General features: G+C 39.2%; 1 protein-coding gene across 1 annotated transcript; it reads left to right on the top strand.

Moving 5' to 3' along the window:
- The first annotated feature begins 24,850 nt into the window (after window positions 1–24,850).
- BTC (betacellulin) lies at window positions 24,851–65,582 on the top strand. Its single transcript, XM_087434671.1, is given in 8 exon segments — window positions 24,851–25,071; window positions 25,073–25,140; window positions 25,142–25,296; window positions 25,299–25,412; window positions 50,265–50,363; window positions 58,745–58,862; window positions 63,497–63,643; window positions 65,474–65,582. Coding segments are annotated over 8 exon segments (1,020 nt in total). The 5' UTR covers window positions 24,851–24,861.
- Window positions 65,583–72,089: the final 6,507 nt, after the last annotated feature.

Here is a 72,089-nt window from a genome sequence, read left to right as displayed (position 1 = left end):
TAAACACTTACCTGCCTAAATAAAGGATATAGGAATTTGGTTAATAGTCAGTGAAAAATAGATAAATGTCCCATAGAGGGATAGACCCCTGCCCTTAGAGATATATTTTCAAGAATTAACTCCTGTTAACTAGAAGCTGTTCTAGTGTGAGGAAAAGAAACACGGCCCTAACACTAAGAGCAGGCCTTTGCTCACAGGTGGGTTTTGGTATTCTCCTCTATGAGTAATTTCATAGAACACCAGCATCAGACAAGGCCACCCCATGACTGCAATGGATCAAGACCACAAGACCACTCCGTACTCATGTCTGAACACTGACAAAGTCAGGAGCATTGTCCAGACCACAAAAATGGCCCCGCATCCCCCTATCCTGCCTAAAACGAGTAGCTGCTGGTTTTTCACCAAGTACAGCATTAGCCTCGCTCTGGTCTTCCCTCCCTCTAGATAAGATTTATTAAGAGACTCAATCATAGATTTATACCCACTTCCCGACACCACCCAATTCAGAGCAAAGCCCCATTTCCTTAAGCCCTCCCCAAAAGTCTCTTAACACAAAGCCTGAAGTCTGTAATAGTCCTTTCTAACACTCTTACTGAGATGTCTCCCAGTTCCGCATGCTGTACATTCTTCCTGGCTGTGGAGATAATAAATCTAACTTGTTTAAGTCCAGGTATATTCTTGGTGATCTTTAGCTGGAGCTCACTGATCACAGTATTCCAGCAGATAACTTACCAATGAGATTACTGTGTCATCAGTATCCACCCATTTGTTTATTCACTTATTTATTCATTCTACAAACATTTTTTTGAGCACCTACTTCGTGCTGGGGCCTCTGCTGGACACCGGGGGATTTGAGATGGACTGTATACTGCTGGCCATGAAAGGGCTCTCAGGAAGATGAGAACTACCACATGTTATGTATCGGCTGTATGTCAGGCACTGTACTTGCTCCTTTATATAGATTACCTCTGGTCTTACCATGGCCCTCCAAGGTAAGAATCATTATTTCAGTCCCACAGATGAGAAAACTCTGTCTCAGAGAGGTTAAATAAACACTGCTTGAAAGTGGCAGAAGCAGGATTTGCATGGCTCCCAAGCCCACGTGCTCTTTCTTTTTGGTAGGCTATAGAAAGAGAGGGTATGCCTGGTACAACAAGAATAAAGTTACCAGTTGGATCTGCTAGTTGAGACAGGAATTCCCAGAACAAAATATTTTGAACAGTATTTTACTTACTGTATTTTAAGATGATAAAATCACTATAATGATCTTACAGAAAGATCACCTATACATCCTAACACACAACTTGCTAGTACCTTCGTAAATTAACTTCTGGTCTTTTTTATATGCATAATTATTATGTATAGCTCTGATCACATATATAAGCTTGTGTCTTATCAGCCAACCTTCGAAGAAAGAACAGTCACCAGGCCAGTTCTGGTGATGGTTGTGGTAGTGATGGAGGGATAAAGAGGAAGGGCATTCCAGACAGAGGGAACAACATGTGCAAAGACATACAAGTAAGCTAAAAGTTAGAAAATAACCACTTTGAGCCTAATCAATGGCAATGTACATTCCTAAAACACAGTGCATTGTGGAAATCTGTTGAATACACAAAGAGCAACGTGAACAAAGAGAAGGGGCTTGGCCAGCCTGGGGATCAGAACCGGAAACGAATGCGCTGGTGTTAACTCTGTGTTGCTCAGGTAGAGAGACACTTTCCCTCGATGACCCGCCTCCCATGGTGGAAAAGGGGGTAGTTCACCACACCACAGTTCTCTCACAGCTTGGATCAGAGATCCCTCAGGATTTTCCTAGCCGCCTGCACTGATCCCAGCTCAGGAAGTCACCCCAATTTGTTCCCCTGATTCCAAGGAAGCTGAGGGACGGTTGTACATTTCTAATATTTTGGATCTGCCACCCTGTGTAGATTAAGGCAAGCCACTCATCCATTCCCTGTGCTACTCATTTCGACAACCAGGATAATAGTATTTGCTGTGCCTACCTCACGGGGCTGCTGTGAAAACCAGATGCAAAAACCTGAAATGGCTTTGTCAAAGTCCAGGTCATCCCTCTGAATATGTTAGAAGATTTTGTTATTCCTTTAGCATGACCTAGTTAAAAATGTCTATTCTCCAGAAGTCCTTTAGAGAGTGACCCTAAGGGAGGGAATTGCAGGCACTGTGGCAGAGCCTAAGGAGAGGCTGAGTTCCTGGAAATCATGCTGTGCTCATAACTGCCTCATTTCACTCCAAATAGGGTTGGCCACACACGGAATGTAACAAAAATGATATCCTAACTTTATCATTAAAAACTGTCTTTTTTATTGAGAGAGGATTTATGTCTGTTCAGGACTATGAAATCTTATGATATAACTTGCTGCTGCCACACGACTCCTTTCTGTTGAGTTACTGATAATGATTTCATAATGTCTTAGTCAGCTAGGGCTGCCATAAAAAAATACCACAGACAGGGTGGCTTAAACAACAGAAATTCATTTTCTCGCAGTTCTAGAGGGTGGGAAGTCCAAGATCAAGGTCTGCCTGATTTGATTCCTGGTAAGTTCCTTCTTCCTGGTTATGTCCTCACATGAGAGAGGGTGGGGGGAGAGAGAGAGGGAGGGGGGGAGAGAGAGAGAGTGCTCTTGTGTCTCTTAAAAGGGCATTAATCCCATCATGAGGGCCCTCCTTCATGACCTCACCTAACCCTAATCACCTCCTAAAGGCCCCATCTCCAAATAACATCACATTGGGGGTTAGGGCTTCAACATATAAATTTTGGGGGGACACAAAAATTCAGTCCATCACACACCGTCTCATCTCTGATGAAGTATCTGAGATTGCAGACTGTCTGTTTTACACACAGCACACAGAGTTCACAGGGGCATTAAGAAAAAGCTGGCAGAAGAGAGTGCACTCCGAGTTTTCTCGTTTCTTCTTCCTAAATCCAAAGCAACCGCACAGCCCCACAGACGCTGGAGCTGCGCCTGGGTTAGCGTGGGCCTTTCATGAGTATTTCATAAGCAGTCATACTGCCATGGACGGTGATAAGACTGCTGGGCCGGAGGTGATGGCACCAGCGTCTAACTCAGTTCCAGCTTTGTTCACGGCATTGGGGCAGGCTCTAGCAACTAAATAGAAGGCAAAAGGTGAGAAAAAGGCAGAGAACTAGCCTCTCAAATACCTCCTATAAATAATATGATTATTCTGGCCAAACCACATTCTCTTTAAACTCTGTAACTTCTAGTTACAAAAGTCTCAAATTAAACAGATTAGATTTTCTTTTTTAAAAATTTAAAAAAATTAAAAAAAAATTTTTAAAATTAAATGTTAAATGCCCATCAGATGATATGTATAACGTGTATGAGAAATAAAGAATTATAAGAAAACGAACACCTGTGTACTTGGCCCCAGATTGAGAATCAAATATTAACAGCATTTTTGACACCTCCTATGTGTCTCTTCTGATCTCATCTCTTTCCTGTTCTCTCCCTAAAGGTAACCATTGGCTGGAATTTTTTTTTTTTATCCCCGGTTTCTCTTTATAGATTTTATACATATGTATGTATCCTAAAATCAAATACTTTTAGTTTTGCACATTTTTAAACTATATATAAATAGAAAGGAAGATTTTCTTTAGCTATTTACTACGATTACATGTCCCATTTCAAAAAGGTTGCCACAAATATAATTAAAAAAATACTTCAAAGACATTTCATTTTCAAAAATGTTCCCTTTCCCTGCTTCCATTAAGTGTAAATTAAAAGAAAAAAGAGCAACAGCAGTGCTGCATGTTTTTCACTGTGGTTATCATCTGTGATAAATCTTCCTTGATTCTATGTGTTGTATGGATAGGCGCAAGATGGAAGTGGGGGCAAAAGGTAAAGGGGGGACAGACCTTCTCATTGGCTCTATGATTGTTGAGATGAAACAGAACTGACCGATCAGAACATTCGATCCCTCCCCCTTACCCTTCCTCCCCCAATGATAGGTTCAGGGTAAACATGTGACCAAAATCAGGTCAGTAAGAGTCAAACCCTGGTCTTTTTACAATTATGCTTTACTTTTAAACCTTTAGATCATCACTGTCAATAGAATTGTGTGGGTAATCTTTTTTTTATTGAAATATATTTGACAAATAACATTGTGTAAATTTAAGGTGTACAAAATACTAATTTGGTACATTTATGCATTGTAATATAATTGATATTGTAGTTATAATTAGCACCTCTATCATGTTACATTATTATCCTTTCATTTTAGTGGTTGGAATAATTAAGTTCTAGTTTCTTAGCAAGTCTGATGATTATAGTACAATATTGTTGTCTATATTTACTATATTGTGCATTAGATGTCTAGAGTTTATTTACTACTTGCTGTAAGTTTGTACCCTTAAACATCTGTCCTATGCCCCCACCCTTATCACCTGGTAACCACCATTTTACTCTCTGTTTTTACAGGTTTGGCTTTTTTAGATTCCACATATAAGTGATATCATACAGTTCTTGTCTTTCTCTGTCTGACTTATCTCACTTAGCATAATGCTTTCAAGGTCCATCCACGTTGTCACAAATGGCAAGACGTTCTCCTTTCTCGTGGCTGAATAATATTCCGTTGTTTATGTGTATATGTATCACATCTTCTTTATCCATTCATCTATTGATTGGCACTTAGGTTGTTTCCGTATTTTAGCTATTGTGAATGATGCTGCAATAAACATGGGAATGCACTTATCTCTTTGAAATCCTGTTTTCACTTCCTTTGGGTATATATCCAGAAGTGGAATTGCTGGATCACATGGTAGATCTATTTTTAATTTTTTGAGGAAACTCCATATCGTTTTCCACTAAATTATGTGGATAATTTTGATTACAGCAACATAATTAGTGATTTTGCTGAAATGAAAGCAAACAAGGAAAAATAACCTTAAAGAATAACTATTAATCCTGTATAAATTATGTATGTCTTTATTTTATTACTCAACCATAAGCCACTAGGCCACCTAGACTGGGCCACGATCAACAGAACACCCAGACTAGTGCAGTAACAATCACGTTCAGTTGTCCTCAGTCAGATACAAAGCATAACTTCAAACAAATTTTTATTTTGTTGTTATGAATGCATATTTGTTAAGATGGGAGGATAGCTTATGACAGTAGCAGTCAAATGAGAACTTTCCTGCTTCCTTTTCCTTTCACTGTCTCACCTTACCATCCCCAATCTCAGAGGCATCAGAGATAGAAGCTGGCTGATTAGGGGGAAGGTGAGAGAAAGAGAAGAAGACAACCATCATACTTCCCTTTTCAGCACCAGCCTTAGTACTGGTAGCAGGACCTGGCTAGAGAGGGAGAAGTCTCAGTTTTTTTTGGGGGGGGGGGTGCCACATGACATTTTTATTCTTGAGTTAAAATATCTCCGCTTGCTATGAAACACTTAAAAAATTGCTTGTGTTCTATTACTTAGAATAAGTAATTGAATATTTATGAGGGCAGATACTCAGGTAACTTAATGTGTTGGGTGCACAGACTACACTCATCACAGTAAGTAACTCCACAAATGCGAATTCTCTGGAGATATTATATGTGAACTATGTTTATTTCTAAAAGGATGCCTATTGATTTTTTTCCATTTTCTCATATTAAAGGCTTGTTTTATATGTATGGCAACAGTGATGATATGCTAATATTTAAAAGTTACTCCTTTAAAGACAAAGCACCTTGCAATTAATTAAAGGGAGAGAAAGTGGCATTGTTTCCAATGCCTATGTTACTCATTTCTCTCTAAAATATTCCTATGGCCTTGGTGTTTATGGATCTAGCGAACTAGCAAAGAAAGAAAATGCATTATCTTTTGTTTATACACTTTTCTTTTTGTTAGCATATAGCTAACAAAGAGACCCATTTTGAGATTACTACTGGTTTAATATGCAGAGAAGTCTCAGTTTTGAATGAGGATCAGACATTCTATTTTTTTTTTTTTTTTTTTGCTGAGGAAGATTAGCCCTAAGCTAACAGCTGTGCCAGTCTTCCTCTACTTTATATGTGGGTCACCACCACAGCACGGCTGACGAGTAGTGTAGGTCTGCACCCAGGATTTGAACCTGTGAACCTGGGCCGCTGAAGCAGAACATGCTGAACTTAACCACTATGCCATGAGGCCAGCCCCCAGACATCTTAAGTTTGAATTGAGACTTCACAACGTAAAGTAATCAGACTCCAAAATACTTAAAGGTATAAAAGCAGAATTTTATGAGTTTTCATCCAGGAAAAAGGGAAAAATGACAATAATAAGAATATCAAAATAAGGACCGTAGGAGACAAAAAATAAAGTTGCTTTGTAATCATATCCCATGAGATGTTCTTGATGAACGTACCATTTATATTTGGTTACGGCAGCTCTAGAAGTTGAGTGCCATGCGTGTAATTTGAGCAACTTTTTCATTTTGTTGTTATCCTTTTTGCTTGGTTACTCAGGCTAAAAACTTGGAACTAAAGGGGATTCAGGCTTTATGGAGCCTGAAGTCTTAGAGGTGCTCTTTAAGAAAAGGACTATAAAATTCAATTATGAAATTTCTAGGGCCCCTCCCAAACGCTTGGAAAGTGTCCTTTCAGGTGAGTGGCCTTGAAGCTTGAGCTTCTTTAGTAGCTTCAAGGTACATCTACCTTTCTCTAGAAGTCAGCTTTTCTCTCTCCCATCCCATCACCACACCATCAGCAAGACCTGTCAGCTCTACTTTCAAAATGTATCCCAAATCCCATTATATCATAACATCTCACTGACCCTAGGACAACCCACCTTCCTTTCTCATCTGAACTACGTGGTTACCTCTGCCTTGCCTCTGGGAGTCCACTTTTGCCCCCTCTGGCATATTCAGCAGACAAAGGGATCTCGTAAAAACATAAATTAGATTCTCATATCATTTCCCTTCCTCAATGGATTCTTGTCAAACTTTGAAGGAAGTTCAAAGTCATAAGACCTTTACCACGTCTTATGAGACCCTGTGTGATCTGGTTCACGGCTATTTTCTGACCTCATCACCTGTCATTTTCTCGGTTACTCACCATGCTCCTGCCATATTGGCATTCTTGTTCCTCACACACCAAGCCATTCCCACTCCAGCGCCTTTGCATTTGCTATTTCCTCTGCCTGAAATATCCTTCTCTTAGACTATCTCACAGTTTGCACTCCAGATTTCACCTCCTCAGAGAGGCCTCCCCAGAGCGCCCAACCTAAAATAGCCCAAACACACACACACACACACACACATGCATACACACACATACACACACTACAACTTGATTTCAATCTCTACTCCCTAATGCTGCTTCAGTTCCTTCATAGCACTTAACATGGTCCAAGATTGTATTAATTGCTTCAAGTTCATGGTATATGTCCCTCACTCCCCTATGAGGCAAGGACTTAGTCTTATGTAATACTGTAACCCCACATGACTAGAATGATATTTAGCGCACAGAGAATGCTCAAACATATATGGGAAATTAATGAATACAGTCTTAAATATATTCTAAAATGGAGACTTTCCACTAATGTAGAAGACCTCCTTTCTAGCAATCTGTACTAGGCAGATTTCACTGTAATGAAAGCCTCTTCTAATTCTTCTCTCTTAAATTAGAGTCATCCAGAGGTTAGTGCAGAGAGAGCATGGAAGTTGGGGGTTTCATCAACAAGGATTCAAAAATGAGTGAACCACAGCTTTTTCCTTACAGAGTTTATATTTTACCTGAGCATAGATTCGCCCTGCCAAAGAGTCCCAGTCCTCTGGGGCCATCTCAGGCCCATGATGGAGGCCAAACCCTTCTAGCGGACTCAGAATTTGTCTGTGCCTCTGGTCAGAGTATGACTCAGTGTCATCTGACCTGGAGAGGCTGTGCTACATAGAAGACTCTTCTGCCTATGTCTTCCTGAACCTGAATCTGTAGAGTCTGGCCATCCTCTAGCCCGCTGGCAGACAGCGAGTTTGACAGCACTTTGCCTTACAACACCTGGCAATCTGGGATGCTGCCAGAGAGAGCACACAACCATAGAAGGATGAGCCTCTCTCTTGCTGCTGCCAGGTGCTAAGAAACCCTAGTCCAGTCTGCAATGTAGCCACATCTATTAAGTCGCTACTGAGTGCAGCAAAGGGGGAGAATATTGAGTTATGTGATTTTTCCCGGTGATTTGCCATGTTTCTGTGGAGATATTCCCATATCCTAGCATCTGTATTCTTGATGCGCTAACGAAGGACATACACATGCCAAAAAAATACAGGCAAAAGGTGATCAGAATAAGATTGCATTAGTCTGGGTTCTCCAGAGAAACGGAACCAATAATATTTCACACAAGGAATTGGCTCACATAATTATGGAGTCTGAGAAGTCCCACCGTCTGGTGTCTGCAAGCTAGAGACCAAGGACAGGCAGTGGTGTGGTTCCAACCTGAGTTCAGGAGAAGATTATTGTCCCGGCTCAAAACCAGTCCAGCAGAGAGAGCAAATTCTCCCTTCCCTCACCTATTATTCTGTTCAGGCCTCCACGGGTTGGATGAGGAGGGCAATCTGCTTTACTGAGTCTACTGATTCAAGTGTGAATCTCACCCAGAAACATCCTCACAGACACACCCAGAAAAATGTTTAACCAATTATCTGGGCAGCCTGTAGCCCAGTCAAGTTGATGTATGAAATTAACCATCACAAAAATTGAGGGGGAGATTTATTGAAGAAGATTTTGAGGAAGGTTTTGAAAGAAGAGAGTCTTGCTTAAAGAAAGGTGATGGGGGATTACCTCTGCCCTGAATGTCTTTCCAGAAGTCTTTCCTGCTTCTGGTTGTGCAAACACCTCTCATATGAAGTCTTCCCTAATCCTTACCATGGATGACATGACCACTCCTGCCTTGTGCCTCTTCTGTACCTAATTTCTACCTTATCTTTATAGTGCCAAGTGCACCATTGTACTGTCACATCTTTACATGACTCTCTACTCCATTGAAGCTGTGAGGTTTTCTGCCACCTTTTTGTATTTCCAACACTGTGTATGGCACACAGCGAGTACCCAGTGTATGCCACAGAAGTGACTGCCAACAAGTCAGGAGCAGAGACTACAGGTAGACAGGTGCACCTAAGGTAGAGTTAAGGATGGGGGTCTGGATCACTCAGTCTGATTTAAATGCCTCAGGGTATGTGTCTTGGTTCAAATCAGGGCTTGGCCCTTGATCAGCTAATTGGATAATTACTTGATCTCTCCGTGCTTCGCTGTTCTCACCTGCAAAATAGAAAATAATAATAGCATCTGCCTTTATAGGATTTGATTTAATACATGAATGAGTTAAATAAAGGAGTTAACACATGAAAGTAATACACAACTGGCATATAGTACAAGTTTAATAAATTTCAGCAACTATTATTATTCTTGTTATTGTTACTATGATTTTCTTTGTCATACTTCACAAAAACCTTTGCTTTAGTTTTCTGTTCTTTAATTACACTGTACGTTCTGAGAGCAGAGACTAGTCTTACTTAATCTGATATGCCCAGAGGCTTGCAATGTACTTGACACACAGTGGGTGCTTTTCCCCTGATTGTTGAATGAATTAATTGGATGGATGCAAGTGTGAAGGAGGTATCCTGGGAGGAGAGGGCAGAGGACTCTCTGGTCTCTTTATGCTGCAGATGTGTATTTTGTTGGAAAGATCGGGGTGGAGGAAGCAGAGCTGAGGCCAGGGTGTGTTATAATATGCCCAGCAAGATAAACCGAGCGTATAATTGGTACATTTTGGAGAGAATTTCAGCAGTAGCTCTGCTGACTTTTCTTATTCATTGTCTCTTGGCCTACAGTTTGACGTTTAACTGACCTTGATGAGCAAGATCCTAGTAATGAATTCAACTCATCTTTGAACAGAAGGTGATAAAAGTAATACTGTGCATCAGGAAAGTAGGAAAATTAATGAAGTAATTAACCTTAGTCAGCATGTTATGTGACCCTGGCCCGAGGAACAGATAACAAAACAAGGAAAAATGCCTGAACCCAGAAGAGGTTTATGATCAGTGGGAGAAGGGGAGGGTGCTTGAATGCCATGCTAAAAGGGCAGTGACAGAGAAAAGCTTTATGGGACTAGTGCTCAGGGACAGTCCCCATGGAAAGGATGTGGCTTGGAATTTGGGCTAATGACAACCAGGGCATTGCAATGGCAATTTTGGTGGAGAAAAAAGGCAGCAGTTCTTTTTTTTAGTTTTCCTTTTCTTCTTTCTCTCTCCTTTTATCTCTCTCTGGCTTCTCTACTTATTCCTGCCTCGATGTTTTATTTAGCTTCCATTATTGGAAGCTCCTTGGAATAGTTCTCTCATATGTGATTGCCCTTCCCCTGAGCCCCACACCTCAAGAGAGACTCCCTGGAGTTAATGTAATTCAGGAAAGATCCAGAGATCCAGGTGATCCAGATATGACCCTCCCTTGACTGCCATGCCTCCATGCATGGGTATGAAGACTGTCCCCCAGGTCTCTGTGTGCTCCTGGTCAGATCCTGCCCTTTCTCCACATTCAGTACTTCCTGCATCACCTCTGTTATCTTCCTTGAAAGCATCAACACTAGTCTTGAGTTTGTTTGAACCAGATAGGCAGAATCTTCGACCTGGAGGAGCTTTACTTTCTAACCTCCCCTCCACTGTTAGACAGTATTGGGATTAGCAGAATCCAATGGACATCTTTCACTGAATTCACTTACCATTAGACAACAATATATATTGAGTATCTGTACAATATATATTGAGTACCCATGTGACCTGGTTTGCACTGTGCAAAATGCTGGGTATATGGGTAGATTCTCTGCCCTCATGTCACCTATAATGTGGCCAAGGAGGATAGTCACAGAAACAAATGAAATCGGTACAGTGCCTCTGCTGCTGAGCTAGAACTCTCTTCAGGATACATGAGGGACACAAAGGAGAGAGGAATATCGTCACCAGGAATTGGAAAGTCAAGAAAAGCTTCACAGTTGAGGAGACATCCTGAAAGGTGGGAGATATTTGCCAGGTAGACAAGAGAGCACAGGCATTCGGGTCAGCAGAAGCAGTTCAGCTGTATGGCCAGGAAACTGTGAATAGTTCAAATAGTTCAGTGTGACTGTGGTGTGGAGAGTGTGAGGCAGCACCGTCAGAGGTCAGGGCTGAAGGAGGGAGAAGAGGCCGGGTTGTCAGAGCCTTCATCTGCTGGCTGAGGAGTCTGGACTGACCTCCGGTAGTGGGGAAATATTGAAAGGTATTCAGCAGGATGGCAACATGTTTATTCATTGATTTATTCACTGTTTTATAAGATAAACGTATTTGGAACATATTACATGCCAGGCATTCTTCCAGGCATCGAGCCCCATCTATAAACTAACAGATCCCAATCTCTACCCCTGTGGAGTTTACTATCTACTGGTAGGAAACAATATATATTATCAATAAGTAAATTATATAGTGTATTAAAAGGCTGTATGTGCTACAGAAAAATATAGCACAGGTTAAGGAGGATCAGTAGTACTGGGGTGGAGGAGGTGTTGCAGTTCAAAGTAGGGTCAAAGATTTGAAGGAACTGAAGGAGTAAATGAAGCAGGCTGTGGGGGAGAAGGGAGAAGACATCACAGGTAGAAGAAACCGTGGGTTCAAAGGCCCTAAGGTGAGAGCAGGCCTGGCGTGATGAAGAATCTTGAAGAGGCCTGAGGGGCTGGAGTTAAGTAAGCTAGGAAGAGTGTAGGCGGAGATGAGGTCAGGGAAGTCATGGAAAGCGGGGTATGGACTGTGCAGGGCCTTAGAGACCATTGTAAGGACGTTGATTTATGTTTGTAGTGAGATGAGCAGCTATTAGGGATGGGGGTGGGGAGAGAGAGAGAGCAAGTGAGCAGAGAAATGGCATGATCCAGCTTAAAATTCAAAAGGACCATGCAGCTATGGAGCTGAGCACAGACTGTAGGGTCAAGAGCAGAAGCAGAAAGACCAGCAAGGAGACCACTGTGATAACCTAGGCAAGCGACAATGGTGGCTTGGACTAGAATGGTAGGAGTGGAAGAGACGGGACGTGGTGCATTCTGGATATATCCAGATTTTCATTGTAGAACGATCAGTTTTGCAGGGTAGAGGATAAAATTTACATGGGGTTAACATTTATTGAGTATTCACTGTGTGCCAGATACTAATCTAAACGCTTTCTATGTTTTCACCCATTTATTTCCCACAACAATCCAGTGAAAGAGGAATCATTATTCTCCACTTTACATACGAGGGAAAATCAGCGAGAAGACTATTCCAGGCACGAGATGATAAGGGTCCGAGTTAATGTAATAGCATTGGAAATGAAGCGAGAAATCAAGCTGTGAAGTGGTGGGGGAGAGAAGATAATATTTTCCATCTTGATTTCATTTCCTTCTTTCAGAGTGGGGCATTGCATAAGTGGCCATTAATATGGTGCAGATGGCTTGAATCCCTTCTCTGGATAGAAGTGCTTTTGGAAACATTTTCTCAGTAAAGTCACAGAGACACTTATTGTTTACAGGGCTATCAATTTGATTCATGGGGCAAAGTATTTTAGACGATAATAAAGGAGATAGTTAAACATAACATAACATCACCAAGTAAAAGTGTAAATATGGCCTTAAACTGAGAGAGATGATGAAATGTAAAAATTGAGAGGGTTGAGGAAGCTTTTTATAATGAATGTTTTAATTTCTTTACCACACTATCTTCTGCTAAGTAAATTTCTAAAGGAGGGACACGTTTTCTTTCTTATCCCTGGGATGACAGGCAATGACAATTTGTGAGTCTGTATTGACTTGAAATGGGTTTTATTAACAAAGTTGTCAGCATTAAGGTGGCAGAAGGATATAGAGTGCTAGATAATGTATTGGATTCAGTAGTGAAATACCTTGATTCTAGTTCTCATGCCAAGACTTGGGTTATAAAACTTCTTTATGCCTTATTTATAAAACAAACACAATAGGAAACAGCAATAGGAATGAATGCTTCCAAGGCTTTTTGAGGATGAAGAAGACACTAAATAAATGAAAGGAACATAATGAAAAACTAAAATCTTAAATTATGAATATTTGAAGTGAGAGAGTTAAAGTTATTTACTCATGCTAGGGGATTTTTCTGTTGAATTTACCACTTTGACAGTTTGCCCAAAGAAAGGGATACGGCAGTTAGAAGTTATTAAGATTTATAAACGTCATTTGTCATCACAGCTGGGAGTCTCAATAACAGCTTTTTGGTCTAGACTGCATTTCAAGTCTCACCCTTCATCTTAGGGCATCGACTGTAGTTAAAAAGAATCCTTCCTCCAGATACTCTGTTCATGGGGATATTTACCCTGCTTAAATGCAATCTTATGTTCCTACCACTGTGTTAGATCTCCATTTTGTGCCCTTAGGTATACATTTAAAAATATATTCTAGGCAGCTTAAAGATGGTGATGTGGGCTGTGTCAAAATTTAACCCTATGCAACTTATATTTAAATGATTTGATAATTGACATTAGCCTGTACTTGTTAATAGGCTAAGAATGCAGAAATTGTTAAATTGCATCACTTATGAGTCCAATAGACTGTGATTTGAAATGAATACATTTTAGTATTTATTTATTTCTATGGGAGCAGGTAAGCATATAAATATGACGGACCATATACCAAAAGTACTAGTTTTAAATTAAATTTTAAATTAAGTTGCAATTTGAAGATAGTCTAGAATATGGGAAATTCTTAGCTATTTGTATGTTAATTAGTTTTTTAAGTTATTTTTTAAATGTCTCGTTCATGGCAGATTTAAGCAGAAATGGTTCCTTAGTGAACATCTAGTCACTTTAAAACTGAATTAAAGGAAGAAATCTTGATATGTTGTATTAGCATTTTATGGCTGAAAAAGGCTGTTTCAAGTCATCTAGTTTTGGAATCTCAGAATCTCCAGGTTAGAAACGAGACAAAATTACTTGAATTTCCTGTACAACACACAGCATGTGCATTCCCCGTTTCAGGAAACTCATTTTTTCCCAAAGGAATCTATTCTTTCATCAGAATTTTAGACAGATTGTCTTTATATCGAATCCAATTTCATCTGCTTCTAACCCTTAGGTCCTCTCCCAGTCAGTGAGACTGAGCAGTATGAATATAGTTCATTTTGCATGTGACAACTCTTGAAATATTTGAAGAAATCTATCATGCAAGCCACCTTCCCTCCCTCCCTCCTAGTTGCTGTCCTCTCTGCTTAAGGCTAAACAATCCAGAAAGAACTGTTATTTGTGAAATAGAGGCAAGAACCCTTACCAGTCTGGTTAAGTTTAGCAACTTATCATTTATGAGATACATATTCTTCCCTATTGGGATCACTAAAAATGTATTTCCTTATCTTCAGTCTTTTGGAACTGATTTCACATAGATTACTAATAGCTCCTCTCTCCCCACCCCCAATGTCTTGCAATATGATTCATATGAATGAAAACACATGAATTCATCAAAAGATTTGGGAACTCTTGAAATCTCTATACCCATCTTGGGTTTTTTCTTTTTATGTTTTATTTTATTGTGGTGAGAACCCAACATGAGATCTACCCTCCTCACAAAATTTCAAGTGTAGACTACATTATAGTTGACTGTAGGTACAATGTTGTACAGTAGATCTCTAGAGCTCATTCTTCTTGCTTAACTGATTAGTGACTCCTCATTTTTTCCTCCATCCAGCCCCTGGCAATCACCACTCCACTTTTTGAATCTATGAATTTGACTATTTTAGATAACTCATGTAAATGGAATCATGCAGTATTTGTTTTTCTGAGACTGGTTTATTTCACTTAGCGTAATGTTCTCAGGTTCATCCACGTTGTTGTATAAAACAGAAACTCATACCTGTCAGGATGGCTATTAACAAAAAAACAAAAGACAGCAATTGTTAGCAAGGATGTGGAGAAATTGGAACCCCTGCACACTGCTGGCAGGAATGCAAAATGGTGCAGCTATTATGGAAAACAGTATGAAAGTTCCTCAAAAAATTAAAAATAGAACTACCATATGATCCGGAAATCCTACTTCTGGTATTTGTCAAAAAAAAAAAATTGAAATCAGGATCTCGAAGAGATATTAGCACTTGTATCTATGTTCACTGTATCACTATTCACAATAGCCAAGATGTAGAAACAACCTAAATGTCCACCAACAGATGAATGGATAAAGAAAATGTGGCAGGTACATACAATGGAATACTAATCAGCCTTTAAAAGAAAGAAATTCTGCGCTCATCTTGGATTTTGATACCTCTTCAGGTGCTCTTTCTCCTCGTTTTGTTCTCTCGACAGAAAAAATTAAATCACAATAAAAGAAAAACAAAATATGTGTGTGTGAGTGTGTGTTTGTGTGACTCAAGTATGTTGCACCATTGGCACAGAGCAACTGGTCATGCCCCTGCTTGATATTTTCATTATGATCATAATCAGGGCAAGCTTTCTGTGGTCACAAGTCATTTTCACACACCTTGGCCTCTTCAGATGCTGTTTTCACAGGTCTGTGACAGTCACTCTCATCTGCACTTCACGTCCCCTCCAGCTTTTATATAATTCTTAACTGAAGCTGTTCATAATTACATAATTGGAATCACAGTTTTTGAGAGCTTTTGACTCTCTTGATGCATTCACCCTTTTTAGTTTCTCAAGGTCTATTCACATGCCTGTTTTTCTCTGATGTGCCTTTGAAAGCCTGTCTTCTTTCAATTAAGGCTATGTGGCTGACTCTAATCTTCCCTTATGTGGCCATAACTAATTCTAGGGTTGCATAGTCATTTTTCTCTCATGCTTTATTTCACTGTTAACTTTACAACCAATTTCACCTTGTGAGTTAGAATTACATCCAAAGCAGCAATTCCCCCCATCTCTTCCTCTATGTTTTGAAGAGATTCAATTTTTCAGGAAGTCAAGTGAAGAACTCATTAGATACACTGTTGTTCCTAAATGAGACTTCCAGCAGCTGGTAGAGGATTGACCTCATCCACCACTACGATTTGAGCTGCTTAAAGTCATAGCCAATGATTTACTACTAGGTCACTGGATTGGAACAGTATCTTCAGGATTCAGAACTTGAGCATATAATAGCATAGCTCTGCCACATATCAGCTACATGACTTTGGGAAACTTATTTAACTTCTGTGTTTTAATTTCCTCACCTGTGAAATAAGGATAACAACAATACGTAATTCACAATATATTTGGTGAGCATTAAAAAAGTTAGTGTCGATAAAATGCTTAGAATGGTGCCCAGTACACAATAAGCATTAGTAGGTGTTCATTGTTACTATTATTCTAGCCGAAGAATGAAGCACTTATGTATGCTTAACTGGAAAAATTTCCTCCCCCACCTGTGAAAAGGAACTATGGAATGGCTAGAATAACTGAGTCCATAGTGGGGTGAAAGACACTACAGGCAGAACACCCTTGTATCTGATGTGTTCATTTGGGTAATCCCAGTATTTCCTAACATCATGTCTGGTACAGGGTAAGCATTCAATATCTCTTTGATGAAGTGGAATATAGGGACAAGAGCAGGAAAAAAAATTTTTTTGGACAATTTTGCCATTATCTGAGTTAGAAAAATATTCTCTATCTGACCAGTTATTTGCAAGATATTCCCACAATAATGTTACTTCTATTTCTCTATCTCCCCTTTTTCTTACCTCTAATTCTTTCCACCATGTTTCATAAGGTCTGCTCTCAGGACCTGAGATTCCCACAGAGGTGTAAATCTCTACCCCTTCTTCTAACAAATCTACCTCTTTCTAATATCCTGTTCCAATTGCACCAAATCTTGGGATAGCTTTGAAGCTATCTTGAGCATCATCACAATAGTTAATATTGAGTTCTTACTATGTGCCAGCCACCATGCTGCATACTTGATACGAAATCTCCCATTTAAACCTCGTAAGAACCGTAGGAGTAGGTTCTGCTATAATTTTCAATTTAGGGAGGTGAAAATTAGAGTTTGGAAAAGTTAAGTGATTAGCCCAAATTCACGTAGCTGATAAGGGAAAGTGCTAAGACTTGAACCAAGATTGTATCCTTCCTTATGATTCAAATTTCAAGGCTGCTGTAAACTGTCCTTCTTACTTTAAATTTTTTAGCTTACTTTTCTAACTTATAATAACATTCGCACATATGAGACAGTGTTGTCTAAAAACTCTTCCCGATTATTTTTCTCATGAAATTTATTATAATTCTCATGGACTAAGTGTTGGTCAATTACGTTAATCTCTATGGAGTGCTCCGTACATCCTTCCGTGCTTCATCCTAAAAGAGGAATGTTAACATGAGTCAAGGGCGTGATGGAATCCTCAGAGATTCACAATCGGGCCACTGTGCTAAGAGGTGAAGCTTTGAGATGGAGGAGCAAGGGGTCAATAGGGTTGTTTGCTTCAAGGTACTGCGTACTTGTTTGGAGAAGGCTTCGGGGCATTGTGGGACCAGGACACGGTATGGGGTAAAGGAGGTAGGCGGCTGGGCCAGTTTTGCCCTATATCTAGGGACCATGGCTCTCTTGATCCTGGGCTTGGCCTCCTTGCCTCCTCCTCAACTCTGTCTGAGAAAATTCAACGGACACGATCAGGATGTGATCTAGAGGAAAGGCACTAAGGAGGTGGGTTTATCGTCATTTAGTGTCACCATACTTGGCTCAAACTTCTCCAAGAAACTTTACTAATAAAGTAATCAAATTATGAACCAATTACTATAAAAATTCAGTTGACCAGGAGCTCATTGACATTTAATATTCTTTCTTTTGTTTCTACATTTAAATTGTTAAAGTACATTTCTTCTTCTTGAGAACTAATCTAGAAGCTGGAAGGTGTAATAAACATTCTAGATTTTTCTTATAGGTTTTTCAGAAATTTTGATTCTTAATGGAGGAAGAATCAGTTATTGTGATTATTCTTGAACAGTCCTCTGGATTTTAGTTGTCTGGATTCAGAACATCTCAAATCCAGATTCATCCAGCTTTGCAGAGTACTCCCTTTTTTGCTACAGTCTGTAAAGGTGGGCCACGATTTCTAAGAGGGTTAAATACTTTTCTATTGTGGTTGCGGTGGTAGGATGTCATGCCACCAGTGTGGACCTCCCGCATTCAGGCTCAGGTGAGGAAGGAAAGTGTATCAATGGCCTGGAAGATTCCATTGTCATATATATATGGCACCACCCCCCAGAATGCATGTGTATAATTACCTGTATGACATCCCTTACAATTTTATTTTACCTCCACAGCATGACAACCCCAAAGAGAGGCCTGATCTTATGTCAGAAAAGTCTAGAGTTCTACATCATAGGTTCTTAACATGAGATCTACCTATACCACATACTATCTATGTGTCCTTAAGCAAACAATTTAACTTACATTAACCTTAGTTTCTCAATCTTCAAGATGGGGAGGAAACAACACTTCACAGGGTTATGATCAAAATTAAATGAGAAAACACAAAAATAGACTCTCATGCATTATTTCCATGGAGGGGGCTTTGTAAAACTAGGAGCAGACATTTAACACCGTTACAATGCTCATTTTAATCAGATTTTACCCGTGTGACTGCGAGGCAGAGGAGAATGGCCTGTTCTCCCCAGGTTCAGCTCTACCCCAGATCCTCTGCCAGTGTTAAGTCACCTAGGTTTGCATTTCCAATGAAATTCTACAGATCTTTCTGCTAGAGTGGAGGACAGGAAGAAACTTTATCCTGCAGGCCAAGGTGGACCATAAACAAAACAGAGGATGAAAAAGATCAGCTCTCCCTCCCTTGTCCTTTTGTTGGGATCCTTCTCCCTTCTTTTATTCCTTTGCGATAGCAAGCTAACCTAGCTTTGAGCCTGATGTCTCAGCTGGTAGTCTTTAATGATGCTTTATGTAGCAATCAGAGATTACTTGTCACATCTCACCAAGTGACTGCCTACCTCTTATACTAAATTAGTTAATCTATACTAAGATATTAAAGGGTATTAATGTCTTAATGCATTAGCTCTCTCGGATAACAATTTTGAATTTTTTATAAGCATCTCTAGGAACTTTATTCGAGGAAGAAAAGAATTTTGGTGAATGAGAGTTTAAGCAAACCATAGAAGGGCGTTTGAGCATTAATGTTGGGGGCCCCTGAAATCACACAGCTGAGTCATGAGCCTGCTCTACTGAAATACTGCTGGCCCCAGACTAGAGGATATTGAAAAGATCATAGTTTTGACTCCAAAATGCCATATTTTATCTAATATAAAATGCCATTGATAAGATGCACCAGGATTTTATGACACTTAAGGAAGAGCTGAAAAAAATATTGAAAGAAATATTTGAAAGAATATTAGTTGAAAGAAATATTTTGGACTGATTTAGAGAGAGATTATTATTATATATATCAGTATTATGTATGCATAAAAAGGAACAAATAATAAAGAGCAAATAAATAAATAAATAGGTTAATATATTTCTAAAACTTTTTCAATTCCAAGTCCTACTTTTCCCAACCACTTTCAACTTTGAATCACTGGTATTTTTGTTTTTCCACACAATATTTTCCTTTATGCCTTTAAAAGTGTTGGTGACATAGCATTACTTAACAGGGTGTTCCACTTTGGTCTACAGGATTTTTTTCTAAGATTTTGAAACTATGCACGAGCAATGACAACCTCATTATAACTGCTGCCTGACAACATCAGAGAGGTGCATCCTCATGTCAAAGATGTTAAAGTATCCAAAAAAATACATCTTAGAATAGATAAATTCTGAATTTGTTATGATTGTTAAGGGTAAATATTCACATTCACAAAACATATTTTTCAATGTATGAAGCTAAAATGAGAAATAATCATAATACTTCACTCTGTGTATAACTTTATAGTTGTCAATGAATTTTCATACATATTATCTGATTAAAATATCAGCCTAAAACCAAGATTAGAAAGAATATCATTTTCTCTGGTGATAGATGATGTTTTGAAAACCAATAAATCAATGTTATTATCCTGCAAATATGTATTCACACATGTTTCTTTTTCGTTTCATTTGCTAGCTGTGGCAGAGACTATATGTCCACCAAAATCCATTCTCCTCTTTTCCCTGGGCACAAAATCTAAACACAACAAATTTAAAGAGAGATATTGGCTTTGTTTTTTATAGTTTAGACTTCTTTGCACTTGTGGATTACAATTCTTTGAATCTCAAAGATAACCACTTATGCGGATCACCATTAGGTGGTAACTCTGAAGACAAAATTATTAAAGACATCTTGTAGTCATCAACAGGGACAATAAAAACTTTCAATATACTGGGAAGACAGAAGACAATAATAGCAGAATATTCTGCAGTTATGATATCATATTTTCTGCTAAGTCATTTGTGAACATTTGACATCACTTTTAACATTTTTAAAATACTATATCTAGAGACAGATGGCAGGCATATATTACAGGGATAAAGAAACATTTCAGAACAAAATTACACTATGAGAAGTATAAAGGCAATTTAAAGCCATCATTAAAGGAACACACATGGTTATCTCTGAAAAAAGGATTGTTAGGTTGGGACATAACTGATTTTTGGGGAGGAAATCATGAGAGCCACTAAATTATATTAAGATTAATAACTATATTGACGTTTTCACCTTAAAACAAAGGAAGAGTAAGAAATGATCATGGTGCAAAGATAGATATCACCTTCCTTGCCACTCCACTCCTTTGAAATACCATTCTGCTTCCATGAAAGATCTTTTTAACAAGTTATTTCAAGCTCAAGCCTCTTCTCCTCTGCTACTTTGCTGCTTCCTACTTCTTACTCTCTGCTTTCACCAGTTTTCTCTCCTAAGAAGTTGGAGGAAGGACAGAGAATGACCATGTAAAGCCTCAGTGATTTATATTCTGCTTCCTTTATACTGTAAGCTCATTGTACACTAATTTCTTTGACTTCAATGATTAATTCATTTCTTTGGACTTTGGGAAACTAGATAGCTTATTTATTTAGGACTTCAAAACATAGTACTTTCTGTTTACTCTTTGACAAATTACTGTATCCTGGTTTATATGCTGTCTTGGTCTCCAAAGAGTTGAAGGAGGGAGAGGTGTGAGAAGGCAGGAGAAGAAGGTCAGAGGGTCTAAGGGAGTACAAAGAGGCACAAACAGTGCCCAAATCCATGGAATTCTAGGTTCAGTGTTACTTTCCCAGCAGACCTTTGCTCTGTGCTGTTTCCTTCCCTCCATTGCAACTATTGGTAAGAGAGGGTTCGTGAAGGACGCCAGTTCCTACTGGTTCTCTCTATGTGCCCTGTAAATAGATTTTAATACTAATGTAACAACTATAGGTCACTGAATAATTTCCAATATGCCAGATTTTTGCCCTAGAGATTTATATCATTGTGAATCACAAAAAACTGTGCAAATCATTACCATCACATTTGATAGATGAAGAAACTGATGCTCAGAAAGGTGAGTAATTTGTGATCCAGGCATTCAGTGACAAAGCTCCAATTTGAGCAGACTGAACAGACTCCAGTACCAAGTGTACCTAATATTCCACCTTTGTTGTCCAACCCAGAGGAGTGTCTACACTGATGGGAATCTGGGACCACGAAGGAGGGCGTGAAGCTGCTGTGGCAGGTGTATTAGGGGTGGATATCTAGGGCCTTCCTTATGATAGCATTAAAATTATGCCACTTGGGTGCTTGCCTACTTAGTCTACAACTGGGGCCAGCAAAAAAGCCCAGATTTTTTTTTAATCAGAAGTATCTTTTTGGAGTATGTATGAATATGGTCAAAGAAAAGATCATAATGGTGAGCTGAAACTAGTAGACATAATATCACAGAGAGGATTCTATCTGAGATTTATTAAACTTCTATTAGGCTGCCATTTTAAAAAGACAGCAAGTCAAACAGATTGAGGCTTACATATAAAAGAATACATCCCTGAAAGACTGATGAAGAAGGTACAATAAATGGTAAGAAAAAGGTAAGAAGGTAAGGAAAAAAAAAAGATAATAATCCCCTCCCCCCAGAAACACTGGATTGTAAAACAGAATCACCTGAATACAACTATTAAGCAGTGATTTTTCACTGGTTTTCCTTAAAGACTGATTCAATAGTTTCAAATAGAATATTTGAAAGCTCTGTACGTATATTGTACTACTAATTTTTAATAATCTATTATGCATAATGTTTATCATAACTATAAAAACATTATTTTTTTAAAAAGTCCTTCATATTCATATTTCTTTACAATCATCCACTCTTATTGAATTAAACAATGTTAATGATCACTAGGAAATCTTCCTATACTGCTGAATGACTTAGAGTGATAATTTGGAGAATACATGCTGACCTAGAATGAATACATTCCAGAATTTTCCTTTCTACCACCACATGTGTGTCTGTTTATGTGTTGTGCCCCACAAATAACCACAAGCTTATTTTGTCTTGTCCCGAGGAGGGGGAGGAATGTTCTAGTTGGATGCTGCTCTGTGTGGGAAGAGAAAAGATTGATGCTTAAAGGCTCTCCAAAGGAATCCACTTAAGCTTCATACCAGATTTGGGAGGGCTGGTTCTACTAGCCTAAAGCTGGCACAGGAAAGACACCATTCAGGCAATCCCTCGCTTGGGGATACTGGGGACACAGTTCTGCCTTGTGACTCTGGTGTAGCTTTAACTTATTTTTCTCTTAGAAACAGCTCAGCTGACAATCTAAAGCATTGAGACACACCTCAGTTACATGAATGAGGCCCCAGGAAGGTCTGTTCTTACCTTCTACACTTCCAAAGGTAGTGGTTCAATCCCAGATTTACCTTCCCCCATGAGTGAATGAAATGAGAGAGAAAGAGAGAGAGAGAAGGAAGAGAGAGAGAGAAAGCAGAAGGAGGAGGAAGGGGAGAGGGGAAGGAGGAACAAAGGAGAAAGAGCAGCAGAAGCAAAAAGGAAGGAAGGAAGGAGAGAGAGAGAGAGACAAAGAGAGAGAAAGGAAGAAAGAAGGAAAAGATGAAAGGGAAAGTCTCTTGACCTTGAAGAGATGGGACTTCTGGTGCAAGGATTTGGAAGGCATATTCTCCGGAGTACTTATTTTATTTCTGGCAGTAAATAAAGCCCTTAGGAAAGGTTATTAACTTATCTAGCCTATTTAGTACATTAAATTACACTATTTCATACTCTAGTGGCCTGAAAATTTAATTTACCATTTGAACGACATGAATGATGAACACTTACACCAAGTCCTGGCACTTTACAATACTCGACAAACATTTGGTATTTTTTGCTTAGGTGTGCTTTATTTTTTATTAGCATTTATGGCAAATGAAAATAAAATAGTAACATTCTGTTGGGCATAGCAAGACAGCTGCCGGCTAGGGTGCCATCTCAGAGTGAAAGATGCCTTAACATAGAGCCCTGAAGGAGGGAACATCAGCAAGGAAAAGAGAGGGAGGGAGATGATGCCAAATCCCTTGGCATCCTGTGCTCCTGCTCTTTTCATCTGGGGGCAGGAACCTTCTATCGCACAACCTTGGGTTTCTCTAACGCCAGGCCTGCCCTCTCTATCAATGCTTTATGAGCTGTCATGTGGGGGCTAGACTGGGATTCTGAAAATTAACAGCTGATTTTTATTCCTCTGGATATATCGGTTGCCTGGGGCACAAGACAATGTGAATTGGTTTTGAAATGAAATATCACCAGTGGAAGAAAAGTGCAAAATATTTTGTTTACTTTAAACAATGAGGAGGAAGGGGCAGACATCTGAACTGCATTTCCTATGTAAATGAATGTTTATTGGACTTTTGGATGCTCTAGATATACAATTGCTGTACTGAGGGGGCTTGATGAAACATATTGATCTTGCAAGAGGAATACAGATCAGCAAGAAAACAGCTGTACCCGTTAGTTATTTTGGAGGCAAATATATTAATCACATAAGGTAACATTAGAGGCTGCTTTCTATCTTTGAAAGCTGTGAGGATGCCTTTGTGTTCCAGAAAATGCTTGGTGCAGAACCATCGGTTTCCACCTCTCCATAAAGATGAGGTGTGATGATGGAGAGAATTTGGCAAGCCACAGGCAAAAAGCATTCTCCTTATTTTTATACATCCAATAGAGTAAATGAATTAAATAAATGAAAATATAATAAAATATAAATGAAATTTCTAACGTAGCTCTTGGTGAGCCAAAACTCTCAGATATTCAACAAATTATATATGTAAAAGAAAGGCTTGTAAATTGTCAAATGCCTGAGGTTAACCACAGTGAAGTTGGCTCTAGTCCCTCCAAGAAACCGGCAATTGGCAGAAATAAGGGAAGTTAGAATTCCAGAGCACGTTCGGTCTCTGATTCTCTCTCACTGGGTTCCAGGAGTCTAGAGAGGCTTCTTTCTGTCCTGCCTGCAGGCCCCACCAGGCACATCTGACATTCCTCCACGTGCATGCTCTCTGCTCCCTGCTTACCTTGTTTACTCCCGAAGGGGGAGGGAAAGCAATAGTCAGGTGCGACCCAGCAGGGGGAGTGGGTGAGCTGGCCCGAGGGCAGCCCGAATTTGTCCTAACGTGTGGGTGTGGGGTAATTTGGGTGGGAACAACGTGGAGGCTACCACGACGGAGTCCTGCGCCCCGTTGGTGGGGTGTGTGCAGAAAGAGCGGGGATAAATAGGAGGCTCCCTCCTCCCAGCGACACTCTGGGAGCCAGCCGCCCGCCGGCCCTGGGTGTTTGCCTGCCCTGTAGCCAGGGTGCCAGCCTGAGGAGTAGTTTCGTTTCCTGCTGGCTCCGGGATTACTTTCCAGGCACCCCCTCGGGAGCCGGTGGCCGGGGAAGGGGGCGCAGGAGGAGGCGGGGGACTCGTCTAGGGGCTGCCCGGCCCCGCAGCGCGGGGTTGATGGACCGGGCCGCCCCGGGCAGCGGCGCCAGCTCCCTGCCACTGCTCCTGGCCCTCGCCCTGGGTAAGTGGCCGCGCCGGGCACTGGAGCCCCAGGAGGAAAGTCTGGGGTGGAGTTGCAGGGAGCGCGAACCCTGATCCTCACTGGCATCTGGACCCGAGGGCGCACTGGGGCTGGCAGGGGCGGGTCGGAGAACTTGGACGACGGGGAGAGCGCGAGGCTAAGGATCCGGCAATTGGGCACCTGGGGCTGCACCTGTTGGGGCTGTCCCTGAGCGCGTGGGGCGGCTCGAGGGCGGAAGGGATCCCGCGGGCCCCGCTGCTGCTGCTGCCGACGTGGGCGCAGAGCGGAGGGCCGGGGGCGCAGTGCGGGCGAGTGAGGAGTGGTGGGAGGGAAATCCACCAAAGGAAGAGCGTGGGAGACTGGACGTAGAAGGCTATCCCGCGGGAGGAAGAGGAAAGGGAACTCCTCGGCTTAAGATGCAGGCCGCGAGCGCGGAGCAAGGTGGAGGCAAGGTGTGTGTGCCCTGCGTCTCGGCGAGAGCTAGGAGGTGGACGACCCCTGGAGAAACGAGAGCTGGCCATGGCCTGGGAATGAATTATAACACCTGTTTCTCGCTGGGGCAGTTGAGAAGAGTTGGAGGAGAAAAGAAGACAACTTCTGAGACCTGACTCTCCTGTTGCTGACAGGGAAGGAAAGGGGAAGGACATATTTTACTTAGGGCACTGTGGATGAAATACATAGATGCTTTACTTGGAATGTATTATTTCCTAGTTTAAGGAGAAATTGTGGGGCGGGATGGGGGGACTTGAGGTTAAATCTGGGTTGTTAGGTCAAGGACCACTGGGTTTAGTCACCTGGTGTGAGGGCAAGTGGCCAGAGGGAGGAGCAGCAGGATGCCTCCTCACCACCTTGGGGGGTCAGTGCTGGGGAGAGAGTGCTGGAACTTCAAGGTCCTGGGAAAAGTTTATGCAGCTGAAAGCAAGGCCCCCCCTCGCCCTCCAGTGCAGGAAGGCAGCAGGAAGACATTTAGGTGGGAAAATCCTACTACATCAAGGCATCCCCTCTGCATCGTGGTCCTTCCTAGGGGGTGAAGGGAAGGGAGACTAGCAATATTTTGTGGTCTTAGCTGAGGTGAGGGGTAGGGACACCTGGGCTTGGGGCATTAATGTGGGAGGAGGAAGGTCTCCACAGCTGAAGTGTCTACAGCTTCAAGCCTGGGAAAGGCTGGAATTTCTCTTATGGAGGGAAAAGAGATGGAATCTAAATGGAAACTTGCATTTGGCTGTGCCCTTGGAGTAAGAGAGGTGGCTAAATCGATGCCATGAGCTTGGTTGGAGGCGGATGAGACTGAGGACCAGGATTAGAAAGAAGGGACTGATTTAACAAATCCTGCAGAGGAAGAAGTCAGGAACAACTTAGTGGTGGAGTGATGTGGACCCTAAAGAAGAGCAGTGGGTCTGAGAGCTAGGCCCAGTAACAGTACTGATGCTTTTGCCAGTAGTTCCCCCTTATCCGCGGTTTCACTTTCCACAGTCAACTGCCATCAGAAAATTTTAAATGGAAAATTCCAGAAATAAACAGTTCATAAGTTTTAAGTTGTGTGCTGTTCTCAGTAGCATGCTATCTCGCACTGTCCCACTCTGTCCTGCTGGGGACATGAATCATCCCTTTTTCCAGCGTATCCCTCTGTATATACTACCAGCCCGTTAGTCACTTAGTAGCCATCTTGGTTTTCAGATGGACTACCGTGTTGTGTTCAAGTAACCCTTATTTTACTTAATAATGGTCCCAAAGCACAAGAGTAGTGATGCTGGCAATTCAGATATGCCAAAGAGAAGCTGTAAAGTGCTGCCTTTAAGTGAGAAGGTGAAAGTTCTCAACTTAATAAAAAAAGGAAAAAAAAATCGTATGCTGAGGTTGCTAAGTTCTACGCTAACTTTATTACGGTACAGTTTTATAATTGTTGGATTTTATGTTAATCTCTTACTGTGCCTAATTTATAAATTAAACTTTATCATAGGTGTGTATGTATAGGAAAAAGCATAGCATATATAGGGTTCAGTACTATCTGCAGTTTCAGGCATCTACTGGGGGTCTTGGACCCTATAGCCCCCAGATAAGGGGGGGCTACCATACTGGATGACAGTGGTGTTCTCTTCTTCCACCTTGTCTGGACTGTCCAACAGTCGAAGTATTTACTGGGAATCTATTACAGTCAGCAGGATGCTAGAGTACATGGGAATGGGGCTGTGAAGAGGGCTCAAGAAATTCCTAAGACATGATTCCTGGCCTAAAAGATATGTTGAATTTGGAAATGCAAGACTAACAGATATGAAACAATAAGAGAAAAATTCATGAAACCAGACAAGAGAGAGCTCAACAGTGAGGGTTGGAGTAGTGGACAAAGCTGCACGAGGATATAAGTGGGTGCTTTGAAGTTTGGGGAGGATTAGAAATAGTAGGGAAGACAGGCCAACAACAGACAAGGGAAAAAACTTTTAGTAAAGGGTTGGTGATGGGAATAAGATTGCTTTACTAGAGAGACAAGCAGTCAGCCTGCCAGAAAGTAGAATCTTTGAGAGACAGACAGATTATGAAGAGCCAAAAAAGCCAGATTAAAATATTTGGACATGAATCAATAAATAGTTACACACCATCCTAGCTCTTGAATACAGGAGTGATATCATGGAAACAATGATTTAAGGAGGTAAATCTGACAGTGGAATGCAATTTGGGAACAGAGGAGGGGGGCTGTGGGCCAGCGGACCTGACTGTCACATAGGTATGATCCAGGTACCAGCTAACTCAGGCCTAGATTAGGGTTAAGTGCCAGCAGAGATGTTATGGTGGAAATGATTATTCCAAGTTGATGGACGTTCTTCCCTCTTTACTATCACACAGTGCTTTATTTTTTTCTCAAAACTTGTCAAAAGGCAGAAATGAAAAAAACAAAACAAAAATCTAATCCAATGCTATTGTACACTCAGGGTTACCCAAATGTCCAACTGCCCTGGGGAATGTTTGGCTTAGGGAATTGAATTCAGTCTCTAGATGCCCTAACAGCTCCACTCCTTGCAAAATGCCACAGGATGTGATTTGTTGGCATCAGTGTTGCCATAAAGTGGTCCTATTTTTCTCATACTCACTTTACTTTTAAGTCTCATTCCTAATTTGTCATGTTATTTTTTTTACTTTTGAAAAGAATGTGAGCAATGAGCTGTGATGCACTAGCGTGTGTGTGTGTGTGTCACAGTGGAAAGTGCCTTGAGAACTGGCATTGAGCAGCCATGAGACCTGCTTCCAGCTCTGCCATTCCGTGACTCTGAGATGTCTGTAAGTTACAACTTTCTGGGCATTATTTTTCTCATTTGAAAAATGAAGGGGTTGCTTTAGGTGAAACTAAGATCCTTATGAACTTGATGTTCTACTGATCTTGAACCAACTTTTCTACTGGGAGATTTAAATGAAAATCATTTTACAGTCGTATTTAACTTCTATTTACTTTGTAATGGGATCTTTGTTTCATGCGAACTTTATCATAACAAGAGAGAATCATAGATGCTTGCTTCTTTGATAAATATGATAAAGGGGCAATAACTTTGTTTAAAAAGTTTTTTTTTATCTTGAAGAAATTAGATTGCTCCCTTTTAATTTTGTTTTTTAATTTCTCCCTCTCATCCAGTTGCTATATAAAACTAAAGCTAAAATCATAACCAGTTGAAAAAGGGAAAAAATGTTTCTTTTTAAAAAATGAACGAGTTTTGGGGTCAAAAGTATGTTCCCTTCCTTATTAAAATCTAAAACATTAATATTTGTAAGTTGGTTTTAATTTCTGCTTGAAATATGAATGTATTCATGATGTAATATCTAGCTTTCAAGTTACAAAGTAGGTAGGTGACAGAAAGTAAAATTACCATTGTACAAAGGAAGTAACTGAAGCCCCAAACATGGAAAGATTTTTGGATTTGCCTCTTCAGTTGTACTTTTGGTAGAAGAGCATTAGGAGGTTTTATTTTTTCTCCTCTTCAACAATCCCGGGTTTTGCAGGCAGTGCTTCCACATTAACAACTGTTCCAAGTCAATTTTTGCTATTGCTCCATTCTCGCTTGTTGTGTGGAAATTCCCAAATAATTCTGGAAGACCCCCATAGTGCAGGCATACATTGTTGTGCACACTGAAGGTGCCCCTGCTGAAGCTTGTCCTGCCAATGTCGGTGCTGAAGATGGAGGTGCAGAGGCCGCAGAGCACTTTGTCCCGGGGGCCCAAGCCTCTGGCATTGCCCCATCTCTGCTACGCTGCTCAGCCCAGTACTCCTGTGCTCCTAAGGTCCGTAGAGAGCCCAGTGGGGAAACCTCATCTTGTTTTTTCTCACCCTTTTATTGTAGTCAGCTCATGCCAGGACATAGGTATGAATGTCACTTGGAGGCTAGGCCAGGGGACAGTCAGAGGGACAGGCACCAAGCTGTACCCTGAGTCACCCCTCTGATCCATGAACCATGCTTGTAAGCTTCTCCATTAGGATTAGTGTCTTCCTAGGAGGTTCCAGACAAGCCAGAATCCGGACTGCATGCAGTTTAGGCTTAAGCCGTGATCCTGATACACTTCCCAAATTGCCGTGACAAACCCCTGGATCCACAAAGAATCCGTAGATAAGTTGGTTAGGAGTGCTCCAGAGTGAAATAAAGAGGAAGTAATTTGATTAAAATGGGTATGCTTTGTACTGCTAATGACTGCTAGCTTTCCCAGGCATATTTGTATCTTTCAAAGGGAATCTTGGGGGCCGGCCCAGTGGCATAGTGGTTAAGTTCAAGTGCTCTGCTTTGGTGGCCTGGGATTCGCAAGTTTAGATCCCGGGTGCGGACCTACACACTGCTCATCAAGCCATGCTGTGGCGGCATCCCATATACAAACTAGAAGAAGATGGAAACAGATGTTAGCTCAGGGCCAATGTTCCTCAGCAAAAAGAGGAAGACTGGCAACAGATGTTAGCTCATGGACAGTCTTCCTCACCAAAAAAAAAAAGGAGAATCTTGTTAGCTCAAATGAATTTCTAATTGCTAGAATTTAGAGAAATAAGGAGAGATTTCTTTAGATGATTGGAGAGAGATGGGGTATTTAATCTTAATTCACATCAATTAGGCAATAATTTACTTTGATTATCAGCAAGGCCAAGTCAAATAGCTATGAAGTACTTTTATTCATTCTTTCCATATTTTGGAGGATATGTAGTATATTATTTATCTGACCTGTAGATCAGAGGCATTGATTCCAAAACAAGGACGAAAAGTATAACAAAGTTTGTGTTCAGCCTTCCTATTTCAAAGTACCCGAGTTGGTTGTATAACAGGATGAGTTACTCATGTAACATTTTCCTCTTTGCAAAATCATGGATGTATTCATTCATTTAGTCTTATTTACTTTTGAAGGGATGCATGAAGAGTGCCTGGCACATAGTGGAAGCTCAAAACATATTAGTTAATTGAATGAATGAATGCAAGTGGCTGTTGGTGACAATGCCCAGTCATTAAAAAGACAGTAGATTCAGTAAAGAAAGCAGTTCTTCTTGTTGGCAAAACACACTCACAATTCAGAGAAGTTGTAGAAGGACGGATTTCTTCATCTTTTTTTACATGGGACTTGCTTTCAGCTGTGCTAGAGGTTCACAAAAGGACTTTTGTTTTGCAAGTAGTAAGTCTCCGTCTTCTGTTTCTATGTTCTGCGTTGGAGATTCAGAACTGCTACATCTCTCTCACATATGTGGTTCAAGGGCAGATCTCATTAGTCAAAATATCGTGTTTACATAATTAAAATAAGTCTTTAAAGGGGGGAGGGAAGGGCATTGGCCTCAGGGCACTCTCTAATGGTTCATTAAAAAATACCCTTTAAATTCTGTGTGGTGTGAGGTGATTTGCTTTCTTGTTTGATGAGAACTTTTTCTAACATACATATGTTTCATTAGCTGGGAATAACAAAGTTGTTATATTTATGGGTTTCTATTTAGTATTAAGTAGAATGAAAACCTTCGGTGGATCCTGTAGAAGTTGAGATAGATTTGCTGTGGAGGCTGGCTGTAGTCTGACTGGTTAGCCTTGAGGAATTCCTAACTAATCTAACATTATGTATAAATATTTCATAGCCATGAATTGTCTGGATTTCTTGATGGTTAGATTTAAGCACCTGATACACAGACCCATGTCCTCCATGCTTTGGGATGAGCCACATATTCCAGGCCTTTCCAGAGTAGGAAAGGACAGCTGGCCTCTGCCTCTTAGTGCAGAAAGCCCGGTAGCAAGGCTGAGAAATTGTCATGCAAGCTGAAGGAGGCACTTTTAGGAGGTCCTGACTTGTCTTATTCGTGACCACCTTCCTGTTGAAATGTCATTCTGAGTTTCTGATACTTGATTGGCCCAATCTTCTAGATTGCTATGTACTCAGATATCTGCTTGACCTTCGATGTGGAATCACAGCATAATAATTCTTTACATATGGGGGACCTTTACAATTGAAAAAGCGTTTTCATACCATTATCTCATTAAATTTTCACACCAAAAATAATAGCAGGGTGGTTATGTAGTATGCATGCCGGGCACTATGCTTAAAGCATAATAACTCGTTTCGCCCACATAACACTATCCACCTAGCACATAAGCTAGGCATCATTATTATTCCCATTTATAGAGGAGGAGATGAAGCCCAAAGTCACTTGTCTAAGGTTCTGGCTTTATGGGCTTGAACTATGAGGGTGAGGTGACAGTGCCTGGATCTTAGTAGGTAAATATTTGTCACTGAATGAGGTATACAGGGCGAGATAGGACACTAAGGTGCAGTGTAATGACAATTCATTGCATTTAAGAGGAAAAATCAGCACCGGAACCCAGTTCTTCAGACTCATTCAAGAAGTATTTGAGTTCATTCTAGCTGTGTCCTAACGTCTCTGCTTTCTCTGCTGCCTACCCATACATCTGTGGTGTCGCTGGCTCTGGCTCTGCCTCTGCCTCAGATCCTTGGACTCCTGGCTCTTCACCCCGGCCAGGAAGCCCTGCCTGCTCACATCCCAGGCCCAGGCCATCCCAGCTGATAGTGAACAGTTGGTGTTGTACTTTGGTCTGTGCCCAGCGTCACTTTGGCCATCCTCATCTGACCCTGTCCTTAAACCTGAACCTGGGGGGTGACTCTTGTACTTCCCTGGACTGCTTGCAGCATTATGACATTTAGGAGACACTCCTTAGGGCACATGGAGCGGGGTGACCTTGCTTTATATTCCCCCTGATTGGACCTACAGGCCTATTACTGAGAACGGGTGAAAAGAGCATGTCCTGAGGCAGTGTGATGTTGTGGTCAAGAGTGTAGACCCTGAGCCAGACCCTCTAGGCATGACTTGGTGCTGTGACTCACCACCTCCTTAATCTGGGGCAAATCTCTTAAACCCTCTTGGCCTCAGTTTCCTCACCCATAAAATCCAATAGTAATAGAATCAAGGTTATTATGTGGATTAAATGAGTTACTGCATAAAGCACTTAAAATGTGCCTGAAACATAGTAAGTTTTGGGTAAACATGAGCTATTAGAATAGATAATAGGAAAGTATAGAAGAAATCACGAATTGTGATCAGTATCTTTTAAAAATTGTGGATATTTTGATTCTGGGTACTTCCTGACTATAATTAGGGTCTACCAATAGATGAAAAAAATTTCTCTTGCTTTTATTTCTCAAATTCCTGCTCCTACTGGTTATGAAATAAGCAATAGATAAAAATTCTTAAAACAGTTCTATTTTGACTGGATTTGTTAGAAAGGGACAAATGTTAAAAATAATCCTGCAAAAGCAAAATGCATTCTGCTTTCTAAAAATGTCTCTATAAATTCTTCTTCATCTGCCAATTCTGATCTTAGTTTTATGCAGTGAAAAGCTATATAGCACTTGCCTGGCATTGATATCAAAACCCAGCATCTTAGGGTGAATCACACACAAAATTTAGCCTGCACTAGCAGAGGAAAATGAAATATTTAGAAGATAATTTTAATATTTTAGGTAATCTCATCAAAATGGGGCTTTCTCATTTATTTGAATTTTACAAATAATTATCTTGATTAACAAGAAATAAAACTCATTTTGGAAGAATGAATGTTGACACAATGTCAAAATTTCTTTCTAAATATCAAAAAAGTGGAAAAATAAACAGAAATCATTTTAGAAAAGTTTTCTTTTGACAAAATAATTTTTTCAGATTTTTAAGAGCAGAAAGCCATGCATAAATATTAAGTTGTTCTATAATAATTGCCTTGTAACATTGAAAAAGTTGCTTAACCTCCCTATACCGCATTTTTTCTATAGAATGATAATAATAGTAATAGTACCTATCATCTAGGGACACAGGATTTTTTTGAGGGTAAAATGAGATAAAATAAAGAGGAAAAGATTTTAGCAGAATAATTGGCAAGTAAATGTTCAATATATTACTAATATTCTCAACTTTGTATATGTGTAGGTAACTTTTAAATTATTTCATTGATATTACCTAAAAAAAAGAAATAGAATCATCATGTTCATCAAGCCAATCAGAGTGTCAGCGTTTGTACTTTGATCAAAGGAAATTGCTGTAATATTCACCACTGGAAGCAGGCAAAGGAAAAAAAAGCAGGAATCTGTCCATCATAGCCATGCGTTCAACAGTGCTCTGAACAGTTCCATTAGAATCTAAGTCCCACGATAGCAGGGACTTTTGTCTATTTTATTCACAGCTATATTCTCAGTGCCCAGAACAGTGCCTGCGCATAGTGAGTGCTGAATAAATTATTTGTTAAATGAATGAATCTGAGTGCAGATAGCCCAGGAAGTCTCCCTAGACCTGTAGCTTCTCATCGTGCATCACAAAGATCTTGATGTAAACTTCACAGTTTCAGCACAAGTACATACGTGTATACACGCACACACGTTTGCACGCATGCACGCACACTTTTGTAGCTTCCATAATCAAAAACTAAGAACGCTTCATGTTTTCCAACAACTCATCATATTCCATCTTTAATGTCTTCGGATTTGCTAACAATGACTTATTTCAGTCAGCGCCTCGCTGAAATGGTAGTTTTGTCTGGTTTTGCTGAGTAGGCTGACCTGATAGAAAGAGATTTGTTCATGAAATTTAGGTATTGACTACCTCCATCAGCAAAACGTGGACTTATCCAAAAGCAAAACTCTCTTGCCCATGGCGTGGTGTTGGGTGTGTTGTTGGAAAGTACTATCTTTATTTTTAAAACACATAATAAGGAAGGCATATCTAAAAATTTTTACTATTTTAAAGTATCCAATACTATTATAAAGGGTGTCTAATATCTGTGTTTAGTATTAAGGAGAATTGTCTAAGTCATTGTCTTTCCAAAAAGAGTTTGTACTATATTGGGTAAAAATTGGGTTATATTAATATATATATGTTAGGTTCATCACAAATGAAATATTGTATAATAGCTCAATATTTAACAAAGTTTAAACTACGTAGTACAGACTAAATATGATCGCAGAGAAGGAGAATTTATTATGGGTTGGAATGATTGGGAAAAATTCACCAAGGAAATAGGAATTGAGTTAGTTTTGCCATGATGGTGGTGGAGGAAAAGATGGGAGAAAAATTAGAAGGTAGACAAATAAACGATTACAATTTTTTGTGCAGCAGAGAGTGAGGATACCCAAATGCTTAGAACAAAGAATTAATTTTGTGTGGTATTGAGGGAAATATCAACTGAATAAGAACCTGGCTTCCAGAATGAGGACACTAGTCAGGCTCCTGAATTCTTGATGCAGTGCCATCTTTGCAGGATTTCCTAAGAATTGGAGCCAGGAGATTTTGTAATTTACATAAATTCATGCTTTCAATTACACGTTAAGACTTTAAAATATTATATGGTCTCTTACCTGGGGAACTTGTTTGAATACTGTAGAAATATCCAGACTTCATTTTACTGTATGCCCTATAGCTTGGTGAAGAGTTGGCTTCACCCTTGCTTAAGTCCAGATTAGAGGCTGACCTGAGTGGTTTGCTTCACGATTCTATCTTCTTGGTCCCTAACCATGTACTGCTAGGCTTTCTAAGGCTGGGAGTGGCTCAGAATCTGGAGGTAGCTGCTGGCCTATCTTGAGTAGCAATAGCACCTGGAGAAAGAGACAAATCCAAGAGGATGAATTGAAGAGAATTGACTCATGACCACAGAACAGTTACAGAGATAAAACCAAAAGGGAATGAACTTTGTTCTTCTCACTGAAAACTCCACCTTATTCTATTGCAGCTCCATTCTCTAACATTAAGATCATCATTTTATCCCTAACTCATGTCAGAGGGCCTCTTTCTTAGGAGTGCAATAATAATGGATAATGGGTAGCTATTGTGGTATTTTTCAATAGGGGAATGATACAGGAATGCAGTGCTTTAAATATTGGTTTTAGTGTGCAGAATGGATCAGAAGAAGAGAGACTAATGTAATAAGAGGAAGATAGAGGAAGTTGCTGTTAACTAGCCCAGGAAGTCTGGACCAGGCAATGGAGAGAAAGGAATAAATTCAATAAATATTTCTAAGCAATAATTTATAGGAGATAAAAACAAGTCATATGAGAGAAAGGAAGGGGAAAGAATTAAAGCTGTCTCCAAGACTGCTAACCTGAGAGAGAAAAAGAATTTATGGTACCATATGTGAACGAAAGCTGCTTTTTTTGTGATGTGGGATGTGAACCGTTTTGGAGACATTCAAATGTCCTATGAACATTTGGAAATATGGAAGTTGACTTCAAATGACAGCAGTGGAACCCAAATCTGATTGTTCTCCCAAGAAATGCAAAATGTACATGTTATCAGGATTCTCCCCAGACCCACTAAAGTCTGGTTGATATGTCCGTATGAATCTTAAGTTTTAAAGACTTTCCAGGAGAAGAAACAAATTTTCCTTACAGAATAATTGCAAATAATATATGAAGATACTTCCCCAGTAGGTAGATCTTGATTCCTTGCTCCCTTTAAATATAAGCTGGACTTAGTGACTTGCTTCCAAAGAATAGAGTATGAAAAGGAAAAAAATAGTAACTTTACAGTGCAAAAATCTGGAGAACACTACTTTAACCAAGGGGTTAGGGTTAACATCACCAATGATATCATGTGGACATCATGTACCCCTCACATGATGTGATGGAGGAACACTTCTCTATAGTGTTCATTCCAAAAACCCATAACCCTAGTCCAATCATTATAAGAACATCAAACAGTCCCCAAATTGAAGGACATTCTACAAAATACCTGACCAGGACTCGCTAAATTTGTTTACGAAGACATAAAAAACAAGGAAAGACTGAGAACCTGTCACAGACCAAATGAGACTAAGAATCTTGACACAGAAAAAGGACATTAATGCAAAATTGATGAAATCAGAATAAATTCTTGAGTTTAGTCAATAGTAATGTATCAATGTTGATTCTTGGTTTTGATAAATGTACCACGGTAATATGAGATGATAACATTAGAGGGAATGGAGGTGGGTGAGGGGTATACAAGAATGCTCTATACTTTGCAACTTTTCTGTAAATCTAAAATTATTATAAAATAAAAAGCTTATTACAAAAAAAGGCTTTATAAGAGTTTCTAATGACTAGCCAGTTTGGACAATCACTTAGAAAATACAGCTGAATATATAAATGAATCATTTAACTGATTGTAATTTCAGGATCTACACAGTGCCTAGCACACAATAACTCTTCAGAAAATATTTATTCAAATACTGATTCACTGGGTATTTTGTGAAATTGAATGGCATTATAAAAAAGGAGACCAAGGCAAAATCATAGAGAGATAAAGTAGAATGGTAGTTTCTAGGGACTGGGAGAGGAGGGAATGGGGAGTTGTTGGTTAGTGGGTATAGAGTTTCAGTTTTGCAAGATGAAAAGAGTTCTGGAGATGGATGGTGGTTATGATTGTACAACAATATGAATGTACTTAATATCACTGAACTGTACATTTAAAAATGGTTAAGATAGTATATTTTTTGTTATGTGTATTTCACCTCAACAAAAAAAATTGAAGAAAAATAAGACCGAGAATAGAGTGTTAGTGGCTTCCATATTTATGGTGTGGGCGTCAGAAAAAGAGCTGGCATGGTTGAGTGAAAAGGGAAGGATAAGTCAGGAAGCCAAGAGTGGGGGTGGATTTTAGATGGAAGATTTGGGATTGTCAACCGTATCAAATACGGTGGAGATGGAAGACACCGAGGCTCAAGAAGAGGCCACTGGTGAGTGAGCTCTGAGGAAATCATTGGTGCTCTTGAAAGACCAGTGGCAAGAGATTGGTGGTAACTGAAGAAGCCAAACATATACACACATGTGCGCATGCACACACATGACTGAGAGGATAGAAGTTGGAGTAGTGGGTAGAAAAGGGAGACTTTTGATTTATTGAGAGCCAACTTTCAAGTACTGTAGTTGAAAAATTGTTTCAACAATTTTTCCTCTCTTTAGTTCAGAGGGCACAACTTGGATTAATGAACTAAATTTCCAGGAAGACAGCTCTCACCTTAATTTAGGAGGAATTTTCTTCTAAGTAGAGCTGCCTTAGGATGTGGTGAGCTTCCCATGCCTGGATATGTTTGTGGCCTGGATGGCACTTACAGGGAGTTGTGTAGAGGTGATTCCTAGGTGAGGTAGGAGGTGGACCAAGTGACCATCAAGGGTTCTTATGTCTCTAAGAGCACAGGATATGTTACCGCACTTTGGGATTGCTTTGAAGGTTGGTAAATAGAGTTTCAAACTAAGAAATTGTTAGCAGATTTCCCTAACCTAGGAAGACAAAAAGAGGCAGGGCACTTGAAGACCTGGGAAACCAATGGTGAAGAATTTTGAAAATGAAAATTACTTGAGTTTTTCCCTTGAAAACTGGATTCAGTGACCATGCTTTCTCATGATCCTCATCTTGGGATGTAGGACCAATCCTATGTCCCAGGTTCAGTTTTTGCCTTAAAGTCTCTGCATTCTTTATATTTTACCATCTATTAGGATAATAGTTATCAACTGGGATCCTACTGTGGAGGGAAAAAAACCCAGCATAACTATAATTGATAAGTTATATTGACAAAACTTTCAAATGTTGTTGTTTCAGGAGACACATTTCTAACATTGCCATCCTGTGATAGAAAACTTCTGTGAGAAAATTCTCTAATCATTTTTAGGTAAATGACAATTATCCTGTAATGGAGGGTAAGAAGAGCGATTGGAAGTGTGATTTAGATGCAAGATGAAACTACACACAAGAATGATAAGCTCTACTTCCACATGCCTTTACAGAAGCAAGGACAAAGGAAATGCACTCCATTCTTTCTTACCGATTTCTACTCAGCAGCATTCACCACTATTAAATACTTATTGAGGGGTTTTCTAGACTAGTCAGATTCTTTATTGGGAATCTATCTTTCAGGGTGTGGTGAACAGACATTACAAAGCTTCAAGGGGAAATATGTGGTGTGACTATTTCTTAATGAGTCTTATTTTCATAGGTCACACAAGAAAATCAATTCAGTTATTTCACAGTCACACCACAGACATCAAGAAGGCCCTTGTTTCTTAATACTTCTTTGTATATAATTCTTGACTCCAGCTGGACAGCTTTAGTCATTGTCTCCCAAACACACTAGGCTCATTTCTGTGTCATTGCCTTCAATCCAGTTTAGTTCCCAAAGTCTTTTGTGAAATTTTCCCTACGATTTCTCCAGCTTAACACACTGCCTTTTTTAGGAATGCCAATAGAATTTATTTTCTACATACCTTGCACTTAAAATATACTGCCTGATTTTATTTATTTATTTAATTTCTGGTTTCTGCAAATGATTTTATCAATAAAGATAATAATGGATTAATGTTAAATTGGGTTGGCTTACCGTAACTCATTTTAAGGGCCTACATTCTGGGGTTTTTTCAGGTTTAGTAAGCACCTACTCTGAAATCCTATGTTCTTTTCTTTACCATTATTAAAGTTTGCTGACTATTTCCTCCTGGGTCAGAGGCTGTGTTATCGCTGGAACCAGAGGCCAACTCCACTGTTCCTCTTACTTTGCACTTGGATAATCCTCACTGATAACAAATTGTTCTTTTTCCTTGGTTCCTTTTTTGCCTCCTCTCTTTTAACTCTTATGGAAATTCAGCAAGCCCAGAGCTTTTCATTTAAAGTATTACAATGTCTGACTGTCTGGTCCAGTCTTATCATAAAGGAATGGGAATCAAAAAGTCAAGCTTTGACAACTGATGATTTCTAAGAAACTAGATCTAGGTTATTATGGGGCTCCCATTCAATTTAGTCATTGTTGTCACAGATTTAATAATGATCATGGTGGGGGAAATAAAGAGGTTGATATACTGGCAAAGGCATTATTGTGGTGTTGGCAGTTTTCAGATATATGAGTTAGTTTATGTATGACAGGTTGTTAAATTACTTCCCTCTCTGGGCTTTAAAAATATAAGATTGTGGAGTACTTTTATGATTTAAAAGACGTGTTATCCATCATTCTTAGCCTTTCCTAAACAGCAAGATATTGTTTCCACCTTTTGGGATAGAATTTTACATTGGAGGAGGAAGGAGTTCATATTTTATTTTCCTAATTTTGAATGGTCATAAACTATTTGTGACGACCTTCTTATTTTTTCTCTGCCCTTGTCTCTGCTTCCCCTCCCGGCCCTGAAAATCCAGAAGCCTGTCTTTCAGTTTTATAGAATAGGCAGTTCTCCAGGTGGTGTGATTTGCGAGACCTTGGAAAAATCCCTCCTTGTCCTGGAACCTGGCTCTCCATGAGATGTCCTGATGCCCCAAATCCTCACTGTATTGGGGCGCAAACATTATGCACCCCTTAAGAGCCCTTCAACTACTTCCTTTGTCTCTTGCTCAACTCCCCCCCTGTAGCAAGTCACCCTTCTTTGTGGACTTGGATACAACACCATGTTCCAGGGCATGCATTCTGGCCTCTCACTTACCAAGAGACCAGAGACTGAAGAAGTTAGCACCCAGTAGGGGAGATTTTGTCTAATTAGAAATAGGTGATGAAAGTGATTGGGGCAGGCAAGTTCCTCCTTCCTTCTTTCTTCCCTGGACTACTTCAAGGCGAAGTTCCTTTTTGAACCCTTTACATAGCCCATATATGAGGGAGCATGTCATCTGAACAAGTTTCTGTGTCCCTATATGGCTCGTCTTGGAGCTGCACCGGCATGAAGGGTACACACATTGCGTCGCTTTGTCTCTTTCTGTACTTCATTTCCTTTCTTCTCATTCTCATGGCCCAGAGTTTGTACCTCCCAAATTAAGTGATAATCCCCCAATCTGTATCTCAGGCTCTGTTTTCTAGAAGACCCAGGTTAAGGCACTTGATTCTGGAGTATTCATTTTGAGTTAAGCAATTTCTCTCCTTGCAGGTATGCTTTGAAAGAAAATACATTTAAAAAGGCAAATATGTTAAAGAATTATGCTCTATTTAAGGGAATGTTAAAGCAGGTTGAAGATACTGGTTTACAGGAGGGCAAAAGATGACAACAACAGAAAAAGATAGAAAAGGAGCTAACAAAAAACGATGGAAGAGAACACCAGTGCCAAACTTGACCTATTTCACAGTTTTTATCTCAGCCAACCACAAGCCCACGATAATGTTAAACATCATTTCCACCCTCTAATATTTTTTTCAACTCTATGTTAGACACGATCTCTTTTTGGACTTGGAAAATGCTCTGTGTCTAGTATGCCTCCTAAAGATTCTGTTTTTCTTTTTGATGATGTAGATACAATGGGAAAATTCCCCAGATGCTTATAGTTTTCACTCTGAATGTCGATTTAAACTTTAAAAACTTTATTAACTTTATTTTTCTGAAATGAGGGATATGATTTATAATCCATTTGGTTGTTAGTACTATCTAAGATCTGACTTCTTCTGCTCTGTTTGTATGGTTGAATCACTTAACCAACCAACTGAATCAGTAATCCCTTCTGACATAAACAGTACACTGAGTCACTGGCAGAACCGTACTGAGAATACACAGAACCATCCAAGTAGAAGATGCCATATTGCCATTAATCACTTGAGGCGCATTCTCTTCAAATATCTTTAAAAAACACTAGAAGGAGGGCCGGACCCATGTCGTAGCAGTCCAGTGCGCGCGCCCTGCTGCTGGCGGCCCGGGTTCCGATCCCTGGTGCCCACCGGCCCACCGATGCACCGCTTGTCAGGCCATGCTGTGGCGGTGTCCCACATAAAGTGGAGGAAGATAGGCACAGATGTTAGCCCAGGGCCAGTCTTCCTCAGCAAAAAAGAGGAGGATTGGCATGGATGTTAGCTCAGGGCTGATCTTCATCACAAAAAAAAACCCACTAGAAGGAAACAGCATGTGGAAAGACCAACATACAGTCTCGCCTGGCTAAGTACATACATATAAGCCCACTGTGAAATGTAGCATGTATGTATGTGTATTTATCTTTTGTAGTTTATTTCATAAACATATTTTATACACAATTCAAATCATACTATAAATGTAGCAGTTTGTCAATAGCCATTTATAAGATTGAGAATCTAATTAAAAAAAATTTTTTTATTGAGGTAACATTGGTTTAGAACATTAAATAAATTTCAGGTGTACATCATTATATTTTGACTTCTCTGTAGACTACATCGTGTTCACCACCCAAAGACTAATTACCATCCATTACCTTACACGTGTGCCCTTTTACTCCTTTTGCCTTTCCCCCGGATTAATTAGAATTCTTTTTTTTTCTTTTTCTGAGGAAGAGTCATCCTGAGCTAACATCTGTTGCCAATCTTCCTCTTATTTTGCTTGAGGAAGATTGGCCCTGGGCTAGCATCTGTGCCCATCTTCCTCTACTTTATATGTGGGATATCTGCCACAGCATGGCTTGATAAGCAGTGTGTAGGTCCACGCCTGGATCCCAACCTGCAAAACCCCGGGCTGCCGAAGCAGAGCGAGCGAACTTAACCACTATGCCACCTGGCCAGCCCACACTAGAATTCTTTTTTTAGTTTACGTCTCTTATAGCTGCTACTTTATTGGATGCCTACCCTGTGCCAGGCATTACCAAGGCTAATAAATCATAATCTATTTTTTCCCTTTCTTTAACCACATAGCTAAATCTTTACCACATAAGTTACATATTATGGGTCTCAGTTTACAGATAGGGACCCTGGAGTTCAATGGTTGAGTAAATTAATCATAATCACAAAACTAGTGATTAAAAGGTACATCTGGGATTCAAATCCACCTCCATTTGACTCCAAACCTATCCTTTTCCCGTTAATCTATATTGCTTCCTCTAATATAAGTGAAATTTCAGGGATTTGAGTGTGAAATATTCTTCCAATTTCTGTTTATATTCATAAGTTGATAAATTCTCCTTTGGTTTGTAGTTGGATTTGCTAATGGGACACGGAGTGGATTCAAATCCTAAAATGAGATTGATATGATATCATAGGAAATCACTGAATTTAGGTGACACAAGTAGAAGTTAGGATACCTAAGAAGATGTCCTAAATCATCAGACTATAGATGAATGGACATTTTGTGATAATATATTTACTTTTAAAATACAAAATGCACTGGGCTCTCAAAGTGGAAAATTCAGCTCAGAGATGAGTCAAATACAACGTCCACGACTGTTTAGGTTCGTCACATTTGATCTTTGTAAATAGTTGACCTAGCTGGTATACAACTTACCTTAGCACTAGCAGTCACTTTGAGACTGTGGATCACGCTTCTTGCCAGGCTGTGTCTCTTTGAATACTTGCATTGTTCCCAGTGACTTCATTCCCCATGCTGGCTGACAGGGATAATACTTCCAATACATTCTGTAATTTTTAATTTGAGAATCTCAAGGTGCCTAAAGGTATGGAGCTTTGATTCACTCAAGTAGAATTGGGTTTCTTTTCCTTTTTGTCTTTAATTTTATGAGTGGAGTTGGTATTGAAACACTAGCCCCAGAAATAGGGACTCAATTTCCAGTCACTTAGCAAATGCAGCTAATCTAACATTATTCTGTTTTATTTTGTTTTTATTGCTTTAATGCATCTGAGAAATTTTGCAGGTCATAGGAAGCTGGAAGGTATGGATAATAGATTGAATGAAAGAATAAGAAAGCAAAAAGATTATGAAATATTTGAATGATAGGTGAAATTTAACACAATAACATTAAGGGAAAAGCGTAAACTCATTTTTTAGGTGAAAAATAAAAATGAAACAGAACAACAATAACAAAGAACAAACCCATCAATATCCTGCTTTCCAGCAGTGTAAGAGATTTAGCAGCTTCATTTTATTCTAAGAACAGTAAAACCCTAGTATGTAATGGGACAGCCAAAAAGGGCTGATATACAATGGGGCTGCATTACTAGACATAGGGTGCCCACAACGTGTATCTTGGCCAGACCATGTGAAATGACATTTTATTTTGACCTTGCATTTAGGGGAAGATGACAAGGCTTATGAAGGGTCTTGATGATGCTAGTTAAAATATGGTTGAAGGAACCAGGATGTTTAGCCTAAAGAAGAGGAATCCTTTCAGGAAGACCTGATAGCTGGCTTCAAATATATGATAATCTATCAAGGGAAAGAGAGATTAGCCTTATTCCAGGTGATTCCAATGAGCAGAGTAAAATTACAGGAAGGCAAAAAGCAGTTCAACATAAGGAAGCATTTATAGAACTTTAGAAATAGGTGCTTAATAATCTTTTTGAATGAATTAATGACTGTGATTGAAAGAATGGATGAATGGTCTCACTGAAATGGGATGCCTTATAGACAGTGAAGTCTTGGCACTGAGATTTTAAAGTTGGGCTTGACAACCTCTCCTGGGGATGATTTTAGGGGCATTGAGACTTGGTTGGTAGGAGATTTTAATATCTCTAAAATTCTTACTAATTTTGAAATTTAATATAATCTGACACACTTTATTTTATTTTATTTTTTTTGGTAAGGAAGGTCAGCCCTGAGTTAATGTCCATGCCAATCCTCCTCTTTTTTGCTGAGGAAGACTGGCCCTGGGCTAACATCTGTGCTTATCTTCCTCCACTTTATGTGGGATGCCGCCACAGCATGCCCTGACAAGCGGTGCATCGGTGCGCGCCCGGGATCCAAACCTGGGCCACCAGCAGCGGAGCACGCGCACTTAACCGCTACACCACAGGGCCAGCCCCTTGTGACCCTTTTGAATGAAACTCTTATTATGTTTTTCATATCTAAGTACCATGTTTTCTTTCATTTTCTCTAAAATGCAGTCCGTACTTTCACTAATAATGATTATTTTAATAATGTATGATATGTTCTTTAAAAATTATTTTACGACATTATTTCACTTGATTTTCATGAACTAGATTATGAGATAGGCAGGGAACCTATGATCCTAATTTTTCTTGAGGAAAAAGTTCAGGATAGTTCATTAATTAGCTCAAGGTCACATGGTGAATTAATGACTGAGTCTAGTGATCTTTCTACAAGATAATGATACTTTCCCCAGAAATTTTTTAAGAAGTCGAAATTTGAGCTTTTGAGGCTGTGCAATTGATTTAGATTAAAGGAATATATTAAAAATGAAAGCTGTATTTTGGATAAAAAATATTAAAGCAGGTTGGAGAAAATTGCAATGGTTCTCAACCAGGGTAATTTCTCCCCCAAGGAAATGTTTGGTAATGTCTGGAGATATTTTTTATTGTGACAACCAAGGAGTGGGGGGAGGAAGGGAGGTGGGATGCTACTGGCATTTTGTGGATAAAAGGCAGGGATACTGTCAATCGTCCTATAATGCACAGTCTCTCATAATACAGAATTATCTAGCCCAAAATGTTAATAGTGTGAAAGTTGAGAAACCCATTAGATGTTTCCCATTTATTTTAAACCAGAACTTGGATTTCCTTAAACAATGAGATGTATACGATATAAAATAGTGAAGTGAGATGTATAGAAGATAAAATACCTTTAAGCTCTTATTTTTCAAAGATTTTTCATTCACTCAAAATAAAGTTATATTTGCCCAAATTGCTAACTTTGACTGCAAAGGGCTATAGATTGCAATTGCAGAGGAGGCCTCTGCGTTTTGGGCTAAACTTTTTAACCTCTTCTGCCTCTGTTGGTAACCCATCCTTTGCCTTTCTTCCGTACCTTTGGCGTCTTCCTGTCAATTATCTTTCCCATTGAAAACAGAAACAAAAACAAAACAGCTCTCTTTTTTTCTGTGTATATTGACTAATCTTGCCTCTCCCTTTCTCAATTCAACATCTTTGAAGACCAATCTACAATTATTTGCACATTCTTCATGCCATTACTATTTCTCTAGCAAGATGTTACTAGTGCTGTTTGTTGTCAAATCCAATGCATACATTTCAGTTCTTATCTTTAATTCTCCATCAATTTTTATACTGTTGATCAAACTCGTCTACAAAAATTATCTTTTCTTGGCTCTGTGGCTGTTCTTTCTCAGCCCCTTGAGGACTCTTCTCTTTCTGGCCCTCTATCCTATTGGTATTCTTCAGGATTCTGTGCTTTCTCTTTTCACATGGTTCTTTCTGAGAACCCACTCCCATGGCGTTAAATACCAATTTATTTTTCCATGACTCCTAAATATAGAACCTGTAGCTTTGAGTTCCTGATCAAATATCCACTTACCATCTCCTAGATGAAAAACAATCATCTCAAATTCAGAGTGTCCAAAACTGAATTTCTCTCTGCATGCCTGTCTTAGTCAGTTTGGGCTGCCATAACAAAATACCATAGACTGGTTGGCTTATAAACAGCAAACATTTATTTTTCACAGTTCTAGAGGCTGGAAAGTCCAAGATGAAGATGCCAGCAGATTCCACGTCTAGTGAGAGCCCTCTTCCTGGTTCATAGACAGTCATCTTTCTGCTGTGTCCTTACACGGCAGAAGGGGCAAAGGAGCTCTCCAGGGTCTCTTTTATAAGGGCACTGGTCCCACTCATGAGCACTCTACCCTCATGATCTAATCACCTCCAAAGGCCTCACCTCCAAATACCATCACATTGGGGATTAGATTTCAACAAAAATGCAGTCTATAGCAATCCTCAACCTGTTTTTCTTCTTGTATACCTTACATCTGTGATTGGTGCCACAATCCAGCCAGTCACTCAAGCCACAAATTCTAGAGTCATCCTAGACTCCTCTTTCCTCACTTCCCACCCTATCCTACCAGTCACCAAGTCTTTTATATTTCACTTTGTGAATATCTCTCATAGTCATTTCTTCTTCTCCGTACCTAGTGCCACAACCTTGGTTTAGGTGTATCTGAATCATCTGTACTGGAGTTAAAGATTTGTGCACCTAGCTTCCTTACCAGAACGTGAGCTCCTTGAGGTTAGTGATAACATCTGTTATTTTTGAACCTTCAGTGTCTTGCACTAGTACCAAACACAGGGCTTAATAAATATTTGTTGAATTACGGATGGAACAAGAGTGTCTTTTCTCTCTGAAGTAGCCTTCAGTATTGAGTAGATGGTTTAGTGAGCATTTCTCTGATTTCTGAGTCACCTCATACAGATCACAAACTCAAATGCCTTTCAGAGTCTAGGCAATTAAAATAAGAGTACAGCAAGCCTGGTGGGGTCTGTGGCATTTAAAGGAGTCATCTGCTACTTAGCTCCAGACACTTGTTGCCATGAAGGTGTTTCAGACTTATGTTGCCAGTCCTTCTGTTTTCTCAGTGGAAGCAGAAAAATCCAGGTTTCATATGAACTATATTAATTCAATTTTTAAAAACCATGCAGACCAAGAAAATGGTTCTTCAGGCTGGATTTGGTTCATGGCCACCAGCTTATGACCTGAAGAGAGTTGGGTGGGAGTAGGAGGAACTGGTACACACTGCCCCAGCCCTTGTGCTTGGTGTCTGGTTTGCCGGGAGGATGTCTCCTCCCCAGGGGTCCTCTCCAGGGGCTCTCCCCAGTGGCATCCCTTCGCCAGCTGATGCCAGTGTGTGGAGGGAGCCTCAGCAGAAGAGAGCCTGAGCACAGGACCCAGGCTGCCAGAAGGTTCGGAGGCACCGGGCAGGGTTTCAATGGAATCAAGATTCCCTCTGTTAGGCACAAGTGGAGAATGATGAGATAAATTATAAGTGATAGTGGGAAGGAAGGTGAGTAGACTGAAATTTGTATGCTATGTGCCTTTTCTTATATTATTTAATTTAAATGTTACAATAACCTTGAGAAGGAGATATTGTCATCCCCAGTTTGCAGATGTTGAATCTCTGTGAGATTTAGAGGTTTTTTTTTTTAAATTCCCACTATTAGAACAGATTAACTCCAGAATTAAGGTCTCCTGATTCTGCCCATGAAGAAAGCCCATGTATGGGGTTTTAAAAATGAATTAAATTTATTTTATAAGAATAAAGAAATTGATTGAAATTTTCCACTGGAAATTGATATTGAGATTTTTTGAATTTGAAGGTTGTTTTGTTTGTTTGTTTATAGATTGACTTATTCATTGTTTCAACATTTATTTAAGATCCATTGTGTCTGTATTAGATACCAGGATTGCGAAGATGGGTAATACATAGTTTCTGTGCTTGAGAAGCCCTCAATGATTGCTTGTTTCTGCTTTATTCTATGTGTGAAATAAGGAGGCCAGATGTTGGGTAAAAGATATGAAAAATCTAGAAATTTGGTGGCCAAATTGCATTTAAAAAAAAATTTGAGTCACTCTTTTTTTTCTTGTTGCAACAAGCAAAATATGCTAGTAAAAAAATTAGAAAGTGCAAATAAGGAAAATTAAGGAAAAAGTCTTTTAACAGTGTGAGCAACTCTCTGTCTACCTGCCTACCCACCTTTTCGACTATTTATCTATATGGATATTTTTCACACTTATCATGCACACATGCAGACAAATGCTCTCACAGATCACACTACATTACTATTCTATAGCCTGCTTCTCTCACTTAGGAATATATTGAAATGCTTGAAAATTATTTTTTCCGGCTGAAGAGCATTTTATTTCATAAAAATTGTTCCATATATATTTAATCAATTCTCTACTGTTAGATATTTAGGGTAATTTCTAATTTTTTATAACCTATGTCATATAGAGAATTTTTGTAGCTAAATTTTTTATGTATCTTGAATTATTTGCTTAGGAAAAATTACTAGAAATGAAAGTACTGGATTTAAGCACTTGTATATTTTTTGAGTTTTTTGCTTTTAGCGCATATAGTGCTAAATTGTCCTCCAGAAAAGTAGCACTAATTTACCCACCACCAGTGGATTTGAGTGTTCGTTTCTCTTCACTGTTTCCAATGCTAGTTACCACCTCTTTTTTTTTTTAAAAAAAAAAACCTTTTCCAATATGATAGATAGAAAAGAATCTCTGTTTTGAAGGATTCTTTTGGAAATCTCTTTCGGCCTTTGAACTTGCTAGGTACTATTGTGTTATGGCTAATTGGTTGGCTGATTACCTGCCTTCGTAGCTTTGCAGCAATTTGAGAGTAGACCATGTCCCATCCACCCGTGTGTTTCTGCATGCTCATAGATGTTTGTTGAACTGAATTGAACTGGAGAACATGTGTAGTTTAGAAATGCATAAATGTGGGCAAGTTATTCCTACCATTTACATAATAATGAGTAATTTGAGCATTGTTTACATGCCAGCACTGTGTATGCTTTGCATACTTACCTGGTTGAACTCTCACAACAATGCTCTGAAGAAGAGATAATAATCATCTCCACCTTGCCATTGAAGGAACTGAGAGGTTATGAAACTTGCCTAAAAGTCACATGGCTGTAAAGTGGCAAAGACAGGTCATGAATTCAGGACCGGCTAACTCCCAAGCCCGCCCTCCTCTGCCCTCCCATCTCCTGTCCAACTTCTTATTATAGACATTTTCAAATATATATAAAAGTGGAGAGAACAGCATAGTAAACCTTGGTATACCCACCACCCAGCTGCAACCATTATCAATATGCGGCCAATCTTGTTTCATCTATACCTCTCCCTCACCACTTTGCACCCTTCTTCCCTTGTTGGATTATTTTAAAGCAAATCTCACATACATTAATTTCATTAATACGTATTTAAATATATATCTCTAAGAGATATGAACTCTGTGTTTTAACCTAAGCCACAATATTATTATCACACTTTAAACTATCCTTAATATTATCTAATGTCCAGTCAGTGTCAGATTTCCCTGATGATCTCATAAGTGACTTTTTATAGTCGGTTTGTTTGAATCAGGACCCATGCAAGGACTACCTTTTATATTTTAAACTGTTCTAATCATAACACAGCATTCCTCTCTTCCCCATACTTTTCCATGAGGCCTATCCTTCTCAGAGACAGAGATACTTAGCTGGAGAAACCTGAAATTTTTAAATAATTCCCATGAATTGAATATCTAGTTCACATCTCCCCATAAGGAAGCACACTCAATAGTTAATACCTAAGAAATAGTGGGTCTCTGTGGAATGGAGAGAGGACATTGCCACATGGGTTCTGTTGATGCAAATAATCTATAATCAATCTATAAATCAAAATTTGGAGTGAGTTTATTATGAGCCAGGTCTGAGGACTATAGCCCAGGGGCTTCCTTCCCCCAAGGAAAGAAACACACCCCAGAAGTGGGGTGTACAGAGTGGTTATATACCGTCTTGGAACAAAGAGCATACATCACATATGACAGGAATATCCCTTTTACTACTGTCACAATATACTTAGCTAGCACAGCAGATCAGTGGTCACAAGGCGAGCACAGCAGGTCAGTGCTCAGCAGGTCAGTGGTCACAAAGTGAATGCAGCAGGTCAGTTTATAGGAAGAAATGCTTATCTTTAAGGAAATAGTGATATGGGGGGAAGCTACATCCCTTTCTTTAAGGGTGTCATTCTTGTCCTTGGGACATTGTAAATGTTTAAAGCAGATGTACAATGTATGCTCAACAGACCACATCAGGCCCTTTTGGAAAAACTAGGTCAGGCTGAATTAGTTTTAAACCAAATGACTTTATCATATACTCCAGTATATACTATTGCTTTTCATTTATTCATCAGTTCATCATCTGTTCTCCCTGGAAATTAATCAGTATATTCATCCAGTGGCTGAGAACTCCCTCTATTTTTCTGCTTGTATGATAAAGCTCCATCACAAACTATGATCAAGTCTCCTCACTTAAGGTGCATAGTTAGATGTAAGTGATGTTGGCTTGAAAATTCTGTCTTGAGCCCTGAGCTTGAAAAATGAGACAAACTGGCCAGTGTACCCCTCACTCACTGTGGGAGAATGACTTGGAAATGGAAGCCACAGGCATGTTATTTTTACAAATGGGATATGACTTCTATAGAGTATTTCACATTGAGCAAATTTTCAAGTGTTTGTATTTATTTTGGTTTTGTTTTGAACTTGAAGGTCTAGTGATCCTCCACTGTGTTGTGGCAGATGGGAATTCAACCAGAAGTCCTGAAAATGATGGCCTTCTCTGTGGAGATCCCAGAGAAAACTGCGCAGGTAATGGTTAACAAGCGATGCATGTGTATTTTATCAGCTTTATATTCAATCTCGGAAAGTTGATCTTTCTAAGTTTTAATTTTTTGATGTTATAGTAATCATAAAACTAGGTAGTTCTTTGAGCACATATTAACGTACCAGGCACTGTGCCAAGTGCTTTACATACAGTAATTCATTCACTCCTTGCAAGAACCCTATGAGCTGGAGAGTGTTTTTTACTTATTTTAAGGTGAAGCCTAGAAAGAATACACAACTTGCCAAAGGACACACAGCTGGTATGAAGAAATCTGGGATTCACACTCAGGTCTTTCCGATTCTAGTGCTTCCATTCTTATTCATTATACTATTTTGGGTGTCACAGATGTGTGGTCCAGACTCTAGCATGGGATATCTTGCACTAGATTCATAGAAAGTTGACATATTCTATTCAAATTAAATTTTTTTTCTATTCCATAGCTTAAAATAAGGGAAGAAGACAATGATTTTTACATATTTTACCTGGGAGATGCTTGAATTAGTATTCTCAAAGTTATTAGTCTAAGGCAGGCATCAGCCTCAGTAAGGGATCAGATAAGAAGTATTTTAGGCTTCGTGGGCCATGTAGCCTTTGTTGCAACTGTTCAACTCGGCCATTGTACTATGAAAGCAGCCATAGACACTATGCAAATGAATGGCCTTGGATGTGTTCCAATAAAACTTTATTTAGAGAAATAGACTGCTGACCATATTTGGTCCTTGGTCCATAGTTTACTGACCCCTAGTCTAAGGTTCTGTCTGTCCTTTATAGATTATACGATCTGGTCTTCTACAGGGGTTGTTTGTGATTTTAAAACAAAACAAAACACAGACTAATTCCCAAAGTAGGGTGGAGTGGAGAAGACCCTTCTGTGCTCCCTGGGAGCTTCTCTGAGCTGGGAGTGTGGTAACTTGGTGTTAAATGCTCTTTACCTAGCACCCTGGGGAAGTTGTAACTGAGCCAGGAACATGCTGAGCAAGTTGTCCTGACGTGAGTCATCAGTTCCAGACCAATCTTCCTCTTTCTTCCCTCACACTAGTGGGTGGTCTGGAGAGTGCCCATAGGCTGTGGAATCCATTGATGTCTTAGGTCATGCTTGTGTGGGTCCTGTCACCCAAGTAGGGAGAAGGACAAGGCCAGCTTTATGTGTTTGTGTGCTTTTCTTCAGTCTTGTTTCAAATGTCTTAAATGATGCCATTTTCACATTTCCTTCTGGAGATTATTCCATAATTTGATGATTGACAGTGTTAAAAAATCATCCTCATCATCCTAAATGTGTTTTCTAGTTTTTTTTATTGTAGTAAGAGCATTTAACGTGAGATCTACCCTTTTAACAAATTTTTAAGTGTACAATACAGTACATTAACTATAAGCACGATGTTGTACAGCAGATCTCTAGCAATTATCTTTCATAACTTATATAACTGAAACTTTATAGCCAATGAACAACAGCTCCTTATTTACCCCTCCCCCCAGCCCCTGGCAACCACCATTCTACTCTCTGCTTCCGTGGATTTGGCTATTTAGATACCTCATGTAAGTGGAATCATGTAGTACTGGTCCTTCTGTGATTGGCTTATTTCACTTGGCATAATGTCCTCCAGGTTCATCCATGTTTGTTGTGTATTGCAGGATTTCCTTCTTTTTTAAGGCTCAGTAATATTTCACTATCTGAATATACCACATTTTCTTTGTCCATTCATCTGTTGATGGACACTTAGATTGTTTCCACATCTTGGCTGTTGTGAATAATGCTGCAATAAACATGGGAGGGCAAGTATCTCTTTGAGATCCTGATTTCAATTCTTTTGGATAAATACCCAGAAGTGGGATGGCTGGATCATATGGTAGTGCTATTTTTAATTTTTAAAGGAAACACCATGCTATTTTTCATAAAGGCTGTAGGTTGCCTTTTCAGCCTGTTAATTGTTTCTTTCCTGTGCAGAAGATTTTTAGCTTATTTAAGGTCACACAGTAAGCAGAGTAGCCTGTCATGAATTTGGAGAGACTGGCTCTAGAATGTGTGTTGTCAATCGCCATGTTAAATTGCTAGAATCATATAGGAAGAGCAGAATGCTGAATATATGAGGGAAATTCTGAAAAATAATTGCTTGTAAATCCAAATAAGGACAATAGGTTCTTGAAAGAGGAATTAATGTGGAGCAGGAGCAGATTGTCTTTATTGACTGACTGTGTGACCTTGAGTAAGTCACTTAAGCTTTCAAAGACTCAGATCGTAACCTGTAAAGTGGAGAAGTTAATCAGATGATCTTTAGGAGTCTTTCCTATTTCTAAATGATTTTATGATTTTATTTTCAAATAGCCCCAATCTCTAAGCATTCCATTTTTAGTTTGTTATTTTCTATCTTGAGTGAGGCATTTATTCTTTCCACCAATACTTATGAGCACCTACAGCAGGCCCTGTTCCAGGGGCCAAGGTTGCAGCAATGAACAAAATGGTCTAAGATGAGGTCAGAGAGGTGATGTCATGTGGAGCCTTGCTGAGGATTATAAAGCCTTCAGCTTTTACTCTGAGTGAGTTTTAATCACTCTGGTATTTGTGTGCAGACTAGACGGGCAGGGCAGAAACAGGAAGACCAGCTAGAGGTTGTTGCCATGGAGACTACTTCCAGCCTAGAGATGATATTGGGCTTAGACTAGGGTAGTAGAGATGGAGGGATGATTCTGCATGTATTTTGAATGCAACTAATAGGATTTTCTGATGAATTGGATGTAGAGTAAAAGAGAAAGAAGTCAAGGTGATTCCAAGATTTTTGGCCTGAATAACAGAAAGAATGTAGATACCATTTACTGAGATGAGGAAAGACCAGATTTGAGAGGGAAAATCCGGTATTCCATTTTGGAAGTGTTAAATTGAAATGCCAGTTAGACATCCAAGTGGAGATATTAGTGGGACAGTGGCATTGAGAAAAGAGATCTGAGATGGAAATATAAATTTGGGAATTGTTACCATAAGGGTGTTTAAAGCCAGGAAACGTCCAAGGAGAGAGTGGAGAGAGAAGAGATGAGAAAGCATTGAGTCCCAATTCATTGCAAAACTTAAGATGTTGAAGGACATGAGGAAGAACCAGCAAAGGAGAATGAGTAAAGGAGGCATTGTACGAATAAGAATTCCATAGCATATTGCTCTTGAAAAACAAAGGGAAATACAAGTTTTCTTCCTGTCCATTTTTCTTTGCCCCCCAGCCATGAATAATTTGAAATACATGCAAATACACTCACACCTCAACACTCGATTTTTTTTTTTCTTCCTTTAAAGGGATAGAATGAAAAAGGGCAGCTCTAAGTGAAGGTCCTACTCCTGTAAGCTCAAAAATGTTTGGCACACCCTCCTGGTTGGAAGACAGGCTGATCTGACTTGATTGGCCCCCTGTATCAGAATATCCTAGTAGCACAGGAAGGTTAACAAGCACATATATGAGATTTATTTTTCTTTTCCTGGAGTGACAGACCCTTTCATATTTCTATAGGAAGTGGCATTGAATGTAAGACAAATGGGAATCCTCAATTATAATAAATTTTCAAATTTTGCGTCTTTTCAAGGGCATCGTGAATTTACATTCCCCTGTCTCAGGGAGATAGTTGGCAAGATAAGAAGAAAAATTAACTTAAAAAATATAAAATTTTCTTCTTCTTCTCTTGTCTTAAAAAGGTTGTAAAATGAGGAAATCCCTATTGGAAAGATGCCTGGAAGTCTAGGATGAGAATATTAAAGCCTTGGGCTCTGCTTCACAGACTAGGAAGAAACGTGTCCCCAAACTCTGCTGCACCCACTTAAACTCTTCTGTACACTAGTTATTCCCTTTTTTAGGACAGATATCTGTGTGGGAAGGTGAATTTATAGGTATTTGTTTTCCTTCCTCTCTCTCCTTGTTAACGCTTGTGGAACTCGATCTCAAAATTTGGCACACCCACTTAAATCCCTTACACAGAAATTTAACTACGTATCTAACTAAGGGGTTAGAGATACTATGAGGTTGTAAACATGGTAACGAGAATTACAAAAACACATTGTAATCATAATTGTCCATTTCCCTCAGGGTTGATTTCAGAAGATTTGCCGATATTAATATCATTTACAAAATCATTAAATAGGTCTGTAATGAGCACTACTGCAATAAGTAAGTGAAGGTTTTATGAAAAATAAACTTAATATATCAATTCTGAAGAATTTTAATCACAAAGGCATCATAAAACCTGTTTTGGCTTGAGAATAAGAATCATGTACAGAAAGATTAAGGAACCATCCTGTTTAGTCAAATTGAGGAAAATTCCATATTTAAACTAAGTCATTTGGGTGTCTGCTGTGTTCCTCCATTTTAGTTTGCCCCAAGAGAATCTATCACATGTCATCTAACTATCCATCTGACCCAAGAAAGATGACTACTTCTTATCTACCTGCCCATATGATCGAAGAAAGATTTTCTTACTTCTGATCCCTTTTGCTAACTCTTAGATTCAGATTTTATCACACACTGACCTGCAGTAACCCTTGTGGTTTCTTATTTAATTGGCTTTAGAATCTTTGGAAGATAGTGCCTCACGAAGAGATTGAGATATGTTACCTGTGGTGCCCATCCACTTCTGAGATTGGGTTGGAATCTGGCCCACTAGTGGATATAGTTTTCCAGTGCAATTTTGTGGGACAGACTCACTCCCAGAGGAATGTTTTGGTTTTGGGAATGTGGGTTGGAAAAGAGTAAGGTGGGAGGAAAAAAGATCAATTAAGGTCCACCACCCCCAGTATCAGGGGAATCTTCATGGCTGTTACATTTTCAAGACCATATCATTCACTTCTCACAGAGAAACGCAATATGTGGGACTAATCATTCTTGTGTCATGGGATTAACTTTTCCTTCTTCTTGATAAACATCTCTGGAATAGAAGGGTAGATTTTGCCATCCCCTGCCCTGTGTCATCAGGTCTCATGATAAGCAGAAAATGTTAGATTTCACAGTTGTTCAATTTTCAGATAATATGAACTTGATGAATATTAGATGAAAGCAACTGGAATTTTAGGTGCATTTTGAAAGGGATAATGCTCATAAGCCTTCTCATTTCCATAAGAGAAGAAGAGAGGATCCCATCTGTTCTGGGGGGGACAGTATGTGTGATTTATTTTTCTTCCAGGTTTTCAAGTTCCACAGAGAAATCACCGGACATTTTCTGCTTGGTGGCATGGAGGGGTTCTTAAATCCAAATAATGCTGGGAATATTTAAGAGCATGCTTATTTGGCAAAGGAGAGAGCTCTGTGAGTGATCAAAACAGAGTCTGGCAACAATTTCCCTGGCATGGATTTGTGCTGCTTAGAGGAACCGAGGCTGATCAAATCACTGCATCCAGCAGCTGCTGGTGAAGGTGCTTTTTGGTATCATCTCTGTATGGCGTTTATTGGAAGGCCAGCTACATTTAAAGGGACACCACAACCAGAGGAATTAGTAAAATTCAGATACAGAGCCAGATGGCTTATATTTAAAGTCAAGTATGCTTCGCAAAGTAGGAAAGGCTTCTCTGGAGCACAGCGGATCTGTCACTAAGTCTTGCTGCCTCTTAAATTCATCTCCTTGGCCTTCATCCCCCTGGCCCACACCCACGTGATGTATGTCAGCATGACTCAGGTATGGCCTGGTATTCTTCTTGCCCTTGGCATCTTCTACTGCAATCCAGTCTGCACTCTCCTATCTAATACACTGGTAAAATGCTTCACAATTTAAAGTAATTTTTTTTTTTGAGGAAGATTGGCCCTGAGCTAACATCTGTTGCCAATCTTCCTCTTTTTCTTTTTTCTCCCCAAAGCACCAGTACGTAGCTGTATATCCTTCTAGTTGTAGGTTCTTCTAGTCTTCTGTGTGGGACACTGCCTCAGCATGGCTTGATGAGCGGTGAGCATGTCCATGTCCAGGATCCGAACCAGCGAACCTGGGGCCACCGAAGTGGAAAGCATGAACTTAACCGCTACACCACCGGGCCGGCCCTAAAGTATTTTTCACATATACTATTTAATTCGATCTGTAAGAACCTTCGTCAGCTTTCTCTTGCCTTGTATTTCAAGCATCAACACTTCAGCCTACTGAAATCCGAGGTCTCTAATTTCCATTCACCACCATCCTCAGCTGCTCCCCTTCACGCCTCTTCTGTTCCCACTAAATCTGCCTCCTACCCCCTGTATTAGGCCTGCATATGTCTGACCCTGAACTTTTGCTCTTGATACTCTCCATAACTCAACTGCGTGTTCAATTCCTCCTAAAAATCTACATTTTCCAGGAATTTTTTTAAATTAGGTAAGCACTCTTCATACCAATATAAGATTTCTTTTAGAATTGCCAAGATTTTCAAGATTCTAGAATCAACTCAGTTTTGACTGAGAATTTTATTGTCCTGGGCACTCTGCTAGGCGTTTCCACGTGTATTTTTTATTTGAGCTTCTCAACAGCCATTTAAGTATATGATAACATCTCCTTATAAGTGTTATATATAACAGTTTGTAGATGAGGAAACTGAGGCTCAGACAGCTTAATTAGCTTGCCCAGACCCATATGGCTAATGAAAGGCCGAGCTGAAAATGAGAGACTAATTTCCTTCCTCCTAATCCAGTGTTCTTTCCACTGTTTCCAGAGCACCACAACTGTTTATATGGTTACTATGGTTATTTTTACTGCTTGGTTGCATATCATTGTTTTTAATTTGTTCTATTGTACCAATTTAGATAGTTAGATAGGGTATCTTTTTTTTTTTTTTTTCTATGTTTTCCAATGCCTATTACAGGACTCTGGAAATAGAAAGTACTCAATGAATGGAAGTTGACTGATTGATTTATTTGCCAAAATATACAGATCTTTGCCTTTGAGACACTGTACAGTTATTTCTGGGAGAAATTTCAGTAAGATTCCTGTTGATTGGCACGCATGGGAGCAAATATCTGGCACGTACAAGCAGTCAGCATGGCTGGTAATCAAGTCACCAACCAAAACCAGGTCAGCCAGTTCCTCAGCAACATTCTGCCACTCCTGAAACTCTGTGACCTGGCATCACAGGAATTTGCTGTGATAGATCATCCAGAGTTCTTTGCGATTCCTCTCTCTGGTGGCCCTGGACAATTGTGTGTACTCATTTCATATTAATTAGGAAATTTAATAGTTATTGGTATTAATAAAAGGATTCTTTAATGTCCTTGGGATACCAGGGGCCGTACCCAGCCTAGAGTGAAATGCCCTTCTGAAGCGAACCCTGTGGTCTTCCTGGCTTCACAGGTGTCTGAGTCCTGTAAGCTGTTGGTCATACCATGAATATGGAAAGTCCAACCCTGGGCTGGAGCTGGCTAGTTAGCTGTTTCCTCTGGGTGTGGGCACGTGTCTGTTGTGAAGCAATACATGGAACAGCTAGTTAGTATTTCTGTATTGTTTTTCTTGACAGTCCTTATTGGTTGAAACTTTACACGTAAGCGATGGAGAAACTGTTACATATTACTGTCCCCGGTTGAAAAATTAGGCCATCAAGACTCTATAAGGACAAGACAAGAAGGTCAGTTCAGGATTGAAATCCTGGCCATGAAGCTTCCAGTATTTTCCTCCTTCTTCAGGGCAAAAGAAACCCTCCAGGGGTCAAATGAGAGGAATAATCTCCCATTCAGGCAGGCATGACTTCTGGGTGCCCCAAGCTGAGAGCAGATGACACCTCCCTGCTGAACAGCTGGCTTGACAGTGAGCCAGAGTGGAGCAATCAGGAGCATGGACTCTGGGGCCGGACTGCCTGGGTTTCAGTCCCAGTTCTGCCTCGTACTAGCTGTGTGATCTGGGAAGGGGACTTAGCCTCTATGTGCTGTGCTGTGCTCATCCACAAATAGGTGTTAGAATGGTGCTTACCTGGCAAGGCTGTTATGAGCATTAAATGAGTTAATATACATATAAAGCATATAGACCAACATCTGGCACTCAGTAAGTGCTACGTAAGTGTTTAAATTAAAAAGATATAAAAAAGAAAAAAAGGAAAAACACCCTTCTCTCTTTACAATGCCATCAGCCCCATGGCTCTGATAACCTTCGTGGAAAGAAAAGCCTTCTCTCTTACCATGACTGTACTTTACCCTTTAAACAACACCAGTGTGAACACAAGTCTTAGTTAAAATATGAAGCGTTCTCACCACAACCCCCGTTACCCAACAATCTCTAGAGCTATTTTGGGGCCACAAAAATCTGATTTGTATCCCGGTGTGGAGAGAAGGAGAAATGCGAGATGGGGGTATTATGTTCTGTAGAAAAACTGGCAGCAAAGATAGGAATATGAGTCTAATGTACACGTGTGTTTAAAGTGAGTTGATTTATTGAACTTTTTCTCATTTTTCAGCTACTACTACACAATCAAAGCGGAAAGGCCACTTCTCGCGGTGCCCCAAGCAATATAAGCATTACTGCATCAAAGGGAGATGTCGCTTCGTGGTGGCCGAGCAGACGCCCTCCTGCGTGTAAGTGGAGCGCCCTGAGCCAGCAAGCAAGGGGGTGCAGAATGGTGCCGGCTGGCTTGGGGCTGGAGAGGACTGGAAAGTCTGAGCTAACCAAGCCATCTGCAGGGACACGGTGCCGCCTGGTCCTGGCCCCGGGCCACTTGTTTAGGGGCCCATTCAGGAGCTACTTCTGGAGCAGCTGACGCACACTGTCCTCCTAAAATATGAGCGTGCGCTAGTCCGGATCCGCTTCCAGGCAGGGCTGTGTCTTGTGCTGCATTACGCAAGCAAAACTGTTTCTGTCCCATGTTAAGGATGCTTTTCAGCTCGAACAAGCTCCTAGGTGGTTCGAATGGAAACAAATTCTTCTGGCATGTGTTAGGTGGTTCAGACTTAATGTAAATATGAAGAAATTTCTGCCAAATTAAAAGCTACTTTTTCAAGTGTCAATTAAGTGCAATGAAATCAGTCCTATTTATAAACAGAGATTCACAAAACGTGTTTAGTACAGCAGAGAATTGGAAGGAAAGTGCTCTTTCCAACTCTTAGTAGATTAAGAGTCCAAGTTTAATTTTGCTCAGGCACAAACAACTTTTTCACATATTTTAAATATTCATTTTCTTCTAAAGAAGTGTCCCTCTAAAGTGCTGTCTGAGATGTTTCCTTATAGAGGAGTCAGGTGATTTTTTAAGTATAAATTTGACCTACAGTTCACAGAAAGTTTATTCTCTTATGTGTTGTTTCCCCCAGTATACATTTTTTTTTCATAAGTATCTCAGAACAGTGATTCCAAACCCTAATTTAGTGGAACGTTTAAGAGTCATGGACTTCAAAATTTAATTATAATTAAATTTAATTAAAAAGATAAATATTCATGGATAATACTTAGAGGAGAATAAGAATTGCTAATGTAAGGAAAGAAGGAAAATGTGCCTGTGTGTGTTGCAAAAGATAGAGCTGGTGTTTTGTTTTGTTTTGTTTTTAAATTACATTTAGTTGCTCACTGGCTTGGGAGAATATATTGAGTTTTAAAAATATTAATACCCTTTAACCCAGTACATTTTTCTAACTGGTCCTTGTGTCTGCAGGTTATTGTTCTTTAACACTGCTGCCTTCTAGAACGAAAACCACAGTGTGTAATCCACCTGCCTGAGATCAATATGCAGCCTGTCTCCCTCAGTCTGAGGTTAAAACATTTCCTTGGCCTCCATAGCTCCTCTGATCCTGGCTTAACTTTCTAGCCGTATCTCTCATTATATTCCCAAATGTTCCTCTAAAACCCTACATTCCTTTGCATGGTTTATTAGACATACTCTTCTCATAGTCTGCAAAACTTACTCTTCCAATGTTTTAAGATGCAACTCAAACTTCAGCTCCTCCAGGACTTCTGCAGTGACTTGAGTTAGCTGTCCTTCCTCTGTGACCTAGCCACGCTTTCATGAAAGCTCTTCTCCCCTGGAGCGGAACTGTTGTTTGCTTTGAATGTCCCTTCTGTGACTGGGAGCTCACAGAGGGCGGGGCTCATGGTTTGTTCATTTTTGTATTCCAGTGCCAAGCACAGTGCCTAGAATTTACTAGGTGTTCGAGAAATGGCTGATGAATAAATGAATAAGTCCCTCTATCGTGCTTCATCTAATGCTATGCTAGATGTCAAAACTAAGGCCTTAATCTGAACCGCAAACACCTTCTTGGTGGTGGAGTGATACAGCATCAACAGGAGGCGGAAGAGTGTAGGAGTCAGGACATAGATTTATTTGGGAGTCAGATAGACTTAAAATTTTGTTTCCACCAATTATAAACAGTGTTAACAATGGGTCAGTTACCTTCCCGGAGCCTCAGTTTTGTAATCTGTAAAAGGGGATAATAATATCTTCCTCTCAAGTGTTGAGAATTAAACAAAATAATACCTCAAGCAAAATACTTATCATGGTACCCAACACAGAGTAAATGTTCCAGAAATTGTACCATTGAGGTGACTGGGAGATAGTCAACGTAGGCTGGACCTTTCAGATGACTTAGTGTGGCATGGATTCAGGCAAAACTGTCTTGCCGTTGGTGACTATGCTTTTTTGGGAAGCCAGAAATATCTCCTTTTGCTTGGGATCATAGGAATTTGTGGACTACTGTTTTTACATAAAAAACCAGAGTGTGCTTCAAGTAACTCAAATTCCCCATTAGTTTTCTCAGTATTTTCTTGGAATGAGGATGATTTGTTTCCAGATATACAATTTTTATTTATTTCTGCAGCACAGTTTATTTAAGCATTATTACAATGTAGTTGGGCCACGAACTTGGGAGCCAGACTTCCTGCTTTTGAATACCAGCCCCACTCACTCAGCTTCTCTATACCTCAATTTCTCCATCTCTAAAATGGGGTTAATAATAGCACTTACCTCAAAGGTTGTTATAAGGATCAATTGAATTAATACTTATAAATCTCTTAGAACAGTGTCTAGTGATTATTTCAGAACAGCGATTCCAAATCCTGATTTTGCAGAGTCCTCAAGGGTCGTGGCCATGTTTAAAAATTATTTTAAATTTTATTTTATAAAATATTTATTAAATAAAAATTCATTTACTCATTTACTAAGCATTTAATAAACACCTACTAGGATCTTGCACTCTTTGCCTCTTCCTCTCCCACTGAAATGGCCATTAGCTGATACATTATTAGTTTGGTGAGAAGTGAAATAACATGAGAGCCACTATAACAGTCTATGTAAAGGTTTGACCTTCTGGCATGGCTTCATTGGGTTATAACTTAACGGAAGTACTGCTAACTGAGAAATTCAATTAAAGCATGGCTAAGCCACTGAACCCAGAGCTTAGAATCAGAAAAACGTTCTAAAAGAGCAGCAAGTAATTGCTGTGTATTTTATAGGCAAAGTTATTGTTTAAAAATGTCATATTTAGTAAATTTGTTAGAGAAACATTTAAGCAAATTGGAAGAGACTATATTTGTAAGATTTTAATTATGCCCTTAAAAAAAACTCTTTAAATTTTCCTCCCACACATGCAATTAAAAGTATATTTTCCCCCAGTTCCAGTCTTATGTGCAAGAGATTTTTGATATTTCATAATATTTCTAAGCTCTCTTCCTGTTATTTTGACCTTGCAGTGAAGATACCTGGCTCTCTTGCAGGAAGCAATTTTCCCTCAACATCCTGGGGTCCTTTGCAGTAGATGGCATTAGGTGTCTTTTCTCTTTTGCTTGCGTTGAACCTCACCTTTCAATTGTTGGTTGTGACTGAGCTAGTTTTTTTTTGTTTTTTTTGAAGCATTGTATCAGCTACAATATTGGCATTAAGGGATCTCCTTACTTGAGAAATACAGGTTTTGTGGGAATTAACTGCCTTGGCTTTTGTCAAACATAAGATAAAGAATGGCCTAGCAATACATCCTTTCTTAAAAGCAAAAAGCAAAAAACAAACGAGGTTGCACAGAAATCTTCTCCAGAAGCAGAATTTCATTTTTTTGAGATTTAAATAAATATGTATATCACCAGTATCTCTTTGTGTTTTGAATGAGTCTCAGGAGAAAAAAGGAAAAATATTTGTTAATGCAATGGTACTGGTGTTACAACATATAATTTTGGTTTTGAAAAGTCCTCAGACAAACATCTTTTGTGTTTTTTAAGTGTCTGACACAATTCAGAGAATAGTATGGATAGTACCCAAATCACTGAGTCTTGAGCTTGTTGAGTGTTGCTCATTCACGTGTTGGCTTGGTCAAATGGATCCATAACTGTCACCTCAGACTTGGGGCATCTGGTGGGTTGAGGCGAATCCTAAGACCGTATTGATAGAGAGTTCAGAGAATGAGGGAAGTGACAGTCCCACTTGGAGAGCTTGTTGATTTTGGTCATTCCATTTTATGAAGGCCATGGAGAAAGGGGGGCCATTTAGACGAGAGTGGAGGGAATGGTGTACGGATCTGAAAATGTGGCCTTTGAGGATCAGATAAAGGAACGGGAGAAGTTAAGACCTATTGCATTTTGGGGGGGTGTAGTTGGGGAGGTGGTGAATAGCAGAGCATTACCTAATCTGTGAGCCCTGCTCATGGTAGAACTAGAAATGATGGCTAGAAGTTACAGAGAGAGAGAGATTGGGGGGTGGGGAGAGAGAAATCTTGTTGAAAAACATTTATGAGGTTTTCTCTGTTTGCGTGTTTGATCATATAAAACAGTATAATTTTTGATGATCTATAATAAGAGAGCTTGGGCACACTAAAACTGTTCATATTGCCCCACAATGAAATGGGAAATCCTGAAGATTTTTGAATTCCTTGTGGTATTCAAAATCCCTAGAGGTATTTAAGTGCTTGGGGGTGCTCTGGAGGGAATTTTATTACCCTCCCTTTAATTTAGAATCTAAAATTTCAAAATAAATTTTAATAGATTGTCATCATCTCTGTTTATTTATACCAGACATATTGTTAATAATGTTTAAGCGATGACAGGTTTTCAGCAAAGAAAGTGAAATTACTCATAAACACAGTGGTTGCACAGCTTTCTAAAAAAATTTTTAAAGGAATTGTGTTCTTTATTAATTCCAAGTAATGAAAATGGTGGTAGTTCCTTCAAAAAAGAAATAGTGGAGATTCTTACAAGTCTAGCGTTTTCAACTGGTTGCCCTCCTCTTGTTTTATTTTTCTAGCTGTGATGAAGGCTACACTGGGGCACGATGTGAGAGAGTTGACTTGTTTTACCTGAGAGGAGACAGAGGGCAGATTTTGGTGATTTGTTTGATAGCGATTATGGTCATTTTCATCATTTTGGTGGTCAGTATCTGCACATGCTGTCAGTAAGTATTTGTACATTTAATTTTAAGTAAATCTGAGAAAGCGTATCTTGCTCTCTCTTTTCTTTCCTTTCTTCTTTCCTTCCTTCCTTCTTTCCTACCTTTTCTCTTTCCTTTTTGCTTTAATTTAAATAAATCACTTTTTGAGGTTTGCCATCATTTATATTGAAGTATTTAAAATAAAACACATGATACATGATTTTTGTCATTTTTCTGAGCATAATTATTATAATTTAAAATAAAATTTGTATAAATCTTCTAATTTAAAAAAGGAAGGAGGAGGAAAATAGATGAAGATGCTCAAAAGGTAAACTTCTGGTTCTAAGATAAAAGGTCCTGGGGATGTAAGTACAGCATGGTGACTATAGTCAATAGTACCGTATTATATATTTGAAAGTTACTGAGAGAGTAGATCTTAAAAGTTCTCAACACAAGTAAGAAAAATTCTGTAACTATGTGAGGTGATGGATGTTAACTAAACTTACTGTGGGGATCATTTTGTAATATATACAAATATCAAACCATGTAATACACCTTAAACTAATACATTGTTATATGTCAATTATATCTCAATTTAAAAAGCCAATTATTTAGTTCTAAAGCCAGTCATATTTTATATGGGTTTGTTAGTAAGCTAATTAAGACTTTCATTTTCTTAAACTATACCATGACAGAATAACTTTGAAAGATAGAAATAAACAAAAACTTTTTTTTTCTTGGCCACATTAAAATAATGAATTTTATTTACAAAAGATGATTACACTGTTTTTCCTGTCTTTTCATTTTGTACCACAACTTTGGGAATCAAGAAACACCTTGCTTTTTCTCTGAGACAGAGTGGCTTGGTACAGTTCTTAAGTTAGTTTCTTTTGGAAACTCATCAAACCAAAACTCCCACATAGTATGCTAAAAAGGCATTTTTTTATGTGCTATCTTCTTGTCTTGAGAAGCTAGTCTAGCCTCCTAAACTGCTACATTACTTTTGGGCTATGGAACACACCAGAAGAGGGTGTCTCGTGATTCCTTTCTTCACAATGTTCTTGGTAGAGAAACTTTAGCACAGTTAGCGGGAGTCAAGAATCTTTGATTTTTGTCTCAATTCCGCCATTAAATATCTTTGAGACTGTGGACAAATTTCTTAACATCTTTAAACTTTAATTTTAATGAGAGGATTAAACCAAATAATCTGTAGGATTCTTTCTACAGGAAGGAATTGAAAAGATATTTTTAAATTTTACCTACTTTATGGCAGAAAGGAGTGTTTATAATGCAAAGTTTGGGGCACAGCTGGGAAATGGCCTATTTTATTACATTAATTTTGAATTATACTTTAAGAAAACTGGACTGCAGTCCAGAATATCTAATACATTTCTTAAATAATGTATCTAGAAGCTTTGTTAACATATCCAGAGACTACGCTCACTTGCTTGGTTTTCTTATGTCTGTTTCCAATTTGTGCTAATTCTTATTTACCCACTAAATAATGCTTATCAGTCTATCTTGTAAAATGACTAGGCCTGAAAAATTTTCTTGTGCTAACCAAGCCCCATCAACAATCGGGTACCATATTCATTCTATTTAGATAACTCTACTCTATCCATACTGCTGCCTATTGTGGCTATCATTTGAGCCTGGAGAAAGAGTTGAGTTGAGAGAGAACCTAAAATATTTACAAAAAAAAGGAATCTATGCATTTTTAACACTCTAGAAATAAGATCATAGGCTCTCTTGATGATTAACTTTGTGTTCACTAAATTAATTTTGTTTTGACTAAAATTTTCACTGAAATGAACTAACAGGCCTATACTAACCTCTAATACTTTATTTTCCAAGTCCTCTTCGGAAACGTCGTAAAAGAAAGAAGAAAGAGGAAGAAATGGAAACTCTGGGCAAAGATATAACTCCAATCAATGAAGATATTCAAGAGACTAGTATTGCTTAACAGTAAGTGTGGTAAACTTGGTACATGGGAAACTACTCAGGTGACATTTACCTGGTGAAATGGGGCTGAACTATGTCTAGTAAATCATTGATTGGAATTTGATTTGTCTAAAAACATCTAAAAATTAATTAACATTTTTTCATAGAATCTGAAGCCCAATAAAAGATTTTCTCTTATCTTTCTTTTGCATGTTATCACAGAGATAGGTAGGGGGAAGAGGACTTTTTTATATACTTTTGCTGATGTAGCAGATCAATCTGCTTTCTAATTCTGCATCGTTGTGGTACTTATTTTGTATTTTTTTCTTCCTCATTTTTGGGCACAAGGGAGAGGTATTTTAGTTTAGACATCTTACTCTGAAAGAAAATAACAGCAATGTTTTAATAATAACTCCATTTAGTCAGCATTTACCATATGCCAACCACTGTTCTAAGTACTTTAAATGTTAGGATCCCAGCAGGAATCACAAATCCTCTCAGATGATCCAATAAAGAGATTTTGATGAAGAGACATGGTGGGGGGCAGGGTTGAGGGGACCCACAGGAACATCGAGGCTCCTGTCTTCTAGCAGTGGCAGGAGGCTGTCCCCCTCCTGTGCCTGGAAGGACCGGGGAGTGTTACCTTGGCACTGAGGTTGGCCGCTGGAGGTTCTACCAGTCAGGAGCGGACAGAAATAGCCACTGCCGGAACCTAAACAAGCAAGGAGGCAGGAAATGGAGAAAAAATACCTCACATCCCCTTTCCTCCTGCCTCAGACTTTCAGCAGGTGCCTTCCACTAGCCCAACCTAATCAGAACCTGAGGGCAAGGGAGCCCTTGTGATGCAATCTGGAGTGTCAGCACCCTGGAGCACAGAGCAGGGCAGAGAACAGCTCCAAGGGAGCACGTGGAGCATAACTAGCACAGCCAGACAGGGTAGTTTGGGCTGTAATAGCATCAAACCCAACTAAAATGGTTTAAAACAAAGGAAATTATTGGCTCACATGAACTGACAGTCCAGAGGGAGAGTGGTCTTCAAGCTTGGTTGAACCAGAGGCTCCCACATTATTTCTCTCTTTCTGTTCACTGTTCCAAGAGTTGGCTTGGTCCTTGGCTAGTTCCTTTTAGGTGATAGCAGAGGTCAGCAGCAATCGGGTCCACATGCATCCTTGTTCCCGTCCAGCAAGAGACAGCAGTGACTTTCCATAGCTCTCCCAGCAGTACGAAGAATCTCCTTTCTCAGAAACTCCCAGCAGCCTCATAGGGTATAGTAAATGCTTATCGAGAAATTATAATGTTCTCCCAACTTACTACCAGGATGACATTAATAAACTTAAAAATGCTGGCTCTAGATTTTTTTTTTAATTGCATAGTACATTTATTTTAAATGGCTTGCTCTTTTTTTCCTTATTCCTACAGGCTATAAAGGTACCTCCAGGCTGATGGCAAGCTACAAAATGCCTTGCTCATTTGAAAATGGACAGAATGTGTCTCAGGAAAACAGCTAGAAAAATGAATTTTAAATAATGTATTTACTTTTTGTTTGTAACATTAGTTTGTGTTGTTTACTATTGTTTTTATAGCAATAATAATAAGTAATTTTATTATTGCTTAGTAATTGGGAAAAAGCACCCAGTGAAGAAGGGAAATTTTAATAAACTTCCAACTGAGTTTTGTCACCAGGATTATTAGTCAAACAAAAAAGAAAAGTAAGAAGGAGTTTAGATTTTAGGAACTGAATTAATAAGAAAGCTACCATTTATCCAACACTTACCGTGTGCTAAGAGTATGAAATATATTATTTCCTTTAATCCTTTCAGGAACCTATGAGATATCTTTTATGATCCTCATTTCCCTTATATGGAAACAGACCCAAAGAAGTTAAATAATCTAGTGTATATTTTCAGAGTAAGGAATTAGTGGAGCTGGAGTTGAAATCAAGATTTACCCAGGTTCAAAGTTTGTGCTCCTAACCATCATTTTTGTTCATCCGAGTTGGTGCAACCCAGCTCACTAATATAACCCAAGACTTTATACAGAACTGTGTCTTGCCATGACTCTGAGGTGCTGGGGCCATTTTCCTGCAAAAACTCCAAACGCAGAGTTCTGAATATATGTTACTGTTACCACCATGCTTTCTGTAACATGGACTTTTTTTATGTTTCTTTGCTCCCTTATAAATTCTCAGTGACATGAATGAATTCTTACATTAGTAAAGCAAACAGATTTACCCTTAGCTAGGGTAATGAATAGGGATGGAAAATAAATACCTGACAGTCTTTAAGCCCTGGGTAAGTGTTTATGCTCACTAAAGTATACATAAGAGCACTGGAATAGGCTATGTATCCCAGAGTGATGGTCAGCGAGAGCATAGCAGAGCCCATGCAGAGACTGGTTGTGACCATATCCTCATTTTTGTTCTTAAAAACAGTACCTGGGATTGCCCTTGGGTGAATTTTGGTGCAATGAAATCATGACCATAATTTTCTATTATTTAGAATTTGCCAAATACTCCTTGCCAAATACTCTTTAACTCCACAGTACATTTGATAAAGACTCTTTTAAACCTGAAAAGGCAAAATCTACATTTAGCCAATATTCCATAGAATATGGAACTTTCTACATTGACTGGGTGGATCAGTCACAAAAAATGATGGAAGATGTCCCCAAATTGCTGCACTTTGGCTGTTGTGCCTGTCAGCCAAGCATCTTCTTTCTCAGAATCTTTGTAAGTTTTACTTTACAGTGTACATTTCATACACAAAGTGAAGCAGAGAATTCGGAGAAAAGGTGAAGTTGTGTATCACCTTCTATCACATACTGTCTCTTGAGTGAGACTGAGGCTGTGCTTCTATAGAACACAGAAATAGCTCAAATATCAATAAGAGCTAAGTTAAACAACTGATAATTTTCTACATCTACTTTTCCTCCTGACTTAACGCCCGTCCTTAAAATAGGATTATATCCAACAGATCTATGTTGTATATGCTTTATTTTCAAAAGCTCTCTTCTGAGCCCATTCATTTCTTTTCTCCCTCTTAGTCTTCTTTGATACTAAGAGCGCTTGAAACAAATGCTTGTTAGAGCACTTAAAAATAAAAAACAATGCTGTAAATGTTTCTTCTTTCCTGAACTGAGGTTGATTGACCAATGGAATCTCTCAAGCCAATTCAGGCTTGGAAATTTTGTTTTGATCCTAAAATGTTGATGGTGTCTCTTGAAATTTGGTAGGTCTGATGTCAAGAAGGAACTTGAAAGATTATCATATCTTTTCAAAATGTATTTTATAATTGTTTTGCATATACTAAATGACATTGTTTATGTAAACGGTCAATATTATCATGTAATAAATAAATTTATTTTTAAAACAAAGCATACATATATTTACTTGGGAATTTTCTATTGGTACCATAAATTATTGACAGAAATAAATTTGAACATAATTGCCTTAAAAAACTTTATATTTTATAGGGACTACTACTAATACATTTGAAATAGTCCTTTCTGACCACACGCTTTTCTTAGAAACTAAAGAATTTGGAATTGTGGTGGACACCTAAGGGATTGTCTGCCCAACAGTCTGGCCATATTTTTGAACACCTTCGGCTACATTTGGTTGGTTGAAGGAAGTTGGGTCAACCGGAGTCATTCCCATGGGGACTGAGAACTTGAACTGAAGTTAGTCTTCTTTGGGCTCTTGGGGTATAAAAATATGCCTTTTGAAGCTACTGGCAGTCACGTTTTGCTCCATGTGGACCAGAAAAGCAAAGGAAGCTAGTCAGAGAAGAACAGAGATGACACTCGAGTTTCCTGACAGTGTGAGTCCCTGTTATGTGTGTTCTCAAAGTTAGTCTCATTCCGTTCCTGTCTGCAGGCTCCATGAGACATGTCAGCATCTTTATAATAAGTTCCTCATTTGGCCTAAGCTAGTTCTGGCTGGGTTTCTGTAACTTGGAACCCAGATCCTGACCAACTCTGGTGCATCAAGAGATTGTGGACAACAGTTTCTTAAAGCAGAAATGACATTTTGATATCTATGAAATGGATGTCAGATTGATGAAACAGAATATCAAATGATGGTTTTCAAATAGTTCCTTCAATTGTATTAGAGGATCATTTCTAGTAACAATATTCTGTTTTCACCATCTGGCCATTCAGGACGATGATTGCAGGGGAGCATGGAGAGGGAGCAGGGAGTTCAGCAAGCATCAGTTGGGCACCTTCTGTATTGTAGGCCCGGCACCACCCACTGTGGCAAATGCTGAGGAGGAATAAGACGTGGTCCTGCAGGAAGTTTACAGTTTAGAAGAAGAAACAGCTGCTCTCTGATAATTTCAATACCATTTGGTGCTCTGACAGAGGCTCAAGGTATTACGGGATCAGGGGGGAGGATGACTTAGCAAGTTTGGAAGGAATCGGGGAAGGCTCCTGAAGGAGATTACATCTGATCTGATGACTGGCTCTGAGAAATAGAGGTCCCTGCCCCAAATCCTGGGTAAAGCCAGATGTTTCTTGGATTCTTGTCAAATTCTACAGAATTTCTGGGAAAGCTCTAACCAGTGGGTGTTGCTACAAGGGAATAAGAGAAGAGAAGGAATCAAAGCTTCATTCCTTGTTCCAGAATGCCCAGGCCTGACGGGGTAGAGTATATGGGCATATGAGCTGGGAGGTGAGATGTTCCTAGTTCCAATGATGTTATATTATTAAATGATGGGCTGAGACAGGGGAGAGTTTTTGATTTCTTTCCTTAAGTGGATTGCTTGGGCTTTTCACATTTTCCACTGTATCATTGCCCATGGTGTAGGTAAGTTACATAGAGGGTGGAGTAAAACGTTCTGGGTCAAATAGCTTGCTATTTGGATAAGGCTCTGGTTTGTGCAAAATTTGTGAAGGAAATCCTAGGATGTTTTCAGTGCCCATGGCTTTAAGACCAAGCTATTGCCTTCATGAGACCTTCATTTTAGTATATTCTACATAGACTTTATGAGAGCCTAAATATATTGGAGCATTAAATATATTGGGGCATTTGAATGAATGAATAAATGAATGGGGCATTCATTCATTCAAAAATATTTATTAAGTACCGACTAAGTGCCAAGTACCTGAGGTGCTGGGGCCTCATCAGTGAACAAAACAGCTGAAACAATCTGTGACCTCATGGAGTTTATATTATAGTGGATATAATCTTTCATAGCATGGAATTTAAAACAAGGCTCATCCAAGAAGTTATGTTATTCAGAGGATATTGTCATGACTTTTAACCTACACCACTGTCTTGGAGCATAAAACTCAAGATGAGCTTTCACAGAAGAACTCAGTATATGGTAGGATTAACAGATTTCTCTTGACCGCCAAATAATTGACATATTTTAATAGTGACTGTCAAGAGCAAAAACAGTTTAACTATGTTCCTTTGGTGTAAAAATCTTGGTTTTATATATATATTTTTTGCTATGGTTGATGAATATGGGTGCTACATTTGGGCATCTGCTCTTCTTCAAAGAATCCTCTGTGCTTCAAAGCATTTTTCTACACAGGAACCTGTTTCCATGTGATCATCTTTGGCAGCTGAGCATTAACGCTGGAACATAAAGTGCAAAGAGTCTATTCTTGCCTGTTTGCTAATGTTACTGGATCCTGGAAATGTGTATCTTATAATAACATCTAGTTGGCACTTCTGTAAACTCATTCTTCCCTGGGACCTGTCAGCTATTGGTGTTTGAAGTAGCCTGAAATTCTATATCAGGAAACTAAACAAACGATAAAACTCGAAAAACTGTATCAGCAATTATTTTCAGGAGAGAAATTATTGGGAATGTTTCTGCTATTGGAAATTTCAAAATGTGGATATCTAGGTATGTTTAATCAACAATTACCATCAGTACTTGTATTCTAAAAGAAATATTTAACCAAAAATGTTTTTTAAAGACTTTTTCCTCCATGTTTTGTTATTCTTACTCAAGTTTAAGTTCCAAAAAATAAATAAATGTGCGACAGAGGTATTTCAAGAGAGGTTTTCTTTTTTCTTCTTCTTCAGTTTATTTAAGAAAAGTCAAACAAACAAAGTTCTTCACAAACACAGAACTCCTTAATGTCATTTGCTGTGGCAAGTGTAATTATTTTTGTAAGATGTGTGCTGAATAATAAAAGATTTTGAAACTCTGTGATCCAAGCTAGATAATTATTTGCTGTGTGCTAGGTTTTAGTAAGAAGTGAGAGAGAACCTTTATCTGACTTACTCTTTAGAACTATTATTGAAATTTTAATCTTGATAAACCTGTTTCTAGCATATTCTTTTTTAACACCCTAGGAACATTTGTTTACTCAATGAACCAAAACTGGCAATTCTAAAAATAATCATTTACACAGTGTTTTTGTTTGTTTGGTTGGTTTTGTTTGCTTTACTCCTGAAGTAAAGATAATCTAGTCTTGGGTACTGTACTGCCCCCTCTCTGCCTCCTAACTCCATTGCACTGAAGTATCTGAACTCGTAAGCAAACTAGTGCTCCTGATCATTCTATAAATGACA

Source organism: Ceratotherium simum, chromosome 8, assembly GCF_057802395.1.
Source record: "Ceratotherium simum simum isolate JZ-2026a chromosome 8, ASM5780239v1, whole genome shotgun sequence".
Classification (NCBI taxonomy): Eukaryota; Metazoa; Chordata; class Mammalia; order Perissodactyla; family Rhinocerotidae; genus Ceratotherium; species Ceratotherium simum.
The sequence above is the reverse complement of the archived record's forward strand: the minus strand, read 5'-3'. Positions and strand labels throughout refer to the sequence as shown.